The 70,199-nt window shown below is 37.7% G+C and overlaps 2 protein-coding genes and 1 pseudogene across 2 annotated transcripts; all 3 read left to right on the top strand.

Moving 5' to 3' along the window:
* Nucleotides 1-11,834: 11,834 nt before the first annotated feature.
* LOC120105197 lies at nucleotides 11,835-13,078 on the top strand (annotated as a pseudogene).
* A 13,484-nt stretch (nucleotides 13,079-26,562) lies between these two features.
* Nucleotides 26,563-27,418, top strand: LOC120105198 (protein DMP3-like). Its single transcript, XM_039117447.1, has one exon. The coding sequence runs from the start codon at nucleotides 26,578-26,580 to the stop codon at nucleotides 27,250-27,252; it is 675 nt and encodes a 224-aa protein (XP_038973375.1). The 5' UTR covers nucleotides 26,563-26,577; the 3' UTR covers nucleotides 27,253-27,418.
* Nucleotides 27,419-65,567: 38,149 nt separating this feature from the next.
* Nucleotides 65,568-66,430, top strand: LOC120105196 (protein DMP3-like). Its single transcript, XM_039117446.1, has one exon. The coding sequence runs from the start codon at nucleotides 65,590-65,592 to the stop codon at nucleotides 66,262-66,264; it is 675 nt and encodes a 224-aa protein (XP_038973374.1). The 5' UTR covers nucleotides 65,568-65,589; the 3' UTR covers nucleotides 66,265-66,430.
* Nucleotides 66,431-70,199: the final 3,769 nt, after the last annotated feature.

The raw sequence follows: 70,199 nt of genomic DNA, 5'->3' as shown, positions 1-70,199 counted from the left end.
TTGATTATTTTAAAGAGACCCAATTCACCCTCCTCTTGGGCTGCACCTCTGGGCAATAAGTGGTATCAGAAACTAGTACTCCCAAAAACTTTTTGATCTAACAATCAAGAGTTAAAGTCATGGCAGCCACTATGGATCCTCTGTTGCCGAAGGGCAATCTACCAATAGACCACCTCTTTTCAATGGCACAAATTTTACTTATTGGAAAGCTCGTATGAGAATTTTCATTCAAGCACTTGACTATGATTTATGGACTGTTATTATTAATGGACCTCACACACCAACTAAAATTATTGTGGCATCACCTTATTCAAACCTGAGATTGAATGGGATGACCATGATAAGAGAATGGCTCAGCTGAATGCAAAAGCCATGAATGTCCTTTACTGTTCTTTAGATGCAAATGAGTTTAATCGTATATCTATTTGCATGACTGCTAAAGAAATCTGATAGGCTGGAAGTTATACATGAAGGCACTAACCAGGTCAAAGAATCTAAAATCAGTATGCTAGTGCATAAGTATGAATTATTTAGAATGGAAAACAGTGAATCTATAACTGAAATATTTACTAGATTCACTGATATTATAAACGGCCTGAAAAGCCTTGGTAGATCTTACTCTAATAGTGATCTTGTTCGAAAAATTCTTAGGTCTTTTCCTAGAGCATGGGAAGCAAAGGTCACTGCCATTCAAGAAGCCAAAGATCTCAACTCTCTCCCACTGGAAGAACTGCTGGGTTCCTTAATGACTCATGAGCTCTCAATGAAACAGAACCTTGAGGAGGATGAACCCAAGAAGTGCAGAACCATCGCTCTTAAGTCCACTCCGCATGAGGATAAGAGTGAGGATTCTGAACCTGATAACAGTGAGGAAATAGCCAAAACGAACACGCCTGCTACCCACTGTACTGGACCTTCGACCAGGCATTCTACCCGTTGCTTTGATTACAAGAAAGTTTAAAAAATTCTTCAGAAGAAACAGAGAAAATTTCAAGAAAAGGCCAGTAATCAAGGGGAGCAAAGCAAAGAAAATAAGGAGCAATATGTTTGTTATGAGTGCAAAAAGCCTGGATACTTTAGAACAGACTATCCTCTATTAAAGAAGGCTCCGAAGAGGTTAAGAAAAAAAGCTATGATGGCTACTTGGAGTGACTGTGATGAATCCAGCTCTGGAGAAGAAGAACAGCAACAAGAAGCTGCAAATCTGTGTCTAATGGGATACGAAAATGAGGTATATCTGAATACTGAATATGATTTACTTTCGATGAGCTTCAAGATGCTTTTTCTGAGCTTATGATTGAATATAAAAAGCTTAGCTAAAGAACAAGAACTGAAGATTAAGAACCAATCATTAGAAAAAGAAAATACTCTGCTTCTGGATAATAAGAAGAAACTGCATGAAAAAATCAGAAGTTAGTTAATGAAGTTGAAAAACTGAAACCTATAGTTGATAAATTCATCTAAGCTTTGAGAAATTAAATTTAATTCTAGAAAGTCAGAAAGCTGTTTATGATAAAGCTGGTTTAGGATATAATCCTTGGAAGAAACAGAAATCATTGAAAAATATTTTTGTAAAACCCACTTATGTTCAACCGAAATCTTTACCACTCAAATTAGACAAACTGAAACAAATATGCCACTTACAATCTATAAGTCAGAATCTTATGAACAATGCTTCAATTAAAAGATATGGGTTCCGAAGGGAACCATCATTGCTAACATTCAAGGCCCAAGAAAGCTTGGGTACCAAAGATAAAGAATTGAATTTCTGTTTTGCAGGGTGTCTAGCATCCCAAGCATCAAACAGAAAATGGTACTTGGATAGTGGGTGCTCTAGACACATGACAGGGGATGAATCCCAATTCATGTCCCTCAAAAAGAAAGATGGAGGAATGGTTACCTTTGGTGATAATGGAAAACAAAATCATTGGTATTGGTAACATTCGGATTACACCAACTACTTTTATTGAAAATGTTTTATTGGTAGATGGATTGAAATATAATTTGCTAAGCATTAGTCAATTCTGTGATAAAGAATATTTTGTGACTTTTGAATCATCATTATGCTTAGTTTCTAGTAGTAATGACAGTATATAATATTTACTGGACATAGACATGAAATGTATATTAGTTGATTTAGATCAAATACTCATGAAAAACATGGACTGTCTAGTAGCAATGAAGACCAAAAATAGTGAAGCCAGCTGGTTATGGCATCAAAAATTAGCTCATGCAAGCATGGACTTAATTTCAAAACTTATTCGAAAAGAACTTGTTTTCGGCTTGCCTAAATTATCATTTGAAAAAGAAAAATCTGCTCTACATGCCAACTAGGAAAACAGACCAGAACCACTTTCAATCTAAAATGTTGTTTCCACTAATAGGCCTTTAGAGCTTCTGCATATGGACTTATTTGGACCAACTAGAATTGCAAGTCTAGGAGGAAAACTTTATGGCTTTGTTATTGTGGATGATTTTTCTAGGTATACATGGGTTTTATTCTTGGCACACAAAAATGAAGCATTTTCAGCTTTCATTAAACTGTATAAAAAGATTTCAAATGAATATGGACTAAAAACTATCAAGATTAGAAGTGATCATGGAATTGAATTTGAAAATTATGATTTGAAAATTTTGCACTGAAAATGGTATTGATCATAATTTTTCTGCACAAGAACACCGCAACAAAATGGTGTTATAGAGAGAAAGAATAGAACACTTACTGAAATGGCTAGGACAATGTTATGTGAGAGTGACTTACCAAAGTATTTTTGGGCTGAAGCAATAAATACAGCTTGTCATGTTCTTAATAGAGTTACTATTAGGTCAATACTAAAGAAAACTCCATATGAACTCTTGAAAAATAAGAAACCAAATCTTTCATACTTTCATGTTTTTGGTTGCATTGTTTTGTTCTAAATAATGGTAAGGACAACTTGGAAAAATTGATTCAAAATCAGATGAAGCTATTTTTCTTGGATATTCTTCATCAAGCAAAGCATATAGAATATTTAACAAGAGAACTCTAGTTGTAGAAGAGTCAATACATGTTATCTTTAATGAATCTAATGATCCTTCATCAAGGAAGAATTTAGATCTCGATGATGATGCAGAAGAACTCAATAAGCAAGCCAAAGAATTGACCCTAAAGGATGTGTCTGAATCTGAAAATTCAGAGCATAATGAAAATCAGAAAGAAGAAGATCAAATGCTTAATGATAAAACTAGTCTACCAAAAGAATGGAGGTATGCACATAGTCATCCTAGAGAACTAATAATTGGTGATCCTTCACAAGGAATTAGGACTAGATCTCCATTAGAGATTTGTAATCATCTTGCATTTGTTTCTCAAATAGAACCAAAATCTTTTGAAGAAGCTGAAAAAGATAACTATTGGTTAATGGCAATGCAAGAAGAACTGAATCAATTTGAAAGAAACAATATTTGGAATTTAGTTAGAAGGCCTGAAAATATTTCTGTAATTGAACAAAATGGATTTTCAAAATAAATTAAATGAAGATGAATTGTAATTAGAAATAAGGCTAGATTAGTTGCTAAAGGATATAATCAAGAAGAAGAAATTGATTTTGATGAAACTTTTGCACCCGTGGCTAGACTTGAAGCTATTAGATTATTACTTGTATTTGCATGCTTCATGGATTTTAAATTATTTCAGATGGATGTCAAAAGTGCATTTCTAAATGGTTTCATAACTGAAGAAGTTTATGTAGAACAGCCACCTGGATTTGAAAATCATAAACTTTAGATCATATTTTTAAATTGAACAAAGCACTTTATGGCTTGAAGCAAGCTCCTAGAGCTTGGTATGATAGATTAAGCAATTTTTTAATGAAGAGTAACTTTTCAAGAGAAAATGTTGATAAAACTCTGTTTATTAGAAAGAAAAATTCTAATGTTCTGATTGTTCAAATATATGTTGATGATATTATATTTGGTGCTACTAATGAAAGTTTATGTGAAGAATTTGCTAAGCTCATGCAAGGTGAGTTCGAGATGAGTTTGATGGGTAAACTCAACTTCTTTCTAGAACTTCAAATCAAGCAAACAAGAGATGAATCTTCATCTGCCAAAAAATACACAAAGAAAATCTTAAGAAAATTTGGTATGGAAGATTCAAAATCAATAGGTACTCCTATGAGCTTCTCTTGTAAATTAGAAAAAGATGAGCATGGTAAATCCTTTGATTCAAAGCTGTATAGAGGAATGATTGGATCTTTACTTTATCTTGCACAAGTAGACCTGATATAATGCATAGTGTTTGTATGTGTGCAAGATATCAAGTAAATCCTAAAGAATCACACTTAATTGCTGTTAAAAGGATATTAAGATACTTAAAAGGAAAACAACACTTAGGTTTATGGTATTCTAAGGCATCTACAATTGACTTGATTGGATATTCAGATGCTGATTTTGCTGGTTGTAGATTAGAAAAAAAGTACAAGTGGAACTTGTCAATTCCTTGGAACAAACTTAATTTCTTGGTTTAGCAAGAAACAAAATTACGTAGCACTATCTACAGCTGAGGCTGAATATATTGCTGCAGGTAGTTGTTGTACCCAAATCCTATGGATTAAGCAACAGCTTGAGGACTATGACATAAAACAAAATAAAATTTCTATAAGGTGTGACAACACTAGTGCCATAAATCTGACTAAAAATCCCATACAACACTCAAGATCTAAACATATAGAAATAGACATCATTTCATAAGAGATCATGCTCAAAATGGGGATATAAAAATGAAATTTATAAATACTGATAAACAAATTGTAGATATATTCACTAAACCTCTTGATGAAGAAGTATTTTGTAAATTTAGAGAATTATGCATTTGTGATCCATTTTGATGACTGATTATGAATGATAAATTGTGTATTTTGATTGACTATTAAAAGTTGAATTTTAGTTGATTTGATCCGTGGTTTGTAATTGAGTTTTAAATCTTATTCAAAAGATTTTGTCTCTTGAACAATCTGAGGAGACGACTCATGTAAATGAGGAGACGACTCATGTAGTAAGGGATGACTCTTAAGTTAAAAGAGTGACCCTAACTCACAAGAGACGACTCTTAAGTTAAAAGAGTCGACTCTTAGTTCATAGGAGATGACTCATGAGTTGGATAAGTCGACTAAAGAGAAACTATTCGAAATGAATTCTAAAAGGCTTTATCTCTCTCTCTGAAAATTGAACCTGTAACGTTTAATACCCCTTAGAGCACCTTTTTGTCTTCAAACCAAAAACCTCCAAAAATCTAGAAAATCTTTCTGAGGTTCTGATTGATCTTCCAATGGTGAGGGTAAAGCAAGTGACATCCGGACCTAAGAGGAAGACTAACACTTCACACACAGAGAGAGAACGAAGGCTAGGACAGAAAAGGAGATGAATCCACAAAGGCAAGCAACATCACCGCCTCAACCTGTCATAGTCCCTCTGTCACCTCCGTCCTCGGTCTCGAAACAAGGACCTCTCTCCATAAGAAATGTATCAACAGGAAGGAGAGTGATTTCGAGTTCTTGGAAAAGAAAACTTCCACTAGGGCAGAATCTTAAGGATATAGGTTGGAAATATTATGCTCCTGAATGTGCCAACCTACCCAGACCTGGTACGAGAGTTCTACAACAATGCTAGATATGGACAAGGATAGATCTCGTCAAGGTAAAAGAAGTCTATCTTAATTATTGAAGAGATTCTTAGAGATACCCTTCGGATTCCAAATGATGGAGAAAACAGAGATCACCTAGAAAATAGGAATGAAGGGATTAGTACCATTCTGAATAGAGAAGTCACAGAAGATTGGACTGAGATCAGTGCCAATCAACTGAATGCATAGATGCGTCTACTGCATCACATGATCAACAAAATGTTCTTCCCAAAGACAGAAAAATTTGATCATATTTCAGAAAGGGATATACTAGTAATGCATCATATTTTACAAAGGACTCCCACTGAACCTACCCTGCCTGATGCTTAGATACATGGAAGCTCAAGGTCAAAGAAAAGGAGCTTCACTTCCTTATGGTATGATCTTAACACAAGTCCTCTGTAACTTCAATGTAAATCTAGAAGAGAAACCAAGAAAGAATTATCGTCTCTGATGTTTACAATGACAAATCACTGAAGAGGATGGAATTTGTCAAATCTGAGGGAAAATAGACTCGTAAAGGGAAAGAAATTCAAGATGAAAGTGGTCAAGACACTACTACACTACTAAAAGGCAAAAGAATCCCAACACAAACACCTCCAACAGAACCACCAGTCAGCTTCCTTCAATACAAAGACTATCAGATCCTCCACTCAGACTTAAAAATGGCAATTAAAAGCTATTGGGGACAACATTATTACAGCACTGCTTAATTCTGGAGTCAGTTTTAGCAAAGTCCATCATCTTACTAACATGACCCAAAAATGAAAGCAGAACTGCAAGGTTTAAGGCAACTAGCAACTAACTAACAGAGGAGAATTACTGAGATTGAAAAATAGCTGCAAGCACAAGAAAATTCTGTTCAAGGCTTTATCCAAGAATTAAAAGAAGAACACACTCAGCTCACTAGCTCCATCACTACACTAAACAGTAAAATTGACAAGCTGATGGAAGAGCCAAAGGAAGATCAGTCTGGACCTTCATCTTCAAAACCTTGAACCTAGACTGACCCTAGACTGAAGCTAACCCGAGCTTAGACGAAACCCATGTTTTCAAAACATAACCTTGTACTAAGCTGAGTTTCATGTTTTTTTTGGCACACTTGTATGCTGCCTGATACAAATTGATCTCAATTGTAATCTTTTTGATTATCAAGTATACTTCATTTATCAAATGTAATGAATGCTTACCCTTCTTGAAATGAAGTGAATGTCTTTATTGATTTGTATGCTGCTCTGATACATTTTGAATAAATCCTTAATCCTTAATGTTGGTATCAAAAATTATTTTTAATTTCCTTCCTTTTGTTGATGACAAAAAGGAGAGAAATATATGAAAAGAATTCAGAATACAAATCTGGAGAAATATATGAAAAAAAATCTAAACTCAGAGATAATAAATATGAAAAGAATTCAAAATTCAAATGGGAGAAATATATGAAAAAGAATTCTAATATGAGAAATAAGAAATGTGAAAAGAATTCAGAATACCAATCTCTACATTAAAGATAATATATAGGGGGAGATTTAAATTATGATGGTAAACAAAACTTAAGAAAAGATGAAGAATAAGAACTCTGCATAATTCAAATGTTTATAATTGATAGGGGTGACTTTTCTCCTTAATTTGGTGAAATTATGCATATATCTCTGAATGTCATATTTGCTCTAAACTTCATTATAAAATTCTGATAATTGCTATGAAATTTTTTTTAACTCAATGGTTTTGTCATCATCAAAAAGGGGGAGATTGTCAACATTAAAGGATGAATTTTGATGATTACAAAACACTTGAGATTTGTTGTGTACTAATGATATTGGTCTAATTGTGAAGATTTCTAAGTCAAGAAAAATCAGAAGGAATGAAGCACTACAAAATCATAAGTTCTTCGCAAATGTCTCATGGGACATGTTCTAAAAAAAATGATCTTAATCTAATCCATGGAGATCAGAGATGAAGTCTAAAGTTTTTTGTTTGAAAAAATTGAGTCAATTTCTAAGCAAAAAGGACAAGTTTAAGTTGATTCTGATAAGTTTTATTCAAAGAACACAGTCAATGAGTCGACCTCCGCAAAACATGAGTCGACTCTTGTGTAGTTGAAAGTAAACAAAAAGTCTTTACCGCCTGAGAAAAGCTTGAAGAGTCGACCCTTGTTCAAAATGAGTCGACCCCCAAAATTGAAGAGTCGACCCTTGCGTTTGAAGAGTTGACCTCAGCTCAGTTTAAGCGTCAGCCAAAAAATTATGGTATGAGTTGACTCTTGTATTTAAAGTGGCGACTCCTGAAGACGATGAGTCGATCCTTATGTTTAAAGAGGCGACTCCTGATGAAGATGAGCCGATTCTTAAGAATTAAGAGTCAACCCTTTGAAGATGACACAGCAAAAGCTTTCTCCACGTTTTAAAATGCCAATTCAGAATGAACATGAGTCGACCCTTATACTGCTGGGACCACAACGGGAAGCTGTAAACGACTTTTGTCTTCTTCTGTAACAGAAAAAAGATTCTCATCAGAACGAGAAGAAAGGAATTCAAATCCCGCCGAAGAATTTGTCTATAAATACGAGGGAACCTCAGAATGGAAAAAATAAGGAAAAGAAAAAGATTCTATTGAAAATAAAAGGTTTTCACTGAGAAAAAGAGAAGAAAAGCTTAACAGTTCATCTTCCTCATCAGCATTGTAATTTAAAACTTTCTCTTATGAGGAGATCAGTCGAAGTTTCTCTCTACATCGTGACGGACATTGGAACATCCTTCCACAGCCAACTTCTTCATTGGCTTCAGTTTTTACTTTCATTGATTTATTTTTTATATGCTCTGAAGCTTTAAGTTTTCTAGTTACAACATTCTTTTAGTTGGATTAATTGTTGCTGTAACAGTTTCATTGATTTGAAACTTGTAAAGGCTCTTCCAAGCCTCGATTGGAAGTTGCTGAATCGAAAATATTCAGCAAAAAAAAGTTTCTGGTTGGTTTATCTGAAAACCAACTAGTTGTTTGTGAGCCAGAAAAAACAAACGGTGTAAAATTTTTGGTTGGTTTATCTGAAAACCAACTGGGTTGTTTGTGATTCTGGAAAACAAAAGATTTTCGGTTGGTTGCCTGGGAAAACCAACTGGGTTGTTTATGAGCCTGGAAAAACAAACGGTGTAAAGTTTTTGGTTGTTTGTCTGAAAACCAACTGGGTTGTTTGTGATCCCGGAAAACAAAAGGTTTTTGATTGGTTGCTAAGAAAACCAACTGGGTTTTGATTGTAAGCCTGAAAAACAATCAGGCTGTAATCTGCTGGATTATAGTAAATCTCAAGCTAGGCTTAAGGAGTGGACGTAGGTGCTGGGAGTGCACCAAACCACTATAAACCTTGGTGTTTGTGATTGTGGTTCTTCTCTTCCTTTCCTCTGCATTTTCTGACTACTTTCTAACTTTATTTACTGTTGTATTTGTGCAATCTTATTTCCGCTGCTGAATATATAAGATAATAGTTAGTCATACTCTCCATACGTTTTAACTTTGATTATTTTTAAAATAGATCCAATTCATCCCCCCTCTGGGCTACACCTCTGGGCAACAGTATGTACAAAGGATATTTCAGTTATGGAGAAAGGCTGAATCATAAATTTAAAATTATTTTATTATAATTGAAGATATAGAGATTTTGACTATTAATATTTAGGATTTTTCTTTTTTTTGGGGGGTTGGAAGTGAGGGCTCTAGGGCCAAAATTATGTGTTTTGATCATTCATTGACCAAATTTTGAGGTTAAGCAAGTCCAAAGGGTTTTGTTGAAGATATTTTACTTCTCAAGTTTTATTTTTTTAGATTTTTGATATCATTTTAAAGATATCCTAACCACTGCACCCTAAACCTATTCCAGTCCTAGACTTAGATAGGCTTATTTGCAAGTTGTGGACAAAATTTACTTTATATAATTACTACCCTACTATCCTTCAATTACTTTTTTTTGTCCGCTTTTTTTGCGCCATTATGCTCTCTAAATATGCAAAAAATAGAAGAGCAATTCATTCTTGAGATAAAATCTGAATCATCATGAAAAGTTCAATATATTTTTTTATTTTTTATCTCCTTCGGCTTATTCATGCAACTAAATGCTAATAAATTATTATCTCGTGAAATAAATTCATCTCTTCTATAATACCTGAATGATTATTTATTTTTAAAATTTATTTCATAACCAAATATAATCATGGAAAATAGGTCTTGACATAGGCCTGATCTGCACCCTTGAGTATACGTCCTCCTTTGGTCCATGTTAGGCTTAAAATTAGACGCCACTTGAAATGAAACCAAAGGCCACTTGGAAGGCTACAAAGGCTATAATAATATCCAAAGAAGATTTTCAATATAGCTTATACAATAAAAATTTATCTTCTTCGCACAGGGATTGGTACACCATCATCATTATGGTGGCATGGCTATTATGTAAGGCATGAAAACTTAAGGTTAGGGAAGATTTAGTTTTGTACATCTTCTCTTTGCTTGAAAAAAAATTTATAAAAACTTTCCCAAAAAATAGGGATAAAGTTTTGCTCACCGCTCCGAGGTTTATTTTTTATCTAACTCTTTATCATTTAACATAACATTAGTCAAACCATTAACTTTAAATGGGATTCAACTATCATGCTAGAAAAATATCAAAAATAATTTAAATAATCTTAAGCGACATAGCAACCATTTAAGAATATAAGAAATGTGTATTTTTTTTGATAATTTCAAACTTTTTATATAAGGTATATGGTTTTAGTGACACTGCTAATTGTTTTACCAATTATTTTCGACATAAGTATAATTAAAATAAATTATAAGGGTTTTTTTTTGTAATTTACTTTTTTAAATTTTTATTTTATGTGGCTGAAATGGTCTACATTGACTGCGCGGGCTTGAAAACTTTGTGCACAGCCGTTGCATCCAAAGTAGCTGGGAGCAATTAATGCTGCCAAAAAGCGAATCCATTGTACGGGAGTATCTTTAGGATAAGGCAAAAATAAAGAAAGCTTCTTAGGAATATCATACAAGAAATTTGACTGGCATGGCAAAGGCCCAGTAATCATGTTGTTAATTGTTTAATAAAGATAACAACAGATGAAGCATAATTACATGTTCATCTGGACCCTGGAAAGTGGATAAAAAAAAATTCAAGTCAAAAGTCTTGGTGTTAACAAGCTAGTAGATACCTGCCCGCTTCACTTATAAAAATTAATTAATTGAATACAGAAAAAATTTAACGGGTATTTCTGTGATGATTTAACTGTATGCCATGCTAAATTAAGTATGTTTTAAGCTTACTTAACTATATGCCGAGAAGATTTAACTGTATGCCAGGCTAGATTAAGTATTCAAATATTGATTAACTGCATACTAAGCTTACTTAAATATATTCCATACTATATTACCTGTATACCAAGCTTACTAAGCTAATTACAATGGTGAGTTAAGTATGTTCAAACTTACTAATCTAATTATAATGGTGAATTAACTTTATTTTTCTTTATTTTCTTATTTTCTTATTTTCTTTTCTTTCCTTTTTTTCTTCTCTTCTTTTCGAAGCTTCTTTCTGTTTCTTTTTTCTTCTCCTCCCTCTTTTCTTCTTCTCCCACGAGGCCGACAGCGCCGGAAATAGTGTCGGGTCGTTATTTATTTATTTATTTGTTTATTATTTTATTTTATTAAAATATATTTATTTATTATCTTATTTATTTATTTATTGTTCATTCATCTATATATATATATATATATATATATATTATAATATATATATATATATATATATATATATATTATGCAATTATTTATTTATTTATTTATTTTTCTTTTCTTTTTTTTTCTTGTTTTCTTTCTTTTTTCCTTCTTTTCTTTCTTTTTCTTTTCTTTTCTTTTTTTTCCTTTCTTTTTTTTCTTCTCTTCTTCCCGAAGCTGCTCTTCTTCTTCTCCTCCCTCTTTTCTTCTCCTCCCGCGAGGCCGACCGTGGCTTGGCGATGTGGCTGGTTGAGCGCGACCGAGACCCTTCTCCTCCGGATCCTCTCGCGGGCGGTGATGGTAGAACGACCGGAGAACTCTCCTCCGGATCCTCTCGCGGGCGGCGACGGAGCACACGAGGGGTGGCTCTTTCCTGTTATACTGCGATGCGGGTCCTCCTCCTCGAATCTGGGAGCGGTTGATGGCGGTGGAGACGCAGGCACACGAAAGCTGCCAAAAAACTGGGGAGCACGAGGCGTCGCGAGACTGGCCTTTCCCCTTCCTTCGTCTCGGGAGCTGTTGGAAGAACAGGAAAAGGGGGAAGAAGAAGGTGAGTTTTGGTTTGAGAAGAAGAAACCGGATAGTTATGAGGGAGGGGTATTTTCATTTCATAAAAAAAAAGTTAAATATGTGCTAGACCAGTTGTTATGAAACTAGTCAATAGGAATTTATTGTTATACTGGAGTCTTTGGGTGGGTGGGGAATTAATTTTTCTCTTTCTTCACCACCACCTATTTTCCATCGTTGAATGGTCAGCAGTCCCACTATCACTCTATCAGATGAACATTTCGTTTACAAGCTGGGGGTAGTCCACTAGTCCAATAGGCACCACATAAAATCACAGAAGTCTCTAGCCTTCTGAACACGAGAAGAAGGCTTAAAGAAAGCCACTACCCAAGCTTCCGTTGAATAATATACTTCTCAAGAAAGCCACAGCCTCTCTCTCTCTCCCTCTCTCTCTCTCCCCCCCTTCTTATCCTCAATGACAGAGCTATCATCTGCGATCCCAATTGCAAATAGCCAGGATTCAGACCGAGAGAATTGGATTCGGTCGACCCCATTAAGGGGCACTACCCCAGCCAAAGCTTGACGAGCCAGAGGCCATTGGTGATCGACAAGACCCTGTCGACTGCGGCGAACCTCGCGCAGCTCCTGCCGACAGGCACCGTCCTCGCCTTCCAAGCTCTCTCCCCTTCCCTTCCTCCAACCACGGCATCTGCTTACGCTTCCAACAAGTACATCACCTTGTCGTTACTTCTCATTTGCACCATCTCTTGTATCTTCTTCTCCTTCACCGATAGTTTCAAAGGGACCAAACTGGAAAGTTGTACTATGGCATGGCCACGTGCAAAAGCTTCATTGTTTTCAATTACCAGCCCTCTGATGGGGATCGAAGCAAGGTATTGGAGGACTTGTTGAGGTTTCGGATACGGTGGTTGGACTACGTCCATGCCTTCTTCTCGGTGCTGGTGTTCTTGGCTCTAACCTTTAGTGATACCAATATACAACACTGCTCTTTCCGGATTCTGGGTCAAACTCGAAGCAGATCCTCCAGAATTTGCCGCTTGGGGCCGGGTTCTTGTCGAGCATGGTGTTTTGATCTTTCCAACCACCCGGCAGGGGATTGGATATTCGGATACAACGCCTCATTCCACTGTAAGCTAGCTGTTTTGGTTATTATGTTCGGATTCTTTTTCTAGTAAGATGTTGTGGAAACGTAAAGGCTTAACAATAAAGATTAGCCTATATATATTTTCTTAGGAGGACCTGTATCAACAAGTATATGCGCTTTAAATGGGTATATTATCCAATAACTTCTTGATGTGAATTTTTTTCTTACTTAGCAAGATTGGTTAGTCATACGTCACAAAAAAAAAGACAGGCTTGATCTTCAAGTTAATTCAAAAATAAGCATTTTCAACTATTTGTTTGGAGCCTGAATTTTCAACAAGTGTATGTGCTTTAATGGTCATATATCCAATAACTTCTTGAATAGTAGCATATGATGTGAATTTTTTTCTTACTTAGCAAGACTGGTTAGACATACATCACAAAAAATAAAAAAAAAGGGACATCAGGCTTTATCTCAAGTCAATTCAAAAATAAACATTTTCAACTATTTGTTTCCTTCTATTGAAGCCTGAATTTTGGACTCAAGTTTCCAATTAAACCCCCAAAAGGCTGGAACTTGGCTTGTATGAAAAAGGAGGGCCGAGGCTACAGCCCTCGATAGATGAGTCCAAATATGATCTCATGGTGGATGGGCGCGAAGGATGGTGAATCCCTCTTTTTTTTTTTTTAATTATTATTTATTTTTTTGCTAAAACGAAAGTAATATACATAACATGTATAAATATAGTCAATAAAATCAAAAAGCAAAACATCATGGAGAGTCGTAGGCAACTTCGTCTCTTCTTCCCATAGGTAGTCCCTGAACGGTTGGCAACAAAAGATGCTACCCAATCCGCCGCCCATTGGCCTCTCTAAACATAAGCACCAATCCGTCATGAACCATGACCCATATATCCCTCAAGAGCGGGTGGTAGTTGCTGACCCCTATCGAAGCCTGCAGGATCCATCCAATAACCGTTGCCAAGTCACCCTCCAGAACTCGTAATTCTTCCAAAAAAAATAAAAAAAGAAAGAAAGAAAAGAAAAAATAAACCTTCTGAATGTTGTGCAGCAAAAAAATGATGCGGTCAGCAGCGCTACTAATCTAATCCTTCCTTGTAAACTTATACCTATTCTACAATGGATGACAAAACTCTATATCATTGTCGTTGCTATAGGGTCACCAAACTCCAGAGAGGGTGATGCCAACTGGAGAATTGAACCATATTCTAGCCCGAGTTCAACCTAACCCCGGAGAATTGATGCCAACTGCCGAAATCTTGGAGATTCGGAAATAATATCATAGGGTAGGAAATGGACAAGCAAAATAATCAAAATAGTTTTGAAGTTAGTTGACCTGCGTCCATAGGAATAAAAAAAAGAACTTATGTAGTTTTTTCTATAAAATTTGGGCAAACCTGCTCCAAAAATATTTTTGGATATTTTATAAATACAGATTTAGCATAGCCTGTGATTTTACTGGTTATGCTAGTCTAATTTATAAATTACATAGAACTTTTAGCTCAATTCTATTAAAAGATCTAAATAGATTTTCAAAATAAATTTATTTTTTTGACACATACAAAATATTACCTGCCATATTATCGCTCAATATATTGATTGAAAACCAAAATTAGTGGTTAGCTGAATCAAAGGGCGCAGTCAGATTGATTCCACCAATCCAGCTGTGTGCCGCATCAATACTGCAATACGCGTAATTGGCCCCCGTTCTAACGGCTGATTGTTAGCGGTACTTGGAACTTGGAAGGGAGGCATAAAAATAAAAATAAAAAATACAAGATGGCACGCATTTGAGAACTCTCAGGACGCTTCTTGTTTGCCTGATATATTTCTAGACACAACTCGAACTAGCTAGTCCTAAGAGTCATTGCACGCGAGACACTTCGTTCACAAAGTTGACACGCTATTTCCATTTGGTCATAACTACCTACTTCACTTTTAAAAGATAAATATTTATTCTAATTCAACTCTGAGGTCCTATTGATCGCTATTGGTGCTAGGTTTGACCCTGCTGTATCTCAAATAACAATTGTTATACTAATCACTGGCCATATACATATGTATGATAAATAAGGGGGCCCTTCCAAACCTTTACAACAAGTATTATGTTAAGCCATGTAAGTTAGTCTTCGATGTTCTCTTTTCCGCTTAGAAAAGTATGAGATTGGTCCTACCTTACTCAGCAAAGTCGACCCTTGTCTTTTTTCGTAGTATGCCTTCTTGCCTACAAAAGGACCATAAGCGGCTCAAAGCATTTGAGAGCCTAAGGCAAACTCAAAGCCCCAATATAAATGCATTTAGAGGCCTCAATGTATAAATAAAGAAAAAAATAATAAATTTTTTTAGATAAGAGATACATCCCAGTATAAATGCATTTAGAGCCCTCAATGCATTTATAGTTATAAAGATACGTAGCATTTGAGGCCTCCAAATATATTGGGAGATAACAACCCAAGAGGGGGAGGGGTGAATTGGGTTTTCCAAATTTTTAGAACCTTAAGTTAGTTGATAAATGTACGAGTAGTTTAGCTTGTGTTAATTATATAAGTGTAGTAGAACCAAAAGAACATAATACAAACACACAAAAAATATAGTAGTTCGGTGCTCTCCAAAGCACCTACGTCCACTCCCCAAGCGTCCCCTTGGAAATTCACTATAATCTTACGGATTATACTTAGATTGTTTTGCGAAGCTCACAATTCAAAAATTCTACAATTGGTTTTATGGGATCACCAATAATCTAACTGTTGGTTTTACAGGCTTACCAACAGCCTACACCATTGGTTTTATGGGCTCACCAACAAACCTTACAAAGAATAAGTAGAGAAAAAGTTTAAAGCTCCTAAATGAGCAAGTAATACAATAATGCACTTAAAGAAGAGGTAAGAGAATATTTATCGCTTTGTAGATTGTTCTTCTCTTCTTTGCCAATATTGCTTCACTCCTCAAGGGGTTGGTAGAGCTCTTAAAGACACTTGAAGACTGCTCAACCACCTTCTTTCAGAATTTGAATGAAGCAAATTAATGAAGAACACTTAGACTTTCTTTTCTCTTGAATGCACTCCTGATTTTTGCAAAAAAATTTTCTCTTGATGAATAGTGCCTCTTAAATACTTCTCCAACCTTAAATGATCACTCCCTGGCTGTTGGAATGGAGAAACTAGCCGTTTCTAGCTGTTGGAGACTTACTTCTGCAGAACTAGCCGTAATGTTGTCAGTCGTGCTGGGTCAACCCGAGTTACTGTTCCACAGACGGGGTCGGCTCATGTTTTCCTAGGATCGACTCCAGCTACAGTGGGGTCGACTCAAGCTTGGCTGGGGTCGTCCCTCTCAGAAATTTCAGAGACTTATTTTTCTGACATTTTGGGCTGGGGTCGACTCAACTTTTCTTGGGGTTGACTCTAGCTACAGTGGGGTCGACTCGAGCTTATCTGGGGTCGGCCGTCTCAAAAATTCCAGAGACTTATTTTTCTGACTCTTTAGGCTGGGGTCGACTTATGCTTTCCTGGGGTCGACTCAACTTGGGATCGACTCATACTTTCTTGGGGTCGGCTCTGACAGTGAATTACAGATGACATTTCTTTCTGATGTTTGATGCTGGGGTCGGTTCATGCTTTCTTGGAATCAACTTGAACTCTATGCCATTTGTGCAAGTTGTGCCAGATTGTGCCAGGGTCGACTCTATTTCTTCTAGGGTCGACTCCAACTCTGTGCCAAGTGTTTCAGGGTGTGTCACATTGTGCCAAGGCGTGCCAAATGTATCAGAGTCGACTCCAAACTACTTGGGGTCGACTCTAACCCTATTTTTCTGCACTTTAAGGTTAGTTTAGCACATTAAAGCAATAAAAAGATATGCCAATTGATTTAGAATGAATGACACATGCAAGTTTCATTTTAACATAATTACCCTGTATCAAGAAAACTTCACTCTTAATTTTGTCAAACTGAAAATTAGATTTTCTCTCAAGTTCTTCTAATAGAATTATCCTTAGATGAATTCTTGAAGGTCATTTTAAACATAGTAGATGAGTGTATCATGAATGTATCGAGATCGTAGGATGTATCGAGAATGTATGACTTCTCTCTTCCTTGAGTATCTATTTACTTGATTAAGTTTGTTAATAGCCTTGGCACTTCCATATGGCCTTCATGGTTTTGTAAACATCAAAATAACATTATGATTCTCAACTGGCCATATACATACGTATGATAAATAAGGGGCCCCTTCCAAACCTTTACAACAAGTATTATTTTAAGCCATGCAAGTTAGTCTTTGTTGTTCTCTTTTCTGCTTAGAAAAGTATGAGATTGGTCCAACCCTACTCAGCAAAGTCTGCTTTTGTCCTTTTTCGTAGTACGCCTTCTTGCCTGCAAAAGGACCATAAGCGGCTCAGAGCATTTGAGAGCCTAAGGCGAACTCAAAGCCCCAATATAAATGCATTTAGAGGCCTCAATGCATAAATAAAGAAAAAAATAATAAATTTTTTTAGATAAGAGATACATCTCAGTATAAATGCATTTAGAGGCTTCAATACATTTATAGTTATAAAGATACGTAGCATTTGAGGCCTCCAAATATATTGGGATCCTCAATGCATTTAGACGCTCACCTTGGGATTCACTATAATAAATGCATTTGGGGGTCGGGGCCTTAGGCGACCGCCTCAATTGCATAGGAGTTGATTCAGTCCTGAAAAGGATCCAAACTGAGATAAAAATCACTCTTTGCTATCGGATCATGCTTTTCACGATGTCAACCATTGGACGACGCCCAGCATGGGTGTCAAAGCACTCACCATTGTGCGACCCAACAGTGGATTCGAGCGAACTGGACCCGGCAAAGAGCCATGTCAGGCTCACCTTTGGAAGAGTCCGAGCCTTGGCAAACCCGGCAACCATAGTAACTTCTGCTGCTGCATCTCGTATGTCCCACATGTCGGAAACGTATTGACATGAAAATCTTGGAAGTGGACTCGTGCATCCATGCAACGCCGTTTCATTCCCAGTGAAATGTTTTGAAATAGAATAATGCTTCGCATTCCAATTAGCATTCCCTAAGCTGGTGCCAAACTAGGGATTTAATATCTATTCGACTCTAATTTCTTTATTTAAAAATATTAAAAAATTACAGGTGCTCTTATTTATTTTTTTTTCTCCCTTGCTGCGACAAATGCTAATTATATTATAATTTCATTAAAGGCATTATCAGTCATATCCATTTAATTAGAAAAATATAGGTATGTACAAAGGATATTTGAGTTATGGAGAAAGGCTGATCATAAATTTAAAATTATTTTATTATAATTGTAGATATAGAGATAATTAACTATTAATTTTTAGGATTTTTCTTTTTTTGGTTGGAAGTGAGGGTGCTAGCGCTAAAATTATGTGTTTTGATTATTCATTGGCCAAATTTTGACGTTAAGCGAGTCCAAGGGGTTTTATTGAAGATATATTACTTCTCAAGTTTAATTTTTTAGATTTTTGATATCATTTTAAAAGATATCCTCTCCACTTACACCCTAAACCAATTCCTATCCTAGACTTAGATAGAAAAGATTAACTGTATGCAAAAAAGATTTAACTGTATTCTAAGATGATTTGACTGTACGCCAGGCTAGATTAAGTGTGTTTTGAACTGATTTAACTGTGTGCCGAGAAAATTTAATTGTGTGATAGGTTAGATTAAGTCTTCAAATATTGATTAATTGCATGTCAAGCTTACTTAAATGTGAGCCATGCTATATTATATATGTACCAAGTTTACTAACCTAATTACAATGGTAAGTTAACCGTGTTCAAGACTATATGAATTGAGTTTCAAGCTTACTTAACTAATTGTAATGGTATTTGCCACACACTAATTATTTTCTTTTCTTTCTTTTTCCTTTCCTTTTCTTCTTTTTTTTTCTTTTCTTCTATTTTCTCCTTCCGGGAGGATGCGGTGCCAGAAAGGGGCCGGGCCATGGCGGCCGCGGGAGGGGGCCCGGCGATGGCCAGTGACGGCCGTAGCGGCTTTATTTATTTATTTATAATTATTTTATTTCATTACAATATATTGTTTATTTATTGATTAGGTCATTCATATATATATATAAATATTTATTTATGCATTTATTTATTTGTTTATTTTTCTTTTTTTCTTTATTTTTCTTTCTTTTCTTTTTTTTCTTCTTTTTCTTTCCTTTTCTTCTTTTTCTTTCCTTTTCTTTTTTTCTTCTCTTCTTCCCTTCTTCTTCTTTCTTCTCCTCCCATGAGACCGCTGGCGCCGGAAGGGGGCCGGGCCATGGCAGTCACTACGGCTTTATTTATTTATTTATAATTATTTTATTTCATTACAATATATTATTTATTTATTTATTTATTCGTTCATTCATATATATAAATATTTATTTTATGCATTTATTTATTTATTTATTTATTTATTTTTCCTTTTTTTTCTTCTTTTCTTTTTTTTTCTTTTCTTCCTTTTCTTTCCTTTTCTTCTTCTTTTTTCTTTTTCTTCTCTTCTTCCCTTTTTCTTCTTTCTTCTTTCTTCCCTTCTCCTTTCTTCTTTCTTCTCCTCCTGCGATGCCGCCGGCGCCGGAAAGGGGCTGGGCCTTCGTCAGCCGCAGGAGGGGGTCGGGCCGCCGTCGGCCGCAGGAGGAGGCCGGGCCAATAGAGAAATCTTGTCCTCCCGTGAGAACGCAGCGCCTGAAAGGGGCCAGGGCGCGGCGAACGTGGGAGGAGGGTGGGCTGTAGCCGGCGACGGCCGCAAGATGCAGGAGGAGAAGAAATTTCCTCTTCTTCGGCACCTCCCCACCGTGGGGGTGGGGGCAGGGGCGGGGGCATTCCCGGCGGCGCGGCTGCAGGAGGGGGCTCTGGAGGGGGTGGGCCGGGGCTGGTGGCGGCCGCAGGAGGGGGCTCGGGTGGGGGCGGGTGGGGGCCGGCGGCGGCCGCAGTTGGCCGTTGGCCTTTTTCTTCTTCTTCTTCGGGAAATGGACTTTCTTTCCTCTTCTTTGGTGGGTGGGGGCATTTTCATCTCATAATGAAATATTAAAATATAGTTAGATATATTATTAAACAACCAGTGTATAGAGATTAAACGGTAGAGACCGATCAAAATATAGACCGGTCATTAATTTCCCCAAAAATATATTCACTTTTAAACCATGCGAATATTATGATTTGGTGTGCCATTTGTCATAAGCCAATGTTTCAGTCTTTGCTCTTCTTTATTCCATCTTATAATAACACACGATTCACTTTCCCCCAGCAAAGTTGGTCTTCGTGCTTTGTTGTAGTTAGGGCCTTCATGAATCATGACTATGACTGCTCCGCTTGTTTTACATCGTCTACTTCATATCCACTAGATAAGGGCCAAAGTGGAATGCAAACCAATCGTTTTTTTCTTATTCTCTTTCTACACCGCCATCTATTTTTCATCTTTGAATTGTCAGCAGTCCCACTATCAGATTGTTGAAAAAATTTAAATGCGCACACCGCCGAGACTCAGCCGCGTGCGCGCTTGTCATTCGCGAAACGCCAACTGGGGCGTTCCGCGAATTAATCGTGGACGGGTCACGTCCTCGTTCCGTAGATGCGTGCCTACTAGCCAGCCGCGTGCTGGCCGCGAGAAATGCACGGACGCATCCGCGGAAGGCGCGGACGCATCTGCAAAAATTATCAAAAAGCTCCTGTATGCACTCCTATAAATATCCCCTATTTCATCCTATTCAGTACACGAAAAAATAGAGAAAAATATTGGAGAAATTTTGGAGAAAATTTCTTCCTCCTCTTAGCCTCTTCTGATTTTATTTTTTTATTTTTTTATTTTTTTTCGTTCTTCGTTAGATCTGCAAGTCCGATCAGATTCGTTTTGACTTCTTCTGAGATGTACCGAAAAAGAAGTTGTAGGATCCTCGTATCTCAGAGAAAGATTGCCGGAAGATCTGTATGTGGGAGCAAACAATTCTTTGGGACAACGTCTACGCACTTGGACTTGCCTTCAATCAGGTTATTTTCTCTTACTCTTGTTTTAAATTTAATACTAGTAGATCTGTTGGATTTACAATTTTATGATTTAAATATATTAAGTGAATAGATTTGTTTTGTGCTAGAATAGATTTTTTACTATAATAGATTTATTTTGATGCTGAATAATATATATATATTATTTCTTTTAAGATTTTTTATTAATTGCAATTATTAGATTTATTTGCTTATTTGGGTGATATATTGCTAAAAATCCAAAGAAGTGTTTGTTTATTTTTTTTGTTAGTAATATATAATTCAGTAAATCAGTCTAAAAAGGTAATAATTTGATTAACCTCCAAGAGGTTTATCATACCTCCATTTAGACTCCTCAAGGAGTAATTTTCAGATCTCATTCAAACAGAAAATTTAGAAATTGGTTAATCCATAATAACTAATTCATTGAATTGAGAACTTAGATCTCAATTATAATAATTGATTTGCTAGCACAAAATTAGTAATCAATTATTCTGATAAGGTAATAAATTGTATAATTTATTGAATTGACATTTTAGATCTCAGTTATAATAATTGATTTGCTAGCACAAAATTAGTAATCAATTATTCTAATAAGGTAATAAATTATATAATTCATTGAATTGATATTTTGGATCTCAATTATAATAATTAATTTGTTAGCACAAAATTAGTAATCAATTATTCTAATAAGGTAATAAATTATATAATTCATTGAATTGACATTTTAGATCTTAATTATAATAATTAATTTGCTAGCACAAAATTAGTAATCAATTAGTCTAATAAGGTAATAGATTATATAATTCATTGAATTGATATTTTAGATCTCAATTATAATAATTGATTTGCTACCACAAAATTAGTAATCAATTACTCTAATAAGGTAATAAATTATATAATTCATTGAATTGACATTTTAGATCTCAATTATAATAATTGATTTGGTAGCACAAAATTAGTAATCAATTATTCTAATAAGATAATAAATTATATAATTCATTGAATTGATATTTTAGATCTCAATTATAATAATTGATTTGCTAGCACAAAATTAGTAATCAATTATTTTAATAAGGTAATAAATTATATAATTTATTGAATTGATATTTTAGATCTCAATTACAATAATTGATTTGCTAGTACTAAATTAGTAATCAATTATTATTATTTCAAAAAATTCAAACCGAAAATTCGAAAATTGATTGATACACAATAACCAATTTAAGTTTGTGATAAGTGCTAAATAATGCATAAATTAATATCTTATTCATAGCACTTATCATTATTTTAATTCACATATTTTGTAAATTCAACTAAAAGATGTGTTACCCTCATCATTGCATTTTAATAAATTAATTCGAGTTTGATTTAATTATTTATTAATTGAGCCTAATGTATGCAGATCGATTCGAACTTATTCGGGATAATTCCTGAACCCAAATCCCATGAACCCAATGGATTAGATCATCTCCCGGAAGTCTCATCTTCCTGTGCACCCCATTTCCAAGCATCACCCACGGCATAACATCTCAGCCATTAACATCCAATTCCTTCACACATTTATCCTAGGTCTTTCCATGTCTCCAAACTTCCCAAATTTCTTTCTCAGCATGTGGCATCGATCCCAAGTTCACGTGCCCACATCCAAGCCAATCAACAACCCATTCCCTCCCAGCCGTTCGACCTACCTCTTAGATGTTCCCATCAAATCCGTGCATCTCAGCAGCCAAATCCAACCTCCCAACATTCCACACTCATCCCGAATTCCTCTTCCACGTCCATGAATAAAGCCATATCCTCTCCTCTGCATATCTTCCCATCATCCTCATCCCTTCTGCATTCCAAAAACCTCCTCATCCTCATCCACATCGACTTCATCTTTATTCCATCTCCCAACCAACTTTTGTTCGCAACCGATTGCTTCCTCTCAGTCTGAGATCCTCCTTATCCCACGGATCAACCACCAGAGCTCCATCCTCGTCCACGGCATTCACCCAGTCCGAGAATCTCATCTTCCATCACCCACGGGATAAAGCCCAAGCATCCGGTCCCAGCTATTCTCCCCTGTTTCGAAATAGCAACAATAGCAAAAATATCCTCCCAGCCGCATCTCAACCGGATCACTCACGTCTTCATCCTCTCGCTCCCGCGTCTTCCGAGTTCCCTAGCCGTGAGCATATCCGTTTCTTCTTCAACTTCCCTTCACGAAAACAAAGCCGAGACCCATTGACCACGGAAGAATCCCTTGTTACGTGTATCTCCCGATGGCCTTCATCCATCCACGCATCCTCTGTTTCATCGGAACAGAACCATCCCAAGCTTCATCCCGAAGCCCCTGCATCCCAGAATCCCAGCAACCCATCTCAGCCAAGAACACATCCCATGTTTATCTTCATCCCAACCCGGATAAGCTCGGATTAGCTTCAAACTTCCAGCCATATCTCCCACGGATGAGGTCTAAGCTCTTCCACGCTCATCTCCTCTCAACCTCCTTCGGATCAGATCAACTTCCACGACCTTATCCTCCCATTCGGATCAGCCACAGAAGAAGGAAGGAGAGAGGAGGAGAGGGGGCTGGGAAAGCTATAAAAGGAGGAGGCTTCACTTCGGTTCGGTTCAAGCCCGATCAGAGGAGTTCTCACGGGAAGAAGAGGAAAGGAGAGATAATACTTTGGTTTTTTTGGGAATGACTTCCCAAAAAGAAAAAAATATAATGAATTGTTAGGAGAGAGAGACCCAGGGAAGGGAGGAAGAAAAGAAGAAATGGGAGCCCGCTGCTGAATCATTGCTGTCGCCCACGACTCCATGGAAGGCTGATCTTTTTTCTAGGGCCGGATGCAGTCCTAACAAAGGGCCAAGGGTTTTATATTTTTGATTTCTATTCTTGGAGTTGTATAAACTTTATTTTGTTCTTAATGAATATTTTATTTCATCTCATATTTAATTTCTGTAATTTTAAGTATGACGTTTATACAACTGTTTTTTATGATCACTAAGTAAATATAAGATAGTTCATGCTTCGGGAAGATGCGATGTGTTGCCACCTTAGATTAGGGTAGACATTTCATGCCAACTGAAGATGGATTATGCCTAAATTACTTTTGTGAATTTCTATTCGAATGCTTAATGGCTTGTAGCCAATTTGCATGTTAATCCAAGAACGAAATAAATTATAAATAACCCTTGTTCCGATGTTAGCGGTGAATTCCTTGTCCTAGGTTTCCCTCAAACTGATATCATTTTAATTGCATTTCTCTTAAATATTTAGTTCAATAGTCTTCCTAAACTTTCTTTTTAAATATTTTTTTCTTAAGAAAACAACTGTACCCCAATCCCTGTGGATCGATACCCGTAATCACTATCCTACCAGATACGTGCTATTGCGTGGTCTTTAAAATTGACTATCAGTTTGCATCTAGGCTCTTCTAAAAATTGAATTTGCGTGATTTCTAGAGATTATATTCACTAACTAATAGTGTCAAAAAAAGCTCGTCAAAAAGTCATACGTGCCTAAGAGAGGTTAGTACTTAAGTGAGCCTATTGCTTCACCATGGATCTGGAGCTGATCTGGCTATTATTTTTTAGATATATCAACTAGACATCCAAAGTTCAATATAAAAATTAGTACAATTTTTTGACATAAACATTTTACCTTCATTCAGATTTCTGTCTCTATTCTATAACCCTGATCCTATGGCCTCTAATACTAGTGACCATCTTAGTGCCAAACCTGAAAAATTTGATGACCACAACTTTAGAAGGCAGCAGAATCAAATGCGGTTCTGGCTCACCACATTAGGGTTGATCTCAGCCATAGGTGAGAGAACTTCGGAAGTTGATAATGAGTCCAACCCAACTACTTCACGACATGCTACTCACCAAAATCCAAACCCAAACCGGAGTTCATCCTCCTCCTACACTGAACCTTCTGCTTCCACCAGCACACTTTCTAAGACTCATAATGAGATAGACTATCATTGCATCCATAGAATCTTAGGTGTCCTTTCTGAGAGGTTGTATGACATCTATTGCACAACCAAGAGTGCCGAAGAATCCTGGGACACCCTAGAAAGCAAATATGATTTTGATGATGCTGAGGTAATTTGGTTCAAAGCCTCAGACTTCAATAACTTTAGGATGGTAGACTCAAAGCCTATGAATGACCAAATTTATGATTTTGAAATTCTAATCCACCATCTTAGGACTAATAGAACCAATTTGGATGAATCATTTCAGGTAGCCTGATAGACAAACTATCCAATTTTGGTCTGATTTTGCTAAGACTCCAGGCCATACCCAAGGAGATCTCATCCTAATCCAAGTTTTGAACTCCATTAGAATTGAAGAACAGCATAGGCTCAGGAGTAAAACCTCTACTAGACACAAAAATAATACTTACAATGTAGAGACCCCACCTAGAAAAAATCAGAACCGACCGTTCAAAAATAAGCATTACAAAAAGAAACCCTACAACCCTAGAAACCCTAACCACCACAATAGAAAATCTATCCAATCCAAGAAGTAGAAGAAGAAGAAAGAGGAAGGTGGTCTTTATTTCTGTTATGTGTGTGGTCGAATTAACCATTTGTCTCCTCAGTGCTTCTATAAGAAGACTGCACCTCTTCAACCAAGAAAAAGGGTCTACACACAATCAGTGCTCAAGTCAACATGGTGACTTCCAGCGCTGGCTCTTCTAAGACAGCTTTCAGGTCTATTTTCTTCACTTCTGAAGTTAACATAACTTTACAAGCACTTGATTGGTGGATTGATACCGGAGTTGGTATTCATATTTATTCGGATCGCTCCTAATTTTCTTCTTACCAGGTCTCAAGTGGAAGAGCTGTGATTATGGCAAACAGCTTGGAGGCACGTGTGCTAGGAGTGGGACGAGTAGACTTAAAGCTTACTTTTGGAAAGGTCTTATCCCAGCACGGCATCAAATATGTATCGATCGTTAGAAGAAACCTAATTAATGGTTCCTTGCTTGTCCAGAGAGGCTATCGTCTTATTTTTTAGTCCAATAAAGTTATAATTTCGGAGGAGTATTACTGGGAGACTTGTACGTCGGGGCAAAAGCTTTTTTGGGACAGCGTCTACGTGTTTCGACCTACCTTCAATTAGGCTATTTTCTCTTACTCTTATTTTAAATTTAATATTAGCAAATCTGTAAGATTTGCAATTTTATGATTTAAATATATTAAATGAATAGATTTATTTTGTGCTAGAATAGATTTTTTTTTACTATAATTTTGATGCCGAATAATATATATATATATATATATATATATAATTTCTTTTAAGATTTTCTATTATTGTAATTAATAGATTTATTTACTTATTTGGGCGATATATTGCTAACAATGATGACATTTCGTTTGTATAAATCCCACTACTCCTATAGGCACCACATAAAATCACAAAAGTCTCTAGCCTTCTAAACACGAGAAGAAGGCTAAAGAAAACCACTACCAAGCTTCTGTTGAATAATATACTTCTCAAGAAAACCACAGCCTCTCTCTCTCTCTCCCTTCTTATCCTCAATGACAGAGATATCATCTGCGATCACAATTGCAAATAGCCAGGATTCAGAACCGAGAGAATTGGATAGGTCGACCCCATTAAGGGGCACTACTCCCAGCCAAAGCTTGACGAGCCAGAGGCGATTGGTGATCGACAAGACCCCGTCGACTGCGGCGAACCTCGCGCAGCTCCTTCCGACCGGCTCCGTCCTCGCCTTCCAAGCTCTCTCCCCTTCCATCGCCAACCAATGCATCTGCTACGCTTCCAACAAGTACATCACCTTGTCGTTACTTCTCATTTGCACCATCTCTTGTATCTTCTTCTCCTTCACCGATAGTTTCAAAGGGACCAACGGAAAGTTGTACTATGGCATGGCCACGTGCAAAAGCTTCATTGTTTTCAATTACCAGCCCTCTGATGGGGATCGAAGCAAGGTGTTGGAGGACTTGTTGAGGTTTCGGATACGGTGGTTGGACTACGTCCATGCCTTCTTCTCGGTCCTGCTGTTCTTGGCTCTAACCTTTAGTGATACCAATATACAGAACTGCTTCTTTCCGGATTCTGGGCCATACTCGAAGCAGATCCTCCAGAAGTTGCCGCTTGGGGCCGGGTTCTTGTCGATCATGGTGTTTTTGATCTTTCCAACCACTCGGAAGGGGATTGGATATTCGGATACGCCGCCTCATTCACAGTAAGCTAGCTGTTTTGGTTATTATATGTTCGGATTCATTTTCTAGTAGATGTTGTGAAACGTAAAGGATTAACAATAAGATTAGCCTATATGTATTCTTTTGGGAGGACTGTATCAACAAGTATATGTGCTTTAAATGGGTATATTATCCAATAACTTCTTGATGTGAATTTTTTTCTTGCTTAGCAAGATTGCTTAGCCATGCGTCACAAAAAAAAAGAAGACAGGCTTGATCTCAAGTTAATTCAAAAATAAGCATTTTCAACTATTTGTTTGGAGCCTGAATTTTCAACAAGTGCATGTGCTTTAATGGTCATATATCCAATAGCTTCTTGAATAGTACCATATGATGTGAATTTTTTTCTTACTTAGCAAGACTGGTTTGACGTACATCACAAAAAAATAAAAAAAAAGGGACGCCAGGCTTGATCTCAAGTTAATTCAAAAAATAAGCATTTTCAACTATTTGTTTCCTTCTATTGGAGCCTGAATTTTGGACTCAAGTTTCCAATTAACCCCCAAAAGGCTGGAACTTGGCTTGTATGAAAAAGGAGGGCGAGGCTACAGCCTCGAAAGATGAGTCCAAAGATGATCTTACAGTGGATGGGCGCGAAGGATGGTGAATCCTTCTTTCGCGCGTGGAGGGTACCAACTACAGTCCCTTTTTGGTTCATTATGTGTTGCCCTCTTCGAATAAAATCAAAAAGCCGAATATCACGAAGAGCCCTAGGCAACTCCATCTCACCCTCCCATAGGTGGTCTCCGAATGGTTGGTAACAAAAGATGCAACCCAATCCACCGCCCCGTTGGCCTCTCTAAACATAAGCACCAATCCGTCATGAACCATGACTCGAATATCTCTCAAGAGCAGGTGGTTGTCGCCAACTCCTCTCGAAGCCTGCAGGATCCACCCAATAACCGTCGCCGAGTTACCCTCCAGAACTCGTAGTTCTTCCAAAAATAAAAAATAAAGAAAGAAAGAAAAAAAGAAAAGAAAAGAAAAAACCTTCGGAATGATGTGCGGCAAAAAAAATGATGCGGCCAGCAGCGCTATTAATCTAATCCTTCCTTATAAACTTATACCTATTCTATGATGGATGACAAAACTCTATATCATTGTCGTTGCTATAGGGTCACCAAACTCGAGAGAGGGTGATGCCAACTGGAGAATTGAACCATACTCTAACCTGAGTTCGACCTAACCCCTGGAGAATTGATCATGCCAACTGCCGAAATCTTGGAGATTCGGAAATAATATCATAGGGTAGTAAGTGGACAAGCAAAATAATCAAAAATAGTTTTGAAGTTAGTTGACCCTTGTCCATAGGAATAAAAAAAATATCTTACGTATTTTTTTCTATAAAATTTGGGCTAGCCTGCTTCAAAAATATTTCTGGATATTTTATAAATACAGATTTAGCGTAGCCTGTGATTTTATTGGTTATATTAGTCCAATTTATAAATTATATAGAACTTTTAGCTCAATTCTATTAAAAGATCTAAATAGATTTTAAAAATAAATTTATTTTTTTGATGCATACAAAATATTACCTGCCATATTATCGCTTAATATATTGATCGAAAACCAAAATTAGTGGCTAGCTGAATCAAAGGGCGCGGTCAGATTGATTCCACCAATCCAGCATGTGCCGCATCAATACTGCCATATGCGTAATTGGCCCCCGTTATAACTGTTGGATCCTGTTTTAATTAAACCCTGATCCCGTTTAATTAGAACCCACGTTTGACAAGTGTCCCTTGAATTTCGTAAATCCTGATAATCACAAGGGCATTAAGGTATTTTCACAGTAGTGAAGGGTTACCTTGATGGGGGGTGACTCTTCACGGGTGTAACCACCTGCAGCGTTTGGTCCCTGGAGAGGGCTATAAATAGCCTGTTAGACCCCTTCTCTAATGTACGCATTAAGAGCTCTCTCTCCAGAAGATCTCTCGCTAATCTCTATTCAAATCTCGATTGATCACGGCTGCACACGCATTTCAAAGCTTAATTCAAGATGGATTTAGCGAGTCAAGGTATGGTTTATGATTCATTAAGATTAATCATTCCGTCAATGGTATCAGAGCGGGTGGATTTGATTACAAAATAAATCATACTTATTTGATTTATTAATTTACTCTGCTTGAGAACCCGATGTTATTTAAACATCGGAACGAATTTTGGCTAGCCGATGTGGGACTAAACTCTTATCTCTGAATCAGAAGTTTTCCCCATATTCCTTAAAGCAATGACTTTTCTTCATTTGGGCGATGTGGGACTAAACGCTTCCCATCTTTCCCCTCGTTCCATTTTTCTCAAGAAAAATAAGGAAGGGAGAGCGGCGGCCATGGCAGCGGCTCTCCCCGTCCAACTGGTGGCCAACAGGGCCACTGTCCAGCGGCCCGACTCCCCGGCTGCCGCTGCGACCCGCCCCCCGGCGAGCCGGCAGCGGCTGCAACCCGCCGTGGCCGCCATGGCCACCGTGGGCGAAGAAGAAAAAAAAAAAAATTGGCCGCCATGGCCTGCGGCCCGCCGCTAAGCGGCCCCGGCCACTGCCAGCGGCGCCAGCCGCGCCACCCACGGCGCAGCGGCAAGGTATAGTTGCACAATACACTATGCCTGGTACTCCTGATCAAAATGAAGTTGCGGAAAGAAGAAATCGAACATTAATGGAGATGGTAAGAAGTATGATTAGTCACTCAACTCTCCCAATTTCTCTGTGGGGTGATGCCTTAAAAACCGCTGCGTATATTCTAAACAGGGTTCCTACTAAAGCTGTCCCAAAAACACCCTATGAAGTTTGGACAGGTAGGAAACCTAGTTTAAGACATCTACACATTTGGGGGTGTCAAGCTGAGGCAAGGGTGTACAACCCACAAGAGAAAAAGTTGGACTTTAGAACCATTAGTTGTTATTTTATTGGTTATCCAGAAAAGTCCAAGGGATACAGATTTTATTGTCCTAATCATACTTTGAGGATTGTGGAGACAAGAAATGCTAGATTTCTTGAAAATGACCAAATCAGTGGGAGTATAAACCCTCAAGAAATTAATTTTGAGGAAAAGCAAACTCCGTATGCTGTGCAAGATTCAAATAAGCAGCCAATGATTCCTCCACCTATCATTAATAATGATTTAGAGGAGGATGAGTCTACTATTAATGTTCCACTTGAATCTGTGCCAATTATCACTGAGAATGTTGCTCCTCCACCTATAGAACCAGTGGATCAAGAAGCAACTTTAAGAAGGTCATCAAGGGTAAGGAGATCTCCAATTCCACCAGATTATATAGTATACCTTCAAGAAAGCGATTATGACATAGGGAATATAGATGATCCAATAAATTTCTCACAAGCCATAAATTCAGTAAATTCCTCCAAATGGTTAGATGCTATGAAAGATGAGATAGATTCTATGGCTAAAAACAATGTTTGGAATCTAGTTGAACTACCTTCTGGAGCTACTGCAGTACGCTGCAAATGGGTTTTTAAAACCAAAAGAGACTCCAAGGGCAAGGTAGAGCGACATAAGGCTAGACTTGTTGCCAAAGGATTTACTCAAAAGGAGGGTATTGATTATCATGAGACCTTCTCTCCAGTTTCAAAGAAGGACTCTTTAAGGATAATTATGGCTTTGGTGGCTCATTTTGATTTAGAGCTGCACCAAATGGATGTGAGAACTGCATTTCTTAATGGCGATTTAGAGGAAGAAGTTTACATGAAACAACCTGAAGTTTTTGTTTCAGAAGGTCAGAGTCAAAAAGTTTGCAAGCTAAATAAGTCGATATATGGACTCAAGCAATCATCCCGACAGTGGTATCTTAAGTTCAATAACGTCATTTCTACATTTGGCTTTGTAGAAAATGTTGTTGATAGATGTATTTATCTTAAGATCAGTGGGAGTCGATTTATTTTTCTAGTCCTATATGTAGATGACATTTTACTTGCTAGTAGTGATTTGGCATTGCTTAGGGAGACTAAGCAATTTCTCTCCAGTAATTTTGATATGAAGGATATGGGTGAAGCCTCATATGTCATCGGCATTGAGGTTCATAGAGATAGATCTAAGGAAAAAGTTTGTCTATCTCAAAAAGCCTACATTAAGAAAATGTTGGAGAGATTTGGTATGAAAAATTCCAAACCAAGCCCAGTGCCTATTACTAAAGGCGAAAAGCATTTCCATATGCTTCACTAATTGGGACTTTAATGTATGCTCAAGTCTGTACCAGACCTGATATAGCATATGTTGTGGGATTACTGGGGAGATTTCAAGCTAATCCAGGAATGGAACATTGGAGAGCTGCAAAGAAAGTATTAAGATATCTTCAAGGAACTCAAGATCATATGCTCACATACAACAAATCCGATCTTTTGGAGATAGTTGGATACTCAGACTCAGACTTTGCGGGATGTCCAGATAGTAGAAAATCAACATCAGGTTATATCTTTCTACTAGCTGGTGGTGCAGTCTCGTGGAAGAGTTCGAAGCAAAAGATGACAGCTGCTTCAACAATGGAGGCTGAGTTATTAGCATGTTATGATGCAGTTACACAGGCTATTTGGTTGAGGAACTTTATCGGAGGCCTACAGATCGTGGACACTATTTCAAGGCCCATAAAGTTATATTGTGATAATTTAGCAGCAGTTTCCTCAATAAAGAATAACAAGATATCCAATGGAAATAAGCACATGGAGGTGAATTATCTTGTTATAAAAGAAAAATGTGATGACCATAAAGTTTCAGTTCAATACATCAATACTGTGCTTATGTTGGCAGATCCTTTGACCAAAGCAATAGCCCCGGGATTGCATAAGGAGCATGTCGGTCAAATGGGCCTTTTCTGTATAAATTAATTGATGTGTTATTGTGCACATTTCAAATGGCTGTAAATCACATTTTTGTATTTTCTGCTTTAATGAATTCATATGGTTTATGCATACTATGGTAGCAGAAATTGTGACCAAAGAATGGATTTCATGAGAAGTTCATTCATAAGGGTTTGGTTATGATGGTTTAGTAATATAGTGATCATGGAAGGTTATACGTCAATCAAATAGGTGTTATTTCCGCCATGGTTCGTATTATTATTCTCAAAGTAATCAAACATAAAGTTTGCCCACAATTGATATCAGAATAGAAAGAATACGCGTATAAAGATTATAAAATTCAAGTGCTAAGGATATTTCACTTGTCAATATGGTCCAAGTGGGAGAATGTTGGGATCCCGTCAAGTTGTGGCCCACATTGACAAATGGCGTCAATATGGTCCAAGTGGGAGAATGTTGGATCCCGTTTTAATTAAACCCTGATCCCGTTTAATTAGAACCCACGTTTGACAAGTGTCCCTTGAATTTCGTAAATCCTGATAATCACAAGGGCATTAAGGTATTTTCACAGTAGTGAAGGGTTACCTTGATGGGGGGTGACTCTTCACGGGTGTAACCACCTGCAGCGTTTGGTCCCTGGAGAGGGCTATAAATAGCCTGTTAGACCCCTTCTCTAATGTACGCATTAAGAGCTCTCTCTCCAGAAGATCTCTCGCTAATCTCTATTCAAATCTCGATTGATCACGGCTGCGCACACATTTCAAAGCTTAATTCAAGATGGATTTAGCGAGTCAAGGTATGGTTTATGATTCATTAAGATTAATCATTCCGTCAATAACGACTGATTGTTAGCGGTGCTTGGAACTTAGAAGGGGCAAAAAAATAAAAAAATAAAAAATACAAGATGGCACGCATTTGAGAACTCTCACGATGCTTCTTGTTTGCTTGATATATTTTCAGACATAACTCGAACTAGCTAGTCCTAGGAGTCATTGCATGCTGGACACTTCGTTCACAAAGTTCACGCGCTATTTCCATTTGTTCATAACTACCCACTTCACTTTTAAAAGATAAATATCTATTCTAATTCAACTCAGAGGTCCTATTGATCGCTATTGGTGCTAGGTTTCGACCCTACTGTATCTCAAATAACAATTGTTATACTAATCACTGGCCATATACATACGTATGATAAATAAGGGGGCCCTTCCAAACCTTTACCACAAGTATTATTTTAAGCCTTGCAAGTTAGTCTTCGCTGTTCTCTTTTCTACCTAGAAAAGTATGAGATTGGTCCAACCCTACTCTGCAAAGTCGGCCTTTGTCCTTTTTCGCAGTATGCCTTCTTGCCTGCAAAAGGACCATAAGCGGCTCAAAGCATTTGAGAGCCTAAGGCGAACTCAAAGCCCTAATATAAATGCATTTAGAGTCCACAATGCATAAATAAAGAAAAAAATAATTTTTTTTAGATAAGAGATACATTCCAGTATAAATGCATTTAGAGGCCTTAATACATTTATAGTTATAAAGATACGTAGCATTTGAGGCCTGCAAATATATTAGGATCCCCAATGCATTTAGACGCTCACCTTTGGATTCACTATAATAAATGTATTTGGGGGTCGGGGCCTTAGGCGACCGCCTCAATCGCATAGAGGTTGATTCATTCGTGAGAAGGATCCAAACTGAGATGAAAATCACTCTTTGCCGTTGGATCGCGCTTTTCACGATCTCAATCGTTGGATGAAGCCCAGCATGGGTGTCAAAGCACTCACCATTGTGCAATCCAACGATGGATTCGAGGGAACTGGATTCGACAGAGAGCCATGTCGGGCTCACTTTTGGAAGAGTCCGAGCCTTGGCAAACCCGGCAACCATAGTAACTTCTGCTGCCGCATCCCATATGTCCCACGTGTCGGAAACGTATTGACATGGAAATCTTGGAAGTGGACTCGTGCGTTCACACAACGCCGCTTCATTCCCAGTGAAATGTTTTGAAATAGAATAATGCTTCGCATTCCAATTAGCATTCCCCAAGCAGGCGACAAACCAGGTATTTAATATCTATTCGATTCTAGTTTCTTTATTGAAAAATATTAAAAAATTACTTGTGTTCTTATTTATTTATTTTTTTCTCTTGCTGTGACAAATCCTAATTATATTATAATTTCATTGTTGGCATTATCAATCGTATCCATTTAATTAGAAAAATATAGGTTTGTACAAAGGATATTTGAGTTATGGAGAAAGGCCGATCATAAATTTAAAATTATTTTATTATAATTGTAGATATAGAGATATTTGACTATTAATTTTTAGGATTTTTCTTATTTTTGGTTGGAAGTGAGGGCTCTAGGGCCAAAATTATGTGTTTTGATTATAAATTGACCAAATTTTGACGTTAAGCGAGTCCAAGGGGTTTTATTGCAGATATTTTACTTCTCAAGTTTTATTTTTTAGATTTTTGATATCATTTTAAAAGATATCCTATCCACTTACACCCTAAACCTATTCCAGTCCTAGACTTAGAAAACATTAACTCTATGCAAAAAAAATTTAACTGTGCTCTAAGATGATTTGACTGGATGCCAGGTTAGATTAAGTGTATTTCGAGCTGATTTAACTATGTGCCGAGGAGATTTAACTGTATGTTAGGTTAGATTAAGTATTCAAATATTGATTAATTGCATGTCAAGTTTACTTAAATGTGTGCCATGCTATATACCTGTATACCGAGTTTACTAACCTAAAGTTAACAGTGTTCGAGTCTATATGAATTGAGTTCCAAGCTTACTTAACTAATTGCAATGGTATTTGTCACGCACTAATTATTTTCTTTTCTTTCTTTTTCCTTTCCTTTTCTTCTTTTTCTTCTTTTCTTCTATTTTCTCCTTCGGGAGGATGGCGGTGTCAGAAGGGGGCCGGGCCATGGCGGCCGCGGGAGGGGGCCCGACCATGGCCAGTGACGGCCGCAGCGGCTTTATTTATTTATTTGTAATTATTTTATTTCATTATAATATATTGTTTATTTATTGATTAGGTCATTCATATATATATATAAATATTTATTTATGCATTTATTTATTTGTTTATTAGTTTATTTTTCTTTTTTTCTTTTTTTCTTTCTTTTCTTTTCTTTTCTTCTTTTTCTTTTCTTTTCTTCTTTTTTTTCTTTTCCTTTTTTCTTCTCTTCTTCCCTTCTTCTTCTTTCTTCTCCTCCCATGAGGCCGCTGGCGCCGGAAGGGGGCCGGGCCGTGGCGGTCGCTGCGGCTTTATTTATTTATTTATAATTATTTTATTTCATTATAATATATTATTTATTTATTTATTTATTTATCCGTTCATTCATATATATAAATATTTATTTTATGCATTTATTTATTTATTTTTCCTTTTTTTTCTTCTTTTCTTTTTTTTCTTTTCTTTTCTTCCTTTTCTTCCTTTTCTTTCCTTTTCTTTTTATGCATTTATAATTATTTTATTTCATTACAATTATTATTTATTTATTTATTTATTTGTTCATTCATATATATAAATATTTATTTTATGCATTTATTTATTTATTTCTTTATTTTTCCTTTTTTTTCTTCTTTTCTTATTTTTTCTTTTCTTCCTTTTCTTTCCTTTTCTTCTTCTTTTTTCTTTTTCTTCTCTTCTTCCCTTCTTCTTCTTTCTTCCCTTCTTCTGCTCCTGCGATGCCGCCGGCGCTGGAAAGGGGCTGGGCCGCTGTCAGCCACAGGAGGGTGTCGGGCCGCCGTCGGCCGCAGGAGGGGGCCGGGCCAATAGAGAAATCTTGTCCTCCTGTGAGAACGCGGCGCCGGAAAGGGGCCAGGGCGCGGCGAACGTGGGAGGAGGGTGGGCCGTAGCCGGCGACGGCCGCAAGATGCAGGAGGAGAAGAACTTTCCTCTTCTTCGGCACCTCCCCACCGTGGGGGTGGGGGCAGGGGCGGGGGCATTCCCGGTGGCGCGGCCGCAGGAGGGGGCTTTGGAGGGGGCGGGCCGGGGCCGGTGGCGGCCGCAGGAGGGGGCTCGGGTGGGGGTGGGTGGGGGCCGGCGGCGGCCGCAGCTGGCCGTTGGCCTTTTTCTTCTTCTTCTTCGGGAAATGGGCTTTTTTTCCTCTTCTTTGGTGGGTGGGGGCATTTTCGTCTCATAATGAAATATTAAAATATAATTAGATATATTGTTAAACAACCAGTCAATAGGGATTAAACGTTAGAGACCGATCAAAATATAGGCCGGTCATTAATTTCCCCAAAAATATATTCACTTTTAAACCATGCGAATATTATGATTTGGTGTGCCATTTGTCATAAGCCAATGTTTCAGTCTTTGCTCTTCTTTATTCCATCTTATAATAACATTCACTTTCCTCCAGCAAAGTTGGTCTTCGTGCTTAGTTGTAGTTAGGGCCTTCATGACTATGACTGTTCCATCTTTTTTACATCATCTACTTCATATCCACTTGCTAAGGACCAAAGTGGAATGGAAACCAATCGTTTTTTTCTTATTCTCTTTCTTCACCACCACCTATTTTCCCTGCTTGAATGTGTTGCCCAGTAGATACAACCCAAGAGGGGGGGGGGGGGGTGAATTGGGTTTTATAAAACTTTTAAGCTACTTCTAACACTTTTCAATTAATTATGCTAAGTTGTATAGTTGCACAGTGGAATTTAAACTTAGCAATAGGTTGATTTATCGAATGAGACTTGATTAAGTAAATTTAATATGCTTGCAACTAAAGGATGCGCGGATAAGAGTTAAGCATGCAATTTATCTAGGTAAGTAAGTGAGCAAGATAGATAATGACAAAAAGCATCACAAACACAACAAACATATAGTGGTTCGGTGCACCCCAGCACCTACATCCACTCCCCAAGACCTCTTGGGAATTTCACTATAATCCTACAGATTACAGCCGGTTGTTTTACAAGCTCACAACCCAACTTGTTGTTTTACGAGGTCACAACGAACTCGGTTGGTTTTCCCAGGCTCACCGACTAGAACCACTCCGATTGTTGTCCCGGGATCACAATCGAACCCTACTCGTTGGTTTTACCCTCGGCTCACCAACAAACCTAACACAGTTGGTTTTCCCTTTGGCTCACCAACAAACCTTACACAGTTGGTTTTCCCTTTGGCTCACCAACAAACCTTACACAGTTGGTTTTCCCTTTGGCTCACCAACAAACCTTACACAGTTGGTTTTTCCTTTGGCTCACCAACAAACCTTAACCCCTTGATTCAATCCCTTGATTGAATCAAGTTACAAGATATTAAAACAAAGTATAAAACAAAACAAAGCTTCTTAAACAAGCAAATATGACAATATAAACAAATAGAGTAAAGAGAAGCCCTCAAACGAGTTTTGAAGATGAAGGAGCTCGGCTTCTTCTTTACTTGACCCTCTTCTGATTTGGCACGAAGTAGAGGATCACCGAGGCAGCACACGGATGGAGAGGAAGCTTTGGGATTCACTTGGATGCTCTTCTTCTCTCTATTTTACTTTGAATGGCCCTTTTGTGCTTATGGGAGATTTTCCTTGTAATCTCTTTGGAATCTCTTTCCTAAATGATCTCTCCCACTTCCATGACTTCTCCCCTAGCTCTCTTCTTATTTTTATAGCTTTAGATGGCGTGGAAACAAGAATATAGCCGTTAGAGACAAGAAAAAGAGCCGTTGGACACAGTCTGCACTTCCTGACAATATTACCGTTGGGATCGGAGTCGACTCGTGCGATCAGGAGTCGACTCGCCTGTTGCAGGAGTCGGCTCGTGCTTTACTGGAGACGACTCGGCTACTGTTCCAAATTTGAATTAAAGTGCATGCCTTGACTGGGAGTCGACTCGACTTAACCCGGAGTCGACTCGCCAATATCTGGAGCTGACTTGGCATCTTCGGAGTCGGCTCATCCCATGAATCCAGAGGACATACTTTCTGATTTTCTTCCTTGAGTCGACTCGGATTCTCTTGGAGTCGACTCGGCTCTCAGAGCCCGAAAACTGATCCTCTGCATTTTTGGGGTCGCGCTGCCTTGAAGTCGACTCGAACTGTCTGAGAGCCGACTCGAATCTCAGAGGCAGTAACTTGGTTTTCTGTCTGTTGATGGTCGCGGAGTCTCGGAGTCGACTCGTGCAATGCGGGAGTCGACTCGAATCTCAGAGTCCCAAAAATGCTCTCTGACTTTTTCCTTGTGTTCCGCTGAGAGTCGACTCTTGCTTTCTTTGGAGTCGACCTACCAACCATCGGAGTCGACTCGCGTTCCACTGGAGTCGACTCGAATCTCAGACCCGAAAACTGCTCTCTGACTTTTCTGCCTGTGACTCCTAGGAGTCGACTCATACTTCTCTGGAGTCGACTCATACTTCTCCGGAGTCGACTCGAATTCCACTGGAGTCGACTCGAAGACTGTTCTTTTGAATTTTTCTTTTGATTTTACTCCTCCAATTTGAATCCTTTGAACTTTAAACTTTGGGCCAATAAATTGTAGCTTTCTTCCAACTTGAGAGCTTTGGAGGCCTTCTTGTGTTCTTCCAACTTGCTATGTTCCTTGCAAAATAAATATCTTTCTCCTTGCAACATAAACATTAGTATCTATACTTCAAGGTTTTGTGATCATCAAAATCAATCTATGAATCAATCTTTGGGTCATCAATCTTCCCCTTTTTGATGATGACAAAACTTGAGTATATGCAATATAAAAGATATTGATTTCTAGAAGTAATACATAGCTAAGTTGCATGAAGTAGAAAACATATATATTTAAAAACATACTTCATGATAATGCTTTAGATTTAATCAGCTTACCACAATCAACATATTTAAATTTTAAGCTGATTTATATTCAATTCAAAGTAATAAAGCATTCTGAGTATATAGCATATACTAAGATATTTCTCCCCCTTTTTGACAACATCAAAAAGATAGTGAAACATTAAGTACAAAGATCAGAGCAGAACACATCGAGTGTGAATTCAAGAGGTTTTTTAATTTGATACCACAGATAGTTTTCTAATCAAGTGTAGGTGGAATCTTCCTTAGGTTAATTCAAGAAGTACCACAAATGATATTCAAGGAAAAATATGAGTGGAAATCTAACCTCTCTTCACTAAGTATGAAAGCTTGTTCATTTAAGACCTTTTGCCCAATCTATTAAGTATTTTAGCAACATGAGAGCAATTGAGCTAATTTTCAGAATATAAGAAAATTTTTTTACAAAAAATTTATATATATATATAACATCATGTTGGATCATTAATTCTTAATGACTTCAAAGTTCTTATATGATAATAAGAGCATTGGGGCACAAATACCAAAATATGAGTTTATGCAATTTTTGATACATCTTTGAGCTCTTTTAAAGACTTTCTTTTATTCCTTTAGAAAATAAGCATAATTTGATACATAAAATAATGAATTTGCACAAAATTGAAGTTCCAAAGAGCAAGCCAATTAGGACTCATTAGTGAGATTCAAATAGATTTTCTAAGAGATACTCAAGAAAATTTAATACATTGTTCTCCCCCTGTTTCATTAAATTAGAGGCTCTCAAGATTTGTAATTTGGTTCATGAGTGATGCATAAGATATACTAACCAAATAACACGCCTCAAGGTGTATCATAAAGATTTTTGCGGTTAAGTTCCATAATACCTCTCCTTCTGAAATTTTCTTTCTCCCCCTCAATTGATTATCCCATTTAACAGTTTAGAGTTTGAAGATAATGTTCAATAAAATTGTCAATCTCAAAAATATGTTTTCCATAAGTTTCAGCTTATTTTCATAAGACTCAAGGTATGAGATAAGACAACCTTTATAGAACTCTTCTCAAGGCATAAACTTATAATTAAAGCAAGTATTGCATTATAAGGAGGTTCATCAAAATCAATCCATAAAAATCAAGGTATGCTTCAAATTGAAGTAACTTTAGGATAAGATATCTAAAGCTCCCCCTCAAAAGATGCATACTTCTTTAATCATTTTAAATTGTTGAATTTCAGATTATAGTGATAAACGTGAATAACACTGAAATCCTGTAATATCGAGAATGTAGAGTAATCTAGTATTATTCCAAAATTTGTAGTAATTACTCTTTCTAATCCTTTACGAACAAGTTATGCTTTCTCTTAATCTTAGAGAAAATGTATAGAAATATCAATCAGAAAATGATTCATTTGAAGCTTAGTTTCTTTCAACCGCATTTACATTTTCTTTCTTTTAGAATCATTTGAGTGAGCTGAAATATTTCTAGTTTTAAGATCATTCACTCTATTGATGGAAGTTTTTAATAATGTAGGGGAGAAAAACATATAGATGATCATTGAGGTATATATATTTATAGAACTCAATTTCTTAATCATAGTTTTTCAGCAATGTATACATGAAACACAATAAATCCTTTTAATATCAAAATAAAATCATATATTTAGAAATTTTTGTTTGCAATCAAGATCATCGAAAGACACATCATTTGAACCAATATTAGTATACTTTGAAGATAAGAAATGATATGTTTCGGATGCGTATCGGAGGAATCAACCAAGGCATCAAAATTAATTCTATTTTTCTTACATTAAGAATTTATTTAAAAATCATATTGAGTTTAAGCTTTTATATAAAATCAGATTCTGAATTACATAAGGATTTTCAATAGAGGCTTTCAAAATCATAATTTGAGATATGTATCTTCCACATTGTAGCTCATCTTAAATCATTACGATTGAAAACACATATTTCAAACATATAAGAGCATATTCAGAATATTTGTATTTATGTTGAATTTTGGTGTGAATTAGAACATTATATACTAAAATTAGGCAAGTTGAAAGATAAAACAAAATCAATTCATTTTTCCTAAATAGATATATCCTTCTCTTCCCCTCTTTTTTTTTTTACAAATTTTATTCTACTTTCAGATTTTAGAGATGATTGTGAATGACAAATCTGAAATAAAATAAAAATAACTTCATATAGTACTTCAAACATTCAATCATGGAACATTACAAAATATTGGGAATTCATAATTCAGAACATCAGGCCACATGCAAAATGTGTTATGTGTTAAGTCATGCATTAAAATAATAAGAACACGCATGTCAAGGATCAAAATCAATTCTTTTCAAATAAACTCCCCCTATTTAAATATAATCTTGCATTGATTTCATCCTTAAATTATATTTTCAAGTGATAAAAAAAAAATGACTTGATTCTTCTTATATACTTTCATTTACTTTGTCTTTCATTTTTTACTTTCTTATGCTCTATACTCTATTTACTCCCTATCCGGTGGAGTTGGGAAGGGGCACGAGGTACTACCACTAGCCTCCCTCTTGTGCCGTCCCTAATATGCCCTACACCGAATAGTTGGGTCAAATAGTGCCGGGTACTACCACTAGCCTCCCCATTGGCACCATCCCTATGATGAGCAATATAGAAAGGTTAAAATGTTCACTCCAAACTCTCCCTGTTTGAGTGTAATTAATTATAGATTTTATCCCTTCCAAATGTGCCGAATATATTATGCTTGTTTTGCTTTTCCTTAAGATTGAAGTACTTGCCTTTGCTCAGATTTTTCATCTCTTGAACAATGTCCATTTTCTTTTCTTTATCTCTCTCTCTTTTTGTCATTCTCAAGTAATTTACATGAAAGAGTAGAATAAAGAGATAATCTTATGTATCATATAGATGTATATTATGCAAACAACATTTTCATTGTGCTCAAGGATTCATAACTTCTCACAAGTTATTTTACATCAAAATTTTAAGCATATACTTGTGTATTTCATGGTTATGACATAGGCAAAGATATATTTTAGTTTGGGCAAACCATAAAATAATTTCTAAAAGTATAAGTCAGTCAATACACATATAGACATGATATCAAAAATTAATAATTAAAGAATTTAATCATGCCATAATAGAATTTAAGTTATTGACTTTGCTCAATTAATTTGTGAGAAAGGTGTCTAAAATTACCTATTCATTATATGTTCTTCAAGCCAAACTAGATTTCTTATGCGTGAACTTTTGGCTGAAGAAGATCCTCTCTCTTGTTTGCATGTGAATGTTTAGTGTATCTTACATGAAGATATCCTTCAAGTTGAAATTTCTTATTTTTCTTTCTTGAAGGAAGGTCATTAGTTTCTTTAAGATACAAAGCATTCATCCAACATATATATATTTTTTAATTAGATGACTCAATATGAGATATGACAATAGTTGCATGTTGAGTCACTTTACTCAAGAGATTGCCTAAATATAAGCAAGCACATATTACTTGAACTAAAGAGATAGATTCATTAACCAAGATAGTTCAAGTCAATTTAGTTTAGATTCTATTTGCTTAAGATAATTATCAATAAGATATGTTAACTATGTTTTAATCAATTTATCTTAAACATTTGTTTCTATCAAAATTCAGATTATGATTTATTTGTTATCAATAAAATATGATTAATTAAAGTTAGATTGAAGTCTTGCATACGGTCACATAATGAGCATACAATCTGGTCTACTAGCTGTATGATAAAATAATTATTCTATCATGCTTCAATACAGCTTTAACACAATAGGTCTACTTTACTCATCCTTTTCAAATTCTACAAGATGGGGTCATAGATATACCTTCTTCATGCCAATCTTCTATAAGAGTTTTCTTGTGGACTAATGTTGGTCAATGAAGATCCCCTTTCCTGTTTGTCTTAATTTGGAGTTTGAGAGAAGATGTTAATTCATTCATCATACATATTTCAAACTCACCTTGTATGAGCTTAGTAAAAATATAAATCTTCATTAGTAGAACCAAAAATAATGTCACAGATTCTTCCTTTTGATACATAGATTTATCATTATTACTTTCTATCAAAAAGGTTGCTTAAGCTTTTATATCATGCTTTTGATGCTTGTTTCAAATCATATAATGCTTTATCATATTTGTAATGAGTGTTTTCAAATATGGTGGTTATCTAACATATATAAAGTAAGCACATAGGAGTCCATTCTATACACTCATTTGATAGGATATAACGTTTATAAAGCAAACAAATGATAAAGGTGATTTTTACTTCTAATCATGCAAGAATCTTATCAAGATCTATTTCATCTTTTCTTGATTTAATCTTCTAGTAGTCATCATTAAGTATATATCTGAAAAATCCAATTTGGTTCTAATTAACAAGTTTTTCAGATTGTTATATGTAAAAGATTTAACCATATAATTTGATTTTAGTATTTTGATAATAGATCATTAGTCTCATAAAGAATAAAATGAATTGATACTTCTACAACTAGAATTTTTCATGAATGTTCTATATGCATTGCTTGATGAATGATATCCAAGGATAGAAATATCTTTATTAGATTTGGCATTATTTTTCAAGAGAACATATCAAGCATAACATGTACGACTGAAAAATATGAGAGATACGCAATAGTTCGTTTTCTATTTTTCAGAAGATCAAAAGAAGTTTTCATCAAAGATAGATCTAATAGAAGTCATATGTATGACAAGCAGTGATGATAGCTTTTAAAAATCATTTAAGTAGATGACTATCATACAACATTGCCTTTTTCAATTCTTCAAAGATTCTATTAATACTATTTTACCTAAGGTGTCCTTGGTGCTGAAATAATCGAATTTAATATTATTTTCTGTGCACAACTTAACATAAAATTGGTTTTCAAAACTATGCCATGAACATTACTTTCATAGTTTGCAAACCTTTATCATTTGATCGCTTTTTGTGAGTTTGTGCCAATGCAGAAAATATTTCAATTTGAGTGCCAAGAACAAGGCTAATGTAAGCTTTTGAAAACTTAGTGTTGGAAACAACATCTTTAGATTTAGAAATTGATTCTTGTTTGTTTTCTTAGTTAACATGCATAGCAAACTTTGACCTTTAAGAAGATAATTTTAAGTAAGCCAATGGCAAGGTCTTTTGAGATTAAGTACATACTAGCATGAGTTGATTTTGTATGCTAAAGATGGTTTCTTTAATCTTGGTATTCATAGTGCATATATTCAAAAACATACCAAGTACACATTATCATATCTATGATCAATAAACAATAATGCCATGGATAAAAACTCTCAATCAAGCATATAGAGAATACATAGAATTATACTTAATAAATTAATCATTTTGCAACTTATCCAATAGTGAGTAAAGTATACTATAAAATGAAGTGATTTGATTATATTTCCAAAAGTATTTTCTATATCACAAAATTGATCAATACATGCAATTCATATTTTAATCGAATACTAAAGTAATTTCAATATGAGAGGATGCAATAATAACTTATATCATTATTTCTTTTATTTAACTCATTCTTCTTAATTACATTTTAAATTCAATTCCTTAGCACATGTCTAGAGCACCCATTGTTTAGATAACATCTTTTATTAGAACCTTGGATAGCTAGACATACTTGCTGAAGAATAATCATATTTTCAACTTAGGAACCCAAGCTCTTTTGGGTCCTTGTAGGTTAGCTATAATTGTTCCTTTTGTAACCCATATTTTCTTAATAGCTATTTTGTCCATGAATTTACAGATTTTAGGATTACAAGGGATGTATTTCTGTATCCTCTTGTTGAATTTAACAAACTTAGATCGAACATGAGTAGTAGAAAAACTTTCGGTTTTCTGTTTTTCCCTTTTAGGTTCATCAAATTTGTAATGTATAGATTTAGAAACAACAGAAGAGATTTTACTTAGCTTTTGTTTATCAGTATTATAAGAATCTGTTTTAGAATAATTAAAAACTGTTTTAACAAACATATTCTTAAAAGATTTTTGGGTGTACCAAGGTTGATATCCTAATGTAGCTTTATCAAATTCAGCTCTTTGATTATTTATCATTAGGTTCAATTTTTCAGAGCTGAGGATAAATCTTTCAACAACAGGTCTTAATTTGTCAGCTTCTTTAGTTAATCTTCTGTTATCTTCTGAAAGTAATTCATTGTTTTTCTTAAGTTTATCATGACTTTTAGTGAGAGATTGATCTCTTTGATTTAGTTCTTGATTTTCTTTCATTAAGATTTCAGTTTTACTAGTTAGTTTCAGTTTTTCATCTATTAGAATTTGATTTTCTTTTGAAATTTTCAGATTTAGTTTCTTAAGATTTTTATTCTTTACAGCTAATTTTCTACATTCACTATACAAATCGTGAAAAGCATTTAATAATTCATCATAAGAGAATTCTTCTTAAAAATCATTTGAGGTAAGAGTAGATTCAGATTTTACCTTGTCTTCTTGTGCCATAAAGCACAAGTCAGTTACCTCTTGTAGTTTCTTGGAGCTAATATCATCATTGTTGCTCCTAACCTTTATTTTTTGGCTTGACTCTTTCTTGGTCAAGGCTTTCTTCCTTTTTATCTCTTTCTTCCTTTCTTCTTGCTTCCTCTTTTTCCTTGTCTTTAGGAAGCTGATTTGCCTCGGAGTCGACTCGGACCTTATTGGAGTCGACTCGGCTAGCTTGAGAGTCGACTCGGAACTACTTGGAGTCGACTCGTTCACAGGGTCTTCAAGACTGTGTCTCTGCCTTTCAGACTGTTCTTCTCTAGGAGTCGACTCGGACAAACTGGGAGTCGACTCGGCTACTGTGGAGGATTCTGCAATCTCATTGTTAGTACGCAATTGAAGCACATGTGAGCTAATCTGAGATTTATCATAAATAGTTTCTAAAGTATCCCAGATCTCCTTAGCAGATAAGCATGCAGAAATTTCATTAAACTTCGTTTCATGAATAGCACAATATAATATGTTCATAGCATTAGCATTCAATTATGCTAAGTCCTTTTCATTAATAGTTTTAGAGAGTGTATGAAGGTCATTTATTATGATTTTCCATAAATAATAGTTTTGTGATTGAATAAAAATGCGCATGCGTGCTTTCCAATATGTGTAGTCTATGCCATTAAACAGTGGAGGCCTATTAATTAACTGTCCCTCTCCTAGAAAACTATCTATTTGAGTTGTCATGATCTTTGGCTCTTGATCGTGAGATCAATAATTAATCTTGAGCACCTGCTCTGATACCACTTGTTGCCCAGTAGATACAACCCAAGAGGGGGGGGTGAATTGGGTTTTATAAAACTTTTAAGCTACTTCTAACACTTTTCAATTAATTATGCTAAGTTGTATAGTTGCACAGTGGAATTTAAACTTAGCAATAGGTTGATTTATCGAATGAGACTTGATTAAGTAAATTTAATATGCTTGCAACTAAAGGATGCGCGGATAAGAGTTAAGCATGCAATTTATCTAGGTAAGTAAGTGAGCAAGATAGACAATGACAAAAAGCATCACAAACACAACAAACATATAGTGGTTCGGTGCACCCCAGCACCTACATCCACTCCCCAAGACCTCTTGGGAATTTCACTATAATCCTACAGATTACAGCCGGTTGTTTTACAAGCTCACAACCCAACTTGTTGTTTTACGAGGTCACAACGAACTCGGTCGGTTTTTCCAGGCTCACCGACTAGAACCACTCCGATTGTTGTCCCGGGATCACAATCGAACCCTACTCGTTGGTTTTACCCTCGGCTCACCAACAAACCTAACACAGTTGGTTTTCCCTTTGGCTCACCAACAAACCTTACACAGTTGGTTTTCCCTTTGGCTCACCAACAAACCTTACACAGTTGGTTTTCCCTTTGGCTCACCAACAAACCTTAACCCCTTGATTCAATCCCTTGATTGAATCAAGTTACAAGATATTAAAACAAAGTATAAAACAAAACAAAGCTTCTTAAACAAGCAAATATGACAATATAAACAAATAGAGTAAAGAGAAGCCCTCAAACGAGTTTTGAAGATGAAGGAGCTCGGCTTCTTCTTTACTTGACCCTCTTCTGATTTGGCACGAAGTAGAGGATCACCGAGGCAGCACACGGATGGAGAGGAAGCTTTGGGATTCACTTGGATGCTCTTCTTCTCTCTATTTTACTTTGAATGGCCCTTTTGTGCTTATGGGAGATTTCCCTTGTAATCTCTTTGGAATCTCTTTCCTAAATGATCTCTCCCACTTCCATGACTTCTCCCCTAGCTCTCTTCTTATTTTTATAGCTTTAGATGGCGTGGAAACAAGAATATAGCCGTTAGAGACAAGAAAAAGAGCCGTTGGACACAGTCTGCACTTCCTGACAATATTACCGTTGGGATCGGAGTCGACTCGTGCGATCAGGAGTCGACTCGCCTGTTGCAGGAGTCGGCTCGTGCTTTACTGGAGACGACTCGGCTACTGTTCCAAATTTGAATTAAAGTGCATGCCTTGACTGTGAGTCGACTCGACTTAACCCGGAGTCGACTCGCCAACATCTGGAGCTGACTTGGCATCTTCGGAGTCGGCTCATCCCATGAATCCAGAGGACATACTTTCTGATTTTCTTCCTTGAGTCGACTCGGATTCTCTTGGAGTCGACTCGGCTCTCAGAGCCCGAAAACTGATCCTCTGCATTTTTGGGGTCGCGCTGCCTTGGAGTCGACTCGAACTGTCTGGGAGCCGACTCGAATCTCAGAGGCAGTAACTTGGTTTTCTGTCTGTTGATGGTCGCGGAGTCTCGGAGTCGACTCGTGCAATGCGGGAGTCGACTCGAATCTCAGAGTCCCAAAAATGCTCTCTGACTTTTTCCTTGTGTTCCGCTGAGAGTCGACTCTTGCTTTCTTTGGAGTCGACCTACCAACCATCGGAGTCGACTCGCGTTCCACTGGAGTCGACTCGAATCTCAGACCCGAAAACTGCTCTCTGACTTTTCTGCCTGTGACTCCTAGGAGTCGACTCATACTTCTCTGGAGTCGACTCATACTTCTCCGGAGTCGACTCGAATTCCACTGGAGTCGACTCGAAGACTGTTCTTTTGAATTTTTCTTTTGATTTTACTCCTCCAATTTGAATCCTTTGAACTTTAAACTTTGGGCCAATAAATTGTAGCTTTCTTCCAACTTGAGAGCTTTGGAGGCCTTCTTGTGTTCTTCCAACTTGCTATGTTCCTTGCAAAATAAATATCTTTCTCCTTGCAACATAAACATTAGTATCTATACTTCAAGGTTTTGTGATCATCAAAATCAATCTATGAATCAATCTTTGGGTCATCAGAATGGTAAGTAGTCCCACTACCAGATTGTTGGAAAAATTTAAATGTGCATGCGGCCCAAGACTCGGCCACGTGCGCATTTGTCATTCGCAAAACGCCCGCTGGGGCATTCCACTGGGACCTCCATGAATTAATCACGGACGACGCTTGTCATTCGCAAAACGCCCGCTGACGCCACTACAAGAAACTTGGATATTAGCGACGCTTTTAAGTGTCGGTAGAAACCATCCCGATGCTTTACAAAGCGTCGGTAAAGCGTCGCCTATGCTACAGTGGAAAAAATATTTTCCGACGTGTTGCCCAGATAGACAATCCAAGAGGGGGGGGTGAATTGGGTTTTACACTAATTTTGCAATTAAAACGTTTGTGGATAACTAATTAATTTTTTTTGCAGGTTAATTAATTAGATGCTGTGAGCAGTGAATGAAAAGAAAGTGCAAATAACAAGACAATCACAAACACAAGGATTTTATAGTGGTTCGGAGCTAACCCTTGCTCCTACGTCCACTCTCCAAGTCTCACTTGGGAATTCACTATAACCCTCGGATTACAGCCGGTTGTTTTGCAAGCTCACAACCCAACTTGTTGTTTTACGAGGTCACAACGAACTCGGTCAGTTTTCCCAGGCTCACCGACTAGAACCACCCCGATTGTTTTCCCGGGATCACAATCGAACCCTTACACGTTGGTTTCAACCTAGGCTCACCAACAAACCTATATACCCTTGATTCAATCCCCTGATTGAATCAAGTAAGAACCAAATGGAAAGAACAAAGACAAACAGAAAAATAAAGCTTCTAAAAAGCAGATATACAGCGATATATATAAGAGAAAAGTTAAGAGCCCTCAAATACGTTTGAGATGAAGTAGAGAAGGGCTTCTTGAACTTTGGGTCTCCTCTTGAATGTCTGGATGACTTGGAGGCGGGAGGAGACTTCTTTAATGCTGGGAAGAGTTGGTTGACTGGAGTTAATGGCCCTCTTCCTTCTTTTCCGTTGAAATCAGTTTGCAGATGAAGGATTCTTGTTTTCTTTGAGTGGAATGTTACTTCTCTGCTTTGCTACAGTCCTCTGTGGCTATTTAAGCCATTCCCCACGGAAACTAGCCGTTAGACACACTTTACTAGCCGTTCTGCACATTCTGCACATCCTGACAATGTGTCCGTTGGGGTCGGAGTCGACTCGCGCGATCTGGAGTCGACTCGGCTGTAGCAGGAGTCGACTCATGCTTTTCTGGAGTCAGCTCGGTAACTGTTCCAGATTTGAATTAAAGTGGTCTTCTCGACTGGGAGTCGACTCGACTTAACCCGGAGTCGACTCGCCAACATCTGGAGCTGACCTTGCACTTTTGGAGTCGGCTCATCCGAAGGAATCCATAGATGTATTCTTCAACTTGGCTCACTCGAGTCGACTCGTGAATTCTGGGAGTCGACTCGGCGCTCAGAGGCCGAACTTCCGATCTTCTGTCTTTTGGCTCGTGCAGTCTTGGAGTCGACTCGAACTGTTCCGGAGTCGACTCGGCTCTCAGTATCCGAAAAACAGTCTTCTGTCTTTTTGGAGTAGCGCTGCCTTGGAGTCGACTCGAGCTGTCTTGGAGTCGACTCGTGTTTCAGAGACAACAATACTGTCTTCTGTCTTTTTGGGGTCGCGCTGTCTCGGAGTCGACTCGGGCATTGCGGGAGTCGACTCGGATCTCAGTGTCCGAAAACTGCTCTCTGACTTTTGCCTAGTATAACACTGAGAGTCGACTCTAGCTTTCTTTGGAGTCGACCTACCAACCATCGGAGTCGACTCGCGTTCCTCAGGAGTCGACTCGGCTCTCAGGGTCCGAAAACTGCTCTGACTTTTTGTCTGTAACTCCCTGGAGTCGACTCATACTGCTCTGGAGTCGACTCGGCTAGCATCTGAGTCGACTCGCGCTCTTCAGGAGTCGACTCGCTGACAGGTTTTGAGTTGTATCTTTCTGCTCGTCTGTCTGTTCTCAGTCGGAGTCGACTTGTAATGTTCCGGAGTCGACTCGAGCCTGTGCCAGTGCTTCTGATACGCTTGGAGTCGACTCGTAATATCCCGGAGTCGACTCGAATCTCAGACTTTGGTTCAACATGACTTCTTAACTTATCCAAAATATCTTGAACCAAAACTAGATTCACTTAACCATAAATTTATAAGATTTGCACTGAAACACTAGATTGAATTCATTAGTAAGCATAAGATATACTCAAATGCTTTGAGCTCATCAGAATCAAATAGGGTTTTAATCAATCACTCCACAATCTCCCCTTTTTTGATGATGACAAAACATTGAGTATATGTAAAGTGAATTGCACAACAAACACGGAAATAAAATCTATAAATGAATTCAAGTGTCTGGTTATTTAATTTATCCAAACCTGAAAGGTGTGAAACAATAAATTTTAGAGTTAAAGCTCCCCCTTTCATTTGGAATTATATAAGCCTTCATGTCATGCAATCAATTGTTTGGCTTATATGTCTTTAATGATTTTGCTTTCTTAAAAATTCAGATTCTCTCCCTCAACATATGCATTCAACTTTGTTTTGATTCTCTGAATTTTCTTTTAATGCATTGAAGCTTTTGAACTTAAATTTTTGGTTTTTAGAGGAAAAATCTGTTAATTTGTTCTTGAGTAGGATTCAACTAATCTCCGAATATCCCTTGAATAGATTCTGGAGATTACTCCATTAGGAGCCCCAACAGAGAGATAATGAGCCTCGAGGTATCAAATCCACTTAGAACAAATTATTGTGTATTTTAAAAGTTTTTCTTTTTATTGATTTTCATTGATTCCTTTTTCCTTTTACATATCTATTAAATATATTTCTCCCCCTTTTTGTCATTGCATCAAAAAGGAAGTAAGCAGAACACACAAGCAAGCGGAGATCAATTTGCACAATTTTGAAGAAATTTGTCTACTCATTGTATTGATGTATATATAAGTACATTTGTGAATACAATAAGTAAAGCAGTAAATACATGTCAAAGTAAACAAAATAAGCTAGGGCTTCCTTGAGGAGGATGCGGCTCCCTTGGGCAGTCTGGACTGGTGTTCCATGAGTACGGTGACCGCATCGGTGACATGCCCTAACTGTGTGATAATGGCCGAGGTGGCCCTGCTGTGTGTCGTGGAGAGCTCGGTCAGAGTCTCCTGAAGTGTGTCCAGCTTGGCGATCAGGACATTCGCCAAGCGCTCGGCCCCCTGAGTAGTGGTGCCCATATCATGTCGGATGTCATCTCGCATCTTCCGTGTGTTGCTTGTGACATCGCTCATGTTGGAGAACTGGGCTTGGATCAGGCTCCTGACGTTGAAGATCTCCTCTCTCAGATGAGCCGTCATCTCGGTCACGGCTGATAGGGAGGGAACCAATGCAGAAGAGGGGGCAGTGGGTGGACCTCTGAGCTCCCTCAGAAGATCGTCCCGAAGATCTCTGACAATCTCCTGCCGCAACTCCCGGAGCTGCTCAGGAGAAATCCGAACCTCCATCTGCTGAGTGGGTGGAGCCGAGGAGGAGGGTCCGGCTGAGGTGGTGGGAGCTGAGGTGGAGGGAAAGGTAGGATAATCTGAATCTGGGTCAGGACTGGGGGAATGTCTGGTAGTAGGTGTGGAGGAAGATGGTTTCCTAACCCATGTTCCCTCTACCTTATGAAACCCCATCCTGTGTAGTGTTCCCTCACCCATGCGATCTGTCCATCGCAATGCGCGAGAGGGTTCCCCCTCAGGAATAGGGATCTCGGACTCCCTAAAGATCAGGGTGTACAGCATCCCATAAGGAAGGGTGAGCCTAGGTCTATCTAGTGGCTCACATAGGTATCTATAGATCATCTTGGGGAAGTTGATAGGGGTGTCCTGGAGAATGTGGTACATGAGGGCTAGGTCCCTCTCAGACACAAAATCAAATCGGCCGGTCTTAGGGAAAAGGGTCCTAGAGATGATGCTCAGGAGGAGCCGCATCTCAACAGAAAGAGATCCAGCGGACACCTCGTCTAGTGGGGACTGGGGTGGACTCCCTAAAATGGCCGTCAGGGCCTCAGTCCTATCCTCGGGGTGTGTAGGAGATACCCCTACTTGGGAAAGATGGAGGATTTGAGCTATGAAATCCTCTGAAATAAATAATGGGACACCGGCTACAGTTCCCTCTATACCCCCATTGCCCCTATGCACAGTACCATAAAACTCCCTAACTAGACCAGGGTATGTGGGGAGATCTAAGGAACAAAAGAACTCTAAACCCTGGGCCCGCAACCTCTCTCCTATGGTGAAGCCCTCCTGGGAGAGATAGTCAAAGTTGACGTATCTCCCGGTGGAGACCGCCTTCTCGGCGCACGGTCGCGAGGGAACCGCCCTCGGCGGGGAACGAACCGGAGGTTGTGGCCTCACGGGATCGTTCCGAGCTTTGGACCGTCGCTCGGCACCGGTCGCGGGTTGGGGCCTCTTCCGGCTTGGGACAACGGTTTTCCGAGGCATTCTAGACCTAGGGAAGAGGAATGAACCCTAAGGGACGGAAGTGGGTCGACGGAAAAGCCCTAAGGACGGTCGGAGACGACGTAGGAGACGGCTCTAGGGTTTATGAATAGTGGCGGCGGTGAATAGAAGTGTTGATTAAACGCTTGGATTAGGGTTAAAAAACCGGATCTCGACCTCGAGTCGACTCCACTGAGTCGCGAGTCGACTCGACCTCGAGTCGACTCCAAAATATGCGCGAGTCGACTCCCCTAATGCTGTCATCGACCTCGAGTCGACTCTCGCCTATTTGCGAGTCGACTCCCCTTATGCTTCATCTTCCTCGAGTCGACTCCCGTCTATGTGCGAGTCGACTCCTCCTTATGAGCCGACTCTGAAACGTATCCGAGTCGACTCGAACTCTGGCACGCACTTGAAAATCATGCTATTTTCGTGCCAAACAAGGGATAAGCACTAAGTTTATGATCTGACTTGATAATTATCGATGAGAGACTCTAAATTCAACACCACCTAATCATCAAAATCAATGGACTAGTGGAGAACATCACTAGGATGGATCAATCACTCCTAATCCTCTCCTAAGCACACTAAATCTCTCTTCACTCAAAGGTTTTGTGAAGATATCAGCTAATTGATCATTAGTGCAAACAAATTGGAGTGTCACATCACCATTCAGAACATGATCTCTTATGAAGTGATGTCTTATCTCAATATGTTTAGTTCTTGAATGCTGAATTGGATTTTTGGTTAGATTAATTGCACTTGTATTATCACAATTAATGGGAATTTTATCTTGTTTAATGCCATAGTCTTCAAGTTGTTGTTTAATCCACATGATTTGAGCACAACAACTCCCGGCAGCAACATATTCAGTTTCAGCAGTAGATAATGCAACCGAGTTTTGTTTCTTGCTAAACCATGAAATTAAGTTTTCTCCTAGAAATTGACATGACCCGCTGGTGCTTTTTCTATCAAGTTTACAACCAGCAAAGTCTGAATCTGTGTATCCTATTAAGTTCAGACTAGATTCTTTAGAATACCATAAACCTATACTTTTTGTTCCTATTAGGTATTTAAAGATTCTTTTTACTGCAATTAGATGAGATTCCTTAGGATTAGACTGATATCTAGCACACATGCATACACTAAACATGATATCAGGTCTACTTGCAGTGAGATACAATAAAGATCCTATCATATCTCTATACATCTTTTGATCTACAGATTTACCTGATTCATCTTGGTCTAGTTTGCATGATGAGCTCATGGGTGTGCTGATTGACTTGTTTCCCTCCATATCAAACTTCTTAAGCATCTCCTTGATGTATTTAGCTTGATTGATGAAGATCCCTTCTTTTGATTGTTTGATTTGAAGCCCGAGGAAATAGTTCAGCTCTCCCATCATGCTCATTTCAAACTCACCCTGCATCAAGTCAGCAAACTCTTCACAGAGGCGATTGTTAGTAGCACCGAAAATAATATCATCAACATAAATCTGCACTACTAACATATCTTTGTTTTTCTTCTTTAAAAATAGTGTTGTATCTACATTTTCCCTAGAGAACTCATGATCTAGTAGGAATCTGCTAAGTCTTTCATACCATGCTCTATGTGCTTGTTTCAAACCATAAAGAGCTTTGTTCAGTTTATACACATGATTAGGGTATTGATGATTTTCAAAACCAGGAGGTTGTTCTACATACACCTCCTCATTAATATACCCATTCAAAAATGCACTCTTTACATCCATTTGAAATAATTTGAAATCCTTGGAGCATGCAAATGCTAATAATAATCTAATTGCCTCTAGTCTAGCTACAGGAGCAAAGGTTTCATCAAAATCTATACCTTCTTCTTGATTATACCCTTTTGCTACTAGTCTAGCCTTATTCCTTATTACAATTCCATTTTCATCAAGTTTGTTTTTATATATCCATTTGGTGCCTATAATTGAATATTTAGAAGGTCGTTCAACTAGATTCCATACTTTGTTTCTAGTAAATTGGTTTAATTCTTCTTGCATTGCATTTATCCAATTTACATCTTTTTCAGCTTCTTCTATGTGTTTGGGCTCAAAATGTGAGACAAAAGCTAGATGATTATTTAAGTTCCTAAGAGATGCTCTAGTCCTAACAGGTTGAGATGGATCATCTAAAATTAATTCCTTAGGATGCCCGTGAGCAAACCTCTACGCCTTAGTCAGCCCATGATCCACAATAGCCTCTTGGCTTGATGATGCATCTCCAATTAATTTTTGATTATCATCTTGTAATGTCATCTCATCTATCTTTTCTTCAAGAATTTCAGCATCATCATCAAGATTAACTCTCTTACTAGAAGAGGTATCACTAGAATCATCAAAAACAACATGTATGGATTCTTCTATAACTAGGGTTCTTTTATTAAAGACTCTATAGGCTTTACTAGTTGTAGAGTACCCTAAGAATATACCCTCATCAGATTTAGAGTCAAATTTTTCTAGATTATCTTTTCCATTATTATGAACAAAACACCTACATCCAAAGACATGAAAATAATTTACCTTTGGTTTTCTGTTTTTCCAAAGTTCATAAGGTGTTTTCTTTATAATGGGTCTCAATAAAACTCTATTTAATATATGACAAGAGGTATTGATGGCTTCTCCCCAAAAGTACTTAGGAAGGTTACTTTCACATAATATGGTTCTAGCCATTTCCTCTAGAGTTCTATTTTTTCTTTCCACAACTCCATTTTGTTGTGGTGTCCTAGGTGCAGAAAAGTTATGAGTTATCCCCTTTTTACTACAAAACTCATCAAATAAGTGATTTTCAAATTCGGTTCCATGGTCACTTCTAATAGCTATGACTGAAGTATCTCTAGCATTTCTTACTTCTTTATGAAATTTCTTGAAAACTGAAAATGCTTGATCCTTATGAGCTAAGAACATGACCCAAGTGTATCTAGAATAATCATCTACAATAACTAGCCCATATTTATTTCCACCTAGACTTGTGGTTCTAGTTGGTCCGAACAGGTCCATGTGTAGTAGTTCTAGAGGTCTAGAGGTAGAGACACAATTTATAGATTTAAAGGAGTTCCTTGATTGTTTGCCAAATTGACATGCTTCACATATTTTATTCCTTTCAAACTTTAGTTTTGGCAAACCTATCACGGAATCTCTTTTAACTAGTTTTGATATTGTGTCCATGCTTGCATGACCTAACTTACGGCGCCATAACCAACTAGCATCATTATCCTTAGTTTCATTAACAACTAAACATGGGTTATGTTTGGCAAGATCCTGAAGGTCTACAACATACACATTCCCACGTCTTATTCCTTTAAAAACTAAACTATTGTCATTTGAGTTTGTTATGATGCATAGTGATGGTTTGAACATAACATCATAACCTCTATCACACAATTGACTAATGCTTAGTAGATTATGCTTAAGACCATCAACATATCGAACATTATCAATAAAGGTTGAAGGAGTAATTTGTACTTTACCTATACCAATGATGTGACCTTGGTTATTGTCTCCAAAAGTCACAGCACCTCCCTTCTTAGCTTCAAGGGTGAAGAATTGATCCTTGTCACCCGTCATGTGTCTTGAGCAGCCACTATCCAAGTACCAACAATTTTTGTCGACCTTGGCTGCAAGACACTCCTACACAAGCAAATCATATACATTTAGGTACCCAAGTTTTCTTGGGTCCTTCATGATTAGTAATGCTGGTTCCTTTTGGAACCCAAATTCTTTTAATTTTTCTTTTAGTTTTACCTTTCCTATAATCACATACATTTGCTTTATGTCCTAATGTTCCACAACAAAAACAGGTTATTTTCTTAGTTTTACTTTCTCCTGCTTTAACAAAGAAGTTACTAAGGAGTTTTTGCTTATTTTTAGGTTTATACCCTAAATCTGCTCTATTGAATACAACTCGTTGACTATTAAGTATCATCTCTAATTTTTCTGAGCTATATGTAAATTTTTCTACAATAGGCTTGTACTTTTCAAGTTCGAGTGTCAATTTTTATTTTTCTGTTTTCATATTATTTAATTCTTTTGTGAGACTCTCTTTTAAGATATGTTTATTGTTTTTAAGTTCTACTATTTCTTTGTTCAGCCTTTCGTTATCTTTAGTTAAGGTATTATTCTTTTGAATTAAGATTTGATTGCTTGTCTTAAGTTCTGAATTTTCTTTGATAATAATATCTTTTTCTTTAACTAATGTATCATACTTCCGGAGGTGAGTTTGGTTAGTTAGTTTTAATTCTTTATTTTTAAGGTTTATTGTCTTGTACTCGTCCATTAATTCATTGAAGGCATCATATAGTTCATCAAAAGTAAAATCTAAATGTGTTGCGGATGTTACCTCATTGTCGTTAGCCATAAAACACAGATTGGCCTTTTCTTCTTGTTCTCCATCCGATGATGATGATGATGTGTCAGAGTCCGATAGGGTGGAGACGAGGACTTTCTTCTTCTTGTACTTGCTCCCCTTCTTCAGCAAAGGACACTCAGCTCTGAAGTGCCCTGGCTTCTTACACTCATAACATCCAATCCCCTCATTTTTCCTTTTCTTACCTTTATCCTTGTGATAGGAACTTGAGGGGCCTCTTCTTTGATGTGAGGACTTCTTCCGGTTGATGAATCTTCTGAATTTCCTTACAAGGAGAGCCTCATCATCATCTCCCTCATTGTCTTCTTCTTCACTGCTACTACTGCAAGATAAGTCTTTGTTAGTAGAAACAGATTTTAATGCTATTACCTTTTTCTTGTGAGAAGACTCTTCTTCGCTGTGTTGTTTCATTGTGAGCTCGTGCGTCATTAGAGATCCAAGAAGTTCCTCAAGTGGAAGCTTGTTCAAGTCTTTGGCTTCTTGGATTGCCGTCACCTTGGCTTCTCATGACCTTGGTAGACAGCGAAGAATCTTCCTGACAAGTTCACTGTTAGTATAATTTTTGCCAAGGCTTTTTAGGCCATTGACAATGTCAGTAAACCTAGTGAACATGCAAGTGATTGTTTCATTAGAATCCATCTTAAATAACTCGTACTTATGAACTAATATATTTATTTTGGATTCTTTGACTTGATTCGTGCCCTCATGGGTCACTTCAAGTCTATCCCAAATCTCTTTTGCAGAATTGCAAGTAGAGACTCTATTGAATTCATTTCTATCTAATGTACAGTAAAGCACATTCATTGCTTTGGCATTGAGTTGTGCCTTCCTAAAGTCATTGTCATCCCAATCTTTTTCAAGTTTGGGTACAGTGACACCCTCTACATAGATGGATGGGATGTATGGTCCATTTAATATAATGGTCCACATCTCATAGTCTTGGGCTTGGATAAATATTCTCATCCTAGCCTTCCAATATGAGTAGTCGGATCCATTAAAAAATGGGGGTCTTTGGGTAGACTGGCCCTCAATGTGGGAAGATCCAAATGGGGTTGTCATTTTGATCTTTTACTCTTTGGGTAAAAAGAGTTCAGGCTCTGATACCACTTGTTGCCCAGATAGACAACCCAAGAGGGGGGGGGTGAATTGGGTTTTACACTAATTTTGCAATTAAAACGTTTGTGGATAACTAATTAATTCTTTTTGCAGGTTAATTAATTAGATGCTGTGAGCAGTGAATGAAAAGAAAGTGCAAATAACAAGACAATCACAAACACAAGGATTTTATAGTGGTTCGGAGCTAACCCTTGCTCCTACGTCCACTCCCCAAGTCTCACTTGGGAATTCACTATAATCCCTCGGATTACAGCCGGTTGTTTTGCAAGCTCACAACCCAACTTGTTGTTTTACGAGGTCACAACGAACTCGGTCGGTTTTTCCAGGCTCACCGACTAGAACCACCCCGATTGTTTTCCCGGGATCACAATCGAATCCTTACACGTTGGTTTCAACCTAGGCTCACCAACAAACCTATATACCCTTGATTCAATCCCCTGATTGAATCAAGTAAGAACCAAATGGAAAGAACAAAGACAAACAGAAAAATAAAGCTTCTAAAAAGCAGATATACAGCGATATATATAAGAGAAAAATTAAGAGCCCTCAAACACGTTTGAGATGAAGTAGAGAAGGGCTTCTTGAACTTTGGGTCTCCTCTTGAATGTCTGGATGACTTGGAGGCGGGAGGAGACTTCTTTAATGCTGGAAAGAGTTGGTTGATTGGAGTTAATGGCCCTCTTCCTTCTTTTCCGTTGAAATCAGTTTGCAGATGAAGGATTCTTGTTTTCTTTGAGTGGAATGTTACTTCTCTGCTTTGCTACAGTCCTCTGTGGCTATTTAAGCCATTCCCCACGGAAACTAGCCGTTAGACACACTTTACTAGCCGTTCTGCACATTCTGCACATCCTGACAATGTGTCCGTTGGGGTCGGAGTCGACTCGCGCGATCTGGAGTCGACTCGACTGTAGCAGGAGTCGACTCATGCTTTTCTGGAGTCGGCTCGGCAACTGTTCCAGATTTGAATTAAAGTGGTCTTCTCGACTGGGAGTCGACTCGACTTAACCCGGAGTCGACTCGCCAACATCTGGAGCTGACCTTGCACTTTTGGAGTCGGCTCATCCCAAGGAATCCATAGATGTATTCTTCAACTTGGCTCACTCGAGTCGACTCGTGAATTCTGGGAGTCGACTCGGCGCTCAGAGGCCAAACTCCCGATCTTCTGTCTTTTGGCTCGTGCAGTCTTGGAGTCGACTCGAACTGTTCCGGAGTCGACTCGGCTCTCAGTATCCGAAAAACAGTCTTCTGTCTTTTTGGAGTAGCGCTGCCTTGGAGTCAACTCGAGCTGTCTTGGAGTCGACTCGCGTCTCAGAGACAACAATACTGTCTTCTGTCTTTTTGGGGTCGCGCTGTCTCGGAGTCGACTCGGGCATTGCGGGAGTCGACTCGGATCTCAGTGTCCGAAAACTGCTCTCTGACTTTTGCCTAGTATAACACTGAGAGTCGACTCTAGCTTTCTTTGGAGTCGACCTACCAACCATCGGAGTCGACTCGCGTTCCTCAGGAGTCGACTCGGCTCTCAGGGTCCGAAAACTGCTCTCTGACTTTTTGTCTGTAACTCCCTGGAGTCGACTCATACTGCTCTGGAGTCGACTCGGCTAGCATCGGAGTCGACTCGCGCTCTTCAGGTGTCGACTCGCTGACAGGTTTTGAGTTGTATTTTTCTGCTCGTCTGTCTGTTCTCAGTCGGAGTCGACTCGTAATGTTCCGGAGTCGACTCGAGCCTGTGCCAGTGCTTCTGATACGCTTGGAGTCGACTCGTAATATCCCGGAGTCGACTCGAATCTCAGACTTTGGTTCAACATGACTTCTTAACTTATCCAAAATATCTTGAACCAAAACCAGATTGACTTAACCATAAATTTATAAGATTTTCACTGAAACACTAGATTGAATTCATTAGTAAGCATAAGATATACTCAAATACTTTGAGCTCATCAAAATCAAATAGGGTTTTAATCAATCACTCCACAATCTCCCCCATTTTGATGATGACAAAACATTGAGTATATGTAAAGTGAATTGCCAACAAACACGGAAATAAAATCTATAAATGAATTCCAGTGTCTGGTTATTTAATTTATCCAAACCTGAAAGGTGTGAAACAATAAATTTTGGAGTTAAAGCTCCCCCTTTCATTTGGAATTATATAAGCCTTCATGTCATGCAATCAATTGTTTGGCTTATATGTCTTTAATGATTTTGCTTTCTTAAAAATTCAGATTCTCCCCCTCAACATATGCATTCAACTTTGTTTTGATTCTCTGAATTTTCTTTTAATGCATTGAAGCTTTTGAACTTAAATTTTTGGTTTTTAGAGAAAAAATCTGTAAATTTGTTCTTGAGTAGGATTCAACTAATCTCCGAATATCCCTTGAATAGATTCTGGAGATTACTCCATTAGGAGCCCCAACAGAGAGATAATGAGCCTCGAGGTATCAAATCCACTTAGAACAAATTATTGTGTATTTTAAAAGTTTTTCTTTTTATTGATTTTCATTGATTCCTTTTTCCTTTTTCATATCTATTAAATATATTTCTCCCCCTTTTTGTCATTGCATCAAAAAGGAAGTAAGCAGAACACACAAGCAAGCGGAGATCAATTTGCACAATTTTGAAGAAATTTGTCTACTCATTGTATTGATGTATATATAAGTACATTTGTGAATACAATAAGTAAAGCAGTAAATACATGTCAAAGTAAACAAAATAAGCTAGGGCTTCCTTGAGGAGGATGCGGCTCCCTTGGGCAGTCTGGACTGGTGTTCCATGAGTACGGTGACCGCATCGGTGACGTGCCCTAACTGTGTGATAATGGCCGAGGTGGCCCTGCTGTGTGTCGTGGAGAGCTCGGTCAGAGTCTCCTGAAGTGTGTCCAGCTTGGCGATCAGGACATTCGCCAAGCGCTCGGCCCCCTGAGTAGTGGTGCCCATATCATGTCGGATGTCATCTCGCATCTTCCGTGTGTTGCTTGTGACATCGCTCATGTTGGAGAACTGGGCTTGGATCAGGCTCCTGACGTTGAAGATCTCCTCTCTTAGATGAGCCGTCATCTCGGTCACGGCTGATAGGGAGGGAACCAACGCAGAAGAGGAGGCAGTGGGTGGACCTCTGAGCTCCCTCAGAAGATCGTCCCGAAGATCTCTGACAATCTCCTGCCGCAACTCCCGGAGCTGCTCAGGAGAAATCCGAACCTCCATCTGCTGAGTGGGTGGAGCTGAGGAGGAGGGTCCGGCTGAGGTGGTGGAAGCTGAGGTGGAGGGAAAGGTAGGATAATCTGAATCTGGGTCAGGACTGGGGGAATGTCTGGTAGTAGGTGTGGAGGAAGATGGTTTCCTAACCCATGTTTCCTCTACCTTATGAAACCCCATCCTGTGTAGGGTTCCCTCACCCACGCTTGGAATAAGCGTCGGCAAATAAGAGTCGGAAATTTACTTTTTTGGCGTAGTGCGCGTTTCGCTGGGGCCTCGGCGAATTAATCGCGGACGGGCTGCGTCCGCATTCCTCGGACGCGTGTCCGCTGGCCAGCCGCGTGCTGGCCGCTGAAGAGCGCGGACGCATCCGTGAAAAATGCCAAAAAGCCCCTGTATACACTCCTATAAATATCCCCTATTTCATCCTATTCAGTACATGAAAAAATAGAGAAAAATATTGAAGAAATTATGGAGAAAATTTTTTCCTCCTCTTAGCCACTTTTGATTTTTATTTTTGCTCTCTTATATTTAATTTTATTTTTTTCTTTCGTTCTTTGTTGGATCTGCTAGTTCGATTAGATTCGTTTTGGCTTCTTTAGAGACGTACCGAAGAAGAAGTTGTAGGATCATCGTATCTCAGAGGAGGATTGCTGGAGACCTATACATGGGGGCAAACACTTCTTTGTGACAGCATCTAAGCACTTTGATCTGCCTTCAATTAGACTATTTTTTTTACTCTTGTTTTAAATTTAATATTAGTAGATCTGTAGGATTTGCAATTTTATGATTTAAATATATTAAATGAATAGATTTATTTTGTGTTAGAATCGATTTCTTTTATACTACAATAGATTTATATTGATGCCGAATAATATATATATTATTCCTTTTAAAATTTTTCTATTAATTGCAATTATTAGAATTATTTGCTTATTTGGGTGATATACTGCTAACAATCCAAATATGTGTTTGTTTATTTTTTTTGTTAGTAATATATAACTCAGTAAATCATTCTAAAAAGATAATAATTTGTTTAACCTCCAAAAGGTTTATCATACCTCCAATTGGACTCCTTAGGGAGTAATTTTTAGATCCCATTCAAACAAAAAATTTGGAAATTGGTTAATCCATAATAACTAATTCATTGAATTGACAAATTAGATCTCAATTATAACAATTGATTTGCTAGCACAAAATTAGTAATCAATTATTTTAAAAAGATAATAAATTGTATAATTCATTAAATTGATATTTTAGATCTCAATTATAATAATTGATTTGCTAGCACAAAATTAGTAATTAATTATTCTAATAAGGTAAAAAATTATATAATTCATTGAATTGACATTTTAGATCTTAATTATAATAATTGATTTGCTAGCACAAAATTTGTAATCAATTATTCTAACAAGGTAATAAATTATATAATTCAATGAATTGACATTTTACATCTCAATTATAATAATTGATTTGCTAGCACAAAATTAGTAATCAATTATTCTAATAAGGTAATAGATTATATAATTCATTGAATTGACATTTTAGATCTCAATTATAGTAATTGATTTGCTAGCATAAAATCTGTAATCAATTACTCCAATAAGGTAATATATTATATAATTTATTGAATTGATATTTTAGATCTCAATTATAATAATTAATTTGGTAGCACAAAATTAGTAATCGATTATTCTAATAAAATAATAAATTATATAATTCATTGAATTGACATTTTAGATCTTAGTTATAATAATTGATTAGCTTGCACAAAATTAGTAATCAATTATTGTAATAAGATAATAAATTATATAATTCATTGAATTGACATTTTAGATCTCAATTATAATAATTGATTTGCTAGCACAAAATTTGTAATCAATTATTCTAATAAGGTAATAAATTATATAATTCACTGGATTGACATTTTAGATCTCAATTATAATAATTGATTTGCTGGCACAAAATTAGTAATCAATTATTCTAATAAGATAATAAATTATATAATTCATTGAATTGACATTTTAGATCTCAATTATAATAATTGATTTGCTAGCACAAAATTAGTAATTAATTATTCTGATAAGATAATAAATTATATAATTTATTGAATTGATATTTTAGATCTCAATTATAATAATTGATTTGCTAGCACTAAATTAGTAATCAATTATTACTAATTCGAAAAATTCAAACCGAAAATTCGAAAATTAATTGATACACAAAAACCAATTTAAGTTTGCACCAAGGCTTTTCTAAAAATTGAATTTATGCGATTTCTAGTGATTATATCCACTAACTAATAGTGTCAAAGAAAATTTTGTCAAAAAGGCATACGTGTCTAGAAAAGGTTGGTACTTAAGTGAGCCTAGTGTTCCACCATCGATCTGGAGCTGATCTGGCTATTATATTTTATATATATCAACTAGACATCCAAAGTTCAATATAAAAATTGGTGCAATATTTTGACAAAAATATTTTGCCTTGATTCAGGTTTCTGTCTTTATTCTATAACCCTGATGCTATAGCCTCTAACACTAGTGACCACCTTAGTGCTAAATCTAAAAAATTTGATGGCCACAACTTTAGGAGGTGGTAGAACCAAATGCAGTTCTGGCTCACCACATTAGGGTTGATCTTAGCCATAGCTGAGAACACTTCTAAAGTTGATAACGGGTCCAAATCAACTACTTTACGACCTGGTACTGGCCAAAATTCAAAACCAAACCGGAGTTCATCCTTCTCTCACACTGAACCTTCTGCTTCCACCAGGACACCCTCTAGAACTCCTGATAAGATAGACTATCATTGCATCCATAGAATCCTAGGTACCCTTTTTGAGAGGCTGTATGATATTTATAATATGGCTAAGAGTGCCAAAGAACTCTGAGACATACTAGAAAGCAAATATAGTCTTGATGATGCTACCCAATTTTAGGTAGCCTGCCTGATAGACAAACTACCCAATTTTTGGTTTGATTTTGCTAAAACTCTAGGCCATACCCAAGGAGATCTCACCCTAACCCAAGTTTTGAACTCCATTAGAATTGAAGAGCAACATAGGCTCAAGAGTAAAACCTCTACTGGACGCAAAAATAATGCTTACAATGTAGTGGCCCCACCTAGAAAAAATCAGAACCGATCCTTTAAACATAAACATTACAAAAAGAAACCCTACAGCCCTAGAAATCCTAACCACCACAATGAAAAACCTATCAAATCCCGGGAGTAGAAGAAGAAGAAAGAGGAAGGTGGTCTTCATTTCTGTTATGTGTGTGGTCGAATTAACCATTTGCCTCCTCAGTGCTTCTATAAGAAGACTGCACCTCTTCAACCAAGAAGAAGGGTCTACACACAATCAGTGCTTAAGTCAATATGGTGACTTCCGACACTGGCTCTTCTGAGGTAGCTTTCAGGTCTGTTTCCTTCACTTCTGAAGTTAACATAACTTTACAAGCACTTGATTGGTGGATTGATACCGGAGTTCGTATTCATATTTATTCGGATCGCTCCTGATTTTCTTCTTACCAGGTCTCAAGTGGAGGAGCTGTGATTATGGCAAACAGCTCGGAGGCACGTGTGCTAGGAGTGGGACGAGTAGACTTAAAGCTTACTTCTAGAAAGATCCTATCCCTGCACGGCATCCAATATGTATCGGTCGTTAGAAGAAACCTAATTAATGGTTTCTTGCTCGTCCAGAAAGGCTATCGTCTTATTTTTGAGTCTAATAAAGTTATAATTTTGGAGGGGTATTACTGGGAGACCTGTACGTGGGGGCAAAAGCTTTTTTGGGACCGCGTCTACGCGTTTCGACCTGCCTTCAATTAGCCTATTTTCTCTTACTCTTGTTTAAATTTAATATTAGCAGATCTGTAGGATTTGCGATTTTATGATTTAAATATATTAAATGAATAGATTTATTTTGTGCTAGAATAGATTCTTTTTGTACTATAATTTTGATGCCGAATAATATATATATATATATATATATATTATTTCTTTTAAGATTTTCTATTAATTACAATTAATAGATTTATTTACTTATTTGGGCGATATATTGCTAACAATGATGACATTTCGTTTGTATAAATCCCACTACTCCTATAGGCACCACATAAAATCACAAAAGTCTCTAGCCTTCTAAACACGAGAAGAAGGCTAAAGAAAGCCACTACCAAGCTTCTGTTGAATAATATACTTCTCAAGAAAACCACAACCTCTCTCTCTCTCTCTCCCTTCTTATCCTCAATGACAGAGATATCATCTGCGATCACAATTGCAAATAGCCAGGATTCAGAACCGAGAGAATTGGATAGGTCGACCCCATTAAGGGGCACTACTCCCAGCCAAAGCTTGACGAGCCAGAGGCGATTGGTGATCGACAAGACCCTGTCGACTGCGGCGAACCTCGCGCAGCTCCTTCCGACCGGCTCCGTTCTCGCCTTCCAAGCTCTCTCCCCTTCCATTGCCAACCAATGCATCTGCTACGCTTCCAACAAGTACATCACCTTGTCGTTACTTCTCATTTGCACCATCTCTTGTATCTTCTTCTCCTTCACCGATAGTTTCAAAGGGACCAACGGAAAGTTGTACTATGGCATGGCCACGTGCAAAAGCTTCATTGTTTTCAATTACCAGCCCTCTGATGGGGATCGAAGCAAGGTGTTGGAGGACTTGTTGAGGTTTCGGATACGGTGGTTGGACTACGTCCATGCCTTCTTCTCGGTCCTGCTGTTCTTGGCTCTAACCTTTAGTGATACCAATATACAGAACTGCTTCTTTCCGGATTCTGGGCCATACTCGAAGCAGATCCTCCAGAAGTTGCCGCTTGGGGCCGGGTTCTTGTCGATCATGGTGTTTTTGATCTTTCCAACCACTCGGAAGGGGATTGGATATTCGGATACGCCGCCTCATTCACAGTAAGCTAGCTGTTTTGGTTATTATATGTTCGGATTCATTTTCTAGTAGATGTTGTGAAACGTAAAGGATTAACAATAAGATTAGCCTATATGTATTCTTTTGGGAGGACTGTATCAACAAGTATATGTGCTTTAAATGGGTATATTATCCAATAACTTCTTGATGTGAATTTTTTTCTTGCTTAGCAAGATTGGTTAGCCATGCGTCACAAAAAAAAAGAAGACAGGCTTGATCTCAAGTTAATTCAAAAATAAGCATTTTCAACTATTTGTTTGGAGCCTGAATTTTCAACAAGTGCATGTGCTTTAATGGTCATATATCCAATAACTTCTTGAATAGTAGCATATGATGTGAATTTTTTTCTTACTTAGCAAGCCTGGTTTGACGTACATCACAAAAAAATAAAAAAAAAGGGACGCCAGGCTTGATCTCAAGTTAATTCAAAAAATAAGCATTTTCAACTGTTTGTTTCCTTCTATTGGAGCCTGAATTTTGGACTCAAGTTTCCAATAAACCCCCAAAAGGCTGGAACTTGGCTGGTATGAAAAAGGAGGGCCGAGGCTACAGCCTCGAAAGATGAGTCCAAAGATGATCTTACGGTGGATGGGCGCGAAGGATGGTGAATCCTTCTTTAGCGCGTGGAGGGTACTAACTACAGTCCTTTTTTGGTTCATTATGTGTTGCTCTCTTCGAATAAAATCAAAAAGCCAAACATCACGAAGAGCCCTAGGCAACTCCATCTCTCCCTCCTATAGGTGGTCTCTGAATGGTTGGTAACAAAAGATGTAACCCAATCCACCGCCCCGTTGGCTTCTCTAAACATAAGCACCAATCCGTCATGAACCATGACTCAAATATCTCTCAAGAACGGGTGGTTGTCGCCAACTCCTCTCGAAGTCTGCATGATCCACCCAATAACCATCGCCGAGTTACCCTCCAGAACTCGTAGTTCTTCCAAAAATAAAAAAATAAAAAAATAAAAAAAGAAAGAAAGAAAAGAAAAGGAAAAACCTTCCGAAGGATGTGCGGCAAAAAAAATGATGCGGCCAGCAGTACTATTAATCTAATCCTTCCTTATAAACTTATACCTATTCTATGATGGATGACAAAACTCTATATCATTGTCATTGCTATAGGGTCACCAAACTCGAGAGAGGGTGATGCCAACTGGAGAATTGAACCATACTCTAACCCGAGTTCGACCTAACCCCTGGAGAATTGATCATGCCAACTGCCGAAATCTTGGAGATTCGGAAATAATATTATAGGGTAGGAAGTGGACAAGCAAAATAATTAAAAATAGTTTTGAAGTTAGTTGACCCGTGTCCATAGGAATAAAAAAAAGATCTTACGTATTTTTTTCTATAAAATTTGGGCTAGCCTGCTCCAAAAATATTTCTGGATATTTTATAAATACAGATTTAGCGTAGCCTGTGATTTTATTGGTTATATTAATCCAATTTATAAATTATATAGAACTTTTAGCTCAATTCTATTAAAAGATCTAAATAGATTTTAAAAATAAATTTATTTTTTTGATCCATACAAAATATTACCTGCCATATTATCGCTCAATATATTGATCGAAAACCAAAATTAGTGGCTAGCTGAATCAAAGGGCGCGGTCAGATTGATTCCACCAATCCAGCCGTGTGCCGCATCAATACTGCTATATGCGTAATTGGCCCCCGTTATAACGGCTGATTGTTAGCGGTGCTTGGAACTTAGAAGGGAGGCAAAATAAAAAAAAAAAATACAAGATGGCATGCATTTGAGAACTCTCACGACGCTTCTTGTTTGCTTGATATATTTTCAGACACAACTTGAACTAGCTAGTCCTAAGAGTCATTGCATGCTAGACACTCCGTTCACAAAGTTCACGCGCTATTTCCATTTGGTCATAACTACCCACTTCACTTTTAAAAGATAAATATCTATTCTAATTCAACTCAGAGGTCCTATTGATCGCTATTGGTGCTAGGTTTCGACCCTACTGTATCTCAAATAACAATTGTTATACTAATCACTGGCCATATACATACGTATGATAAATAAGGGGGCCCTTCCAAACCTTTTCCACAAGTATTATTTTAAGCCATGCAAGTTAGTCTTCGCTGTTCTCTTGATCAGTTCTTTCAATTTCCAAAGTAAACCACGCAATAGTACGTATCCTGTAGGATAGTGATTACGGGTGTCGGTCCACAGGGATTGGAGACAAGTTATTTTTCTTTTAAAAATAAATTAAGAAGAAGAATTTGCTAACTTGATTTAACTAAATTAATCTATGAGTACGAATTAGAATTTATCAAAGTAAATGAACCTAGGGTTTGGAATCCACCACATAGCATTGCATCAGGGACTATGTTCTTAATTTTTTTATCTTTTGGAGAGGCATGCAAATTGGCTACAAGCTTTTTTAAAATAAAAACATAAAGAGTTTTAGGAATATCCATCTTCGGTATAGCATGGAGTGTCTACCTAAGTATGGTAATCTAGGATGCAGCACACCTCATCTTCCTAGGCATGGATCATCTTAGACTACTTTAGCAAATATGAATAGTAAATGGCATGCTCAAGGTTTAAACATCATAAAAGAAATTTTTTATTGAGAATGAGAATTTAAACAAACTCCAAAAAGATTAAAAGAGTAAGAACTACAATGTCCTGATACATTGCTAGGGCTTCATCCAGCCCTAGATTAGAGGTTTAGCTGCGCATGGTGGCCGGACGTCCTCCCATCTTCATAACAAAAAAAAAAAAAAAAACTCTTCCCACATTTGGCATCCCAGCGTCTCTCCCCTCTCTCTTTTTTTTTTTTAATTCTTCTTTCTCTTCACCGAAACAGAGCATGCTCTGTTCTTTTTGGAACCGTGCTCTCCCCCCCTCTCCTCTCTTTTGGACTTCTCTTGGCTCCCTCCCCTTTCTCCCTTTTCTCGTCTTTCTTTTATAGATCGCCGAAGACCCAGCGATGGATCCCCAGCGAGGAGGAGAGCGTGATGCTGGGAATGATCTCGCGGACGCTTAATTCCTGTTGCACGCGAGATCGCTGGAGAAGGGCGTGATGCTGGGAATGATCTCGGGCTTGATTGCAGAGGCTGGTGAATGCGGAAGGGAGAAGAGACAGAGGCAGGGTCATCCGAGATTTGGAGATCTTGAATCCGGAGGAGATGCGGACGGTGAGATCGTCGGTGGATGCGGTTGGAACGGTCTGATGGCGGAGGAGCTAGATTTCGGCTGCTGGGAGTGGATCTGGATGAAGATGGAGGAGCTGGATGCGGTGGGCACGCGGTTGATGCAGCTGGAACGGGCTGATGGCACTGGTGCACTGCATGGATCACGGAGGAGATTGGTCTTCTACTCGGTTGCTGGCTACACGCGTGGAGGATTCCGTGGGTCTCGTGGCTGGAACGAGCTGATCGGAGGAAGAACGTGGCATGGACACGGTGGAAGAAATGGATCACGAGCTGTCGGTAGAAGCCGGATCGCATGAAGATGGGATTGGCTCCGGATGCGTCACGGGCAGAAGAAGGGCCGAAGGATCTGGTCGCGGGATCGTCGGGAGGACGCCGTGGACGGCCGTGATGCTTACACGGAGGAAGAAGATAAACAGTGAAAGGATTTTGTTTTTTTGTAACACTGTTCATTTGAACAGTGTTTTCACGGAATACTATTCATATGAACAGTGTCACCTCGGAACACTGTTCATATGAACAGTGTTTTCAGCATTTGGGGAAAAACTCTTTTTCTTGCTCTATTTTAACGTGAAAATGGGCATATATGGATTTACAACAAAGATCACCCCTATTTTGCTTAGTTTGGAAACATGATGTGGAGACGGAAATTTCTGAACCGTTGGATCACTTGGGGAGCCACGGACGGTGGACAGTGCTTGGGTGCATGCATGTCAGTTGGGCATTGGGCTCGAACCCAGTGTTATT

Source organism: Phoenix dactylifera, unplaced genomic scaffold (genome assembly GCF_009389715.1).
Source record: "Phoenix dactylifera cultivar Barhee BC4 unplaced genomic scaffold, palm_55x_up_171113_PBpolish2nd_filt_p 000224F, whole genome shotgun sequence".
Classification (NCBI taxonomy): domain Eukaryota; kingdom Viridiplantae; phylum Streptophyta; class Magnoliopsida; order Arecales; family Arecaceae; genus Phoenix; species Phoenix dactylifera.
This window is presented reverse-complemented; position numbering and strand designations above follow the sequence as displayed.

Excerpts from the sequence above, each read along its gene's own strand:
- LOC120105198 (XM_039117447.1), top strand. The coding sequence starts at position 26,578 with ATGACAGAGATATCATCTGCGATCACAATTGCAAATAGCCAGGATTCA.
- LOC120105196 (XM_039117446.1), top strand. The coding sequence starts at position 65,590 with ATGACAGAGATATCATCTGCGATCACAATTGCAAATAGCCAGGATTCA.